The sequence below is a fragment of the Pediculus humanus genome, genomic scaffold (assembly GCF_000006295.1).
Source record: "Pediculus humanus corporis 1103172107561 genomic scaffold, whole genome shotgun sequence".
NCBI lineage: Eukaryota > Metazoa > Arthropoda > Insecta > Psocodea > Pediculidae > Pediculus > Pediculus humanus.
This window is the reverse complement of record NW_002987176.1, coordinates 259,160-324,210: the sequence shown is the minus strand read 5'-3', so window position 1 is coordinate 324,210 and position 65,051 is coordinate 259,160. Positions and strand designations below refer to the sequence as shown.

General features: G+C 27.1%; 12 protein-coding genes across 12 annotated transcripts; 7 read left to right on the top strand and 5 right to left on the bottom strand.

The window, feature by feature from the left end:
* Positions 1-1,555: 1,555 nt before the first annotated feature.
* Positions 1,556-1,982, bottom strand: Phum_PHUM212340 (uncharacterized protein; the record flags this gene model as incomplete). Its single annotated transcript, XM_002425580.1, has 2 exons — positions 1,556-1,717; positions 1,974-1,982. The coding sequence occupies 2 exons, from the start codon at positions 1,980-1,982 to the stop codon at positions 1,556-1,558; spliced, it is 171 nt and encodes a 56-aa protein (XP_002425625.1).
* A 16,482-nt stretch (positions 1,983-18,464) lies between these two features.
* Phum_PHUM212330 (Coproporphyrinogen III oxidase, putative) lies at positions 18,465-19,709 on the top strand (the record flags this gene model as incomplete). The annotated part of the gene is made up of 3 exons (XM_002425579.1): positions 18,465-18,739; positions 18,933-19,527; positions 19,605-19,709. The coding sequence occupies 3 exons, from the start codon at positions 18,465-18,467 to the stop codon at positions 19,707-19,709; spliced, it is 975 nt and encodes a 324-aa protein (XP_002425624.1).
* A 589-nt stretch (positions 19,710-20,298) lies between these two features.
* On the bottom strand, positions 20,299-21,012 carry Phum_PHUM212320 (40S ribosomal protein S8, putative; the record flags this gene model as incomplete). The annotated part of the gene is made up of 2 exons (XM_002425578.1): positions 20,333-21,012; positions 20,299-20,308 (listed from the first exon to the last, which is right to left on the bottom strand). The coding sequence occupies exons 1-2, from the start codon at positions 20,953-20,955 to the stop codon at positions 20,299-20,301; spliced, it is 633 nt and encodes a 210-aa protein (XP_002425623.1). The 5' UTR covers positions 20,956-21,012.
* A 165-nt stretch (positions 21,013-21,177) lies between these two features.
* Phum_PHUM212310 (uncharacterized protein) lies at positions 21,178-23,634 on the top strand (the record flags this gene model as incomplete). Its single annotated transcript, XM_002425577.1, has 6 exons — positions 21,178-21,312; positions 21,421-21,652; positions 21,738-21,853; positions 22,034-22,459; positions 22,577-22,703; positions 22,790-23,634. The coding sequence occupies 6 exons, from the start codon at positions 21,178-21,180 to the stop codon at positions 23,632-23,634; spliced, it is 1,881 nt and encodes a 626-aa protein (XP_002425622.1).
* Positions 23,635-29,974: 6,340 nt separating this feature from the next.
* Positions 29,975-32,115, top strand: Phum_PHUM212300 (uncharacterized protein; the record flags this gene model as incomplete). The annotated part of the gene is made up of 5 exons (XM_002425576.1): positions 29,975-30,116; positions 31,016-31,129; positions 31,663-31,776; positions 31,890-32,003; positions 32,090-32,115. 5 exons carry the CDS (start codon positions 29,975-29,977, stop codon positions 32,113-32,115), a joined length of 510 nt encoding a protein of 169 aa, XP_002425621.1.
* Positions 32,116-33,012: 897 nt separating this feature from the next.
* Phum_PHUM212290 (Prostaglandin G/H synthase 1 precursor, putative) lies at positions 33,013-35,420 on the top strand (the record flags this gene model as incomplete). Its single annotated transcript, XM_002425575.1, has 8 exons — positions 33,013-33,235; positions 33,351-33,494; positions 33,583-33,723; positions 33,805-34,118; positions 34,230-34,419; positions 34,508-34,797; positions 34,874-35,087; positions 35,167-35,420. The coding sequence occupies 8 exons, from the start codon at positions 33,013-33,015 to the stop codon at positions 35,418-35,420; spliced, it is 1,770 nt and encodes a 589-aa protein (XP_002425620.1).
* Positions 35,421-35,872: 452 nt separating this feature from the next.
* Phum_PHUM212280 (T-complex protein 1 subunit theta, putative) lies at positions 35,873-37,956 on the top strand (the record flags this gene model as incomplete). The annotated part of the gene is made up of 5 exons (XM_002425574.1): positions 35,873-35,932; positions 36,085-37,032; positions 37,141-37,344; positions 37,435-37,671; positions 37,774-37,956. The coding sequence occupies 5 exons, from the start codon at positions 35,873-35,875 to the stop codon at positions 37,954-37,956; spliced, it is 1,632 nt and encodes a 543-aa protein (XP_002425619.1).
* A 3,066-nt stretch (positions 37,957-41,022) lies between these two features.
* Positions 41,023-43,679, bottom strand: Phum_PHUM212270 (monocarboxylate transporter, putative; the record flags this gene model as incomplete). Its single annotated transcript, XM_002425573.1, has 6 exons — positions 41,023-41,109; positions 41,239-41,384; positions 41,480-41,705; positions 41,899-42,230; positions 43,178-43,421; positions 43,509-43,679. The coding sequence occupies 6 exons, from the start codon at positions 43,677-43,679 to the stop codon at positions 41,023-41,025; spliced, it is 1,206 nt and encodes a 401-aa protein (XP_002425618.1).
* An 8,865-nt stretch (positions 43,680-52,544) lies between these two features.
* Phum_PHUM212260 (uncharacterized protein) lies at positions 52,545-52,860 on the bottom strand (the record flags this gene model as incomplete). The annotated part of the gene is made up of 2 exons (XM_002425572.1): positions 52,545-52,558; positions 52,596-52,860. 2 exons carry the CDS (start codon positions 52,858-52,860, stop codon positions 52,545-52,547), a joined length of 279 nt encoding a protein of 92 aa, XP_002425617.1.
* Positions 52,861-53,889: 1,029 nt separating this feature from the next.
* On the bottom strand, positions 53,890-56,605 carry Phum_PHUM212250 (uncharacterized protein; the record flags this gene model as incomplete). Its single annotated transcript, XM_002425571.1, has 5 exons — positions 53,890-54,026; positions 54,101-54,312; positions 54,396-55,734; positions 55,820-56,397; positions 56,526-56,605. The coding sequence occupies 5 exons, from the start codon at positions 56,603-56,605 to the stop codon at positions 53,890-53,892; spliced, it is 2,346 nt and encodes a 781-aa protein (XP_002425616.1).
* A 564-nt stretch (positions 56,606-57,169) lies between these two features.
* Phum_PHUM212240 (methionyl-tRNA synthetase, putative) lies at positions 57,170-58,515 on the top strand (the record flags this gene model as incomplete). Its single annotated transcript, XM_002425570.1, has 2 exons — positions 57,170-57,313; positions 57,667-58,515. The coding sequence occupies 2 exons, from the start codon at positions 57,170-57,172 to the stop codon at positions 58,513-58,515; spliced, it is 993 nt and encodes a 330-aa protein (XP_002425615.1).
* A 600-nt stretch (positions 58,516-59,115) lies between these two features.
* Positions 59,116-59,329, top strand: Phum_PHUM212230 (uncharacterized protein; the record flags this gene model as incomplete). The annotated part of the gene is made up of 2 exons (XM_002425569.1): positions 59,116-59,244; positions 59,291-59,329. 2 exons carry the CDS (start codon positions 59,116-59,118, stop codon positions 59,327-59,329), a joined length of 168 nt encoding a protein of 55 aa, XP_002425614.1.
* Positions 59,330-65,051: the final 5,722 nt, after the last annotated feature.

Genomic DNA, 65,051 nt, shown 5'->3' with positions numbered 1-65,051 from the left:
TTAAAAACAAAGGAAATAAATTTAAAAAAACCCTCACCGACGCAATTTTTGTGTGGTTTTAAACGAAAAATTGTGCGAATCGCGCTTTGTGAAAAATTAACGAACGGGGGGGGGGGAAATATTTTAACGAAATTTCATTAATTTATTTTTTTTCCACCCGGACGTTTTAAACAAAAAAAAAAAAATGTCATTTTATTTCACGATAACAAAAAAAAAAAAGAAAATTTCCTTTCTTCCCTTTTTTCCGTAAAAAAAAAAAAAAAAAAAATTTTAATCCAACGAAATAAAATCGAGCGTAATAATTAATTAAAAGTATTAAAAAAAAAAAAAAACCTAAATGGCTTCACTATTTTAAAATACATAATAAATAACGTTCGCGTTCGATAAAAAGTAAAAAAAAAAAAAAAAAATTCTATTTACCCGGCTTCCGGCGACAATATTCCCCTTTTTTAAGCCCCGAAACGTACCCCCAAACCTTTTTTTTTTTTATTATAATTTATTTTAGGTTTACCGAAACGATAAACGTACGAAATTGTTTTATTTTTCAAAAGGGCGGACGACCGCATAATAAAAAACTAACAAAGCGGAATTTTTCGTTTTCTATTTCCTCTCCTTCCCCCCTTCCCACATCACTTTTTTTCTCTATCTCTCTCTCTAAACGAAAAACAAAAAAAAAACGTTTTTCCACCGTTTTTCCAACCGTTTTTCTCGAATCAAAGTAAAAATTTTTCTTTTTTTTTTTTTTTATTGGAACAAATTTCAATTTGTATTCTTCGAGATTTATATATAAATCAATCGAAAAATAAATTAAAATAAAAGTAAAATAAAATTCTTAATTTAAATCTATTCAAAAAAAAAAAAAAAAAAAAAAAAAGTTTTCAAATCGGAAAAGTAAAAAAAAAAAAAAAAAAGAAAATTCGAACACGAAGTTTCAATTTAAAACTTTTTTTTTTTGTTATTATTGTTTTTATTTTATTTTCCTTCTTCCTTCCCCCCCCCCCCCGCGTGTAATAATAAATGAAAATTGAGAAAAGAGAAAAAAAAGATTGACGACGATTTAAAAACGAAAAACCTACACACACACACACACAGAAAATTTCAATTTCAAAAGTCTATAACCACGTTTCCCCCTTCCCCTCGCGCCTTTTCACAATCTATAACCACGAAGGAGAAAACCGATTTTTACTTTTTTTTTGCGACATTTTCACACACACTTTTTTCTTTTTTTTTTTAAACCTTTGAACTTTTACCTTTGCTTCTACTCTTTTCGTTTTTTTGAAATTTATACTTAAATCATTATTATTATTATTATTATTATTATTATTATTATTATTATTATTATTATTATTATTATTATTATTTTGCTGTTTAATTATTTCTTTTTGTTTTTTCCTTATATAATCCCCCCGCCCCTCTCCCCAAAAAACAAACAAACAAAAAAATGATCGAAAAGTTTTTGACGTGTCGATAAAAATCTTTTTGTATACACCAATTAAATTCATCCACTTTTCGTTTTGAATATGCACGACAAAAAAAAAAAAAAAGAAAGAAAAACTTACCGCCACGTTTCCGCATTTTTTCGCTTTTCTTTTCTTTTTATAAAATTAAAAAAAGGATACATTCGAAGAGATCCAGATTTAGTTCCGATGGCAAGAAGATGTTGTATCGGATCAAAAGCCACGGCAGTCGGTTGAAATGGAAATCCATGTCGAAAAGTCTGAAAAAAAAAAAAGTGGCATTAGTGTAAAAAAAAAAATTAATTTAAAATTTTTTTAAATTAACCGTCACTATTATGTGACGTCATGTATCCGCGTCACACATATACGGTATTATTAAGAAAAATTTATTTATCATTCCAAAAGAAAAAAAAAAAAGAAAAAATTGAATTCGACAAATGAAAAGTTCAAGTTAAAAGAAAATTTTTAAAGGAAAAAAGGAAGCTTATGTGAAAAAGTTGCAGAGTCATCACAAACATATATCATGTATTAATAATGATAATAATAATAATATATCAGAGAAAGAATAAAAAAAAAAAGAAATAAAAACAAAATCAATATTGTACGTGGGGAGGAAGGGAGGGGAGGTGGGAGGGGAAAGAAAAGGAAATGGAACGAAATGGTGCTAATGGCAAAAGAAAAAGGTTCATTAAATGGGACGCTGCGAGATGTTGAACAAAAAAAAAAAAAAAAACATTAAATGTGTAGAAGACAATGTGTCGGCATGAAATTGAATCTAGAGAAAAAAAAAAAAAACAGTCTATCCGAATCGTTTAATGAAGTTAATGATCCTTAAAAGAAAATAATAATAATAATAATAATAATAATAATAATAATAATAATAATAAACGAATTATTCTTCAACTATGAAAATTATCTTGCGGGGGTACTTGACTGATGTAAAAGTTTAGAAAATTTTTACAAAAAAAAAAAAAAAAAAAAGGATCGAAAAAAAAAATTAATAAAAAAAAAGTTTTTTAATTTTAAACAACTATTTAAAAAAACAAGTATTATTATTATTATTATTATTATTATTATTATTATTATTATTATTATTATTATTATTATTATTATTATTATTATTATTATTTTATTATTACTTCCTCTTATATAATCTTCTTCGTAACTCGATGCACATTTTAACTATTCAATATTTTACCCAAATTTAATGATCCGATTTTAATTAATTATTAAATATTACTCGCGTAAAAAAAGAAAACTTTTTACAAAATACTATCGAAAAAAAAAAAAAAAACTTTAACGATAAAAAACTAGAAATAAACGTTTGACGACTGCATCCGGCAGCCATCTTGATTGTTTACATAAAAAAACCTAAATGCGCGCCAATGACGCAAGCAACAGTGGCATCAGGCATACGTCACGTTGTAAACACTTGACAAAATGGCGCCAATAAATAAAATTTCAAACGTTTCATTTTCCACGAAAATATTATTTTTGTTTTTTTTTTTTTTTTTTTTTCATTTTAATTGTTCCCTTGTTTTTTTTCGAGTTTTATTTTGTTTAAAAAAAAAAATAATAATAATAACAAAAAGTCACAAAAAATTTTAATAAAACAAAAAACAAGAAGAAAAAGTTTTTTTTTTTTTTTTCTAAAAAAACAAACAAAAAAACGATCTAAATTCTATCAAAAAAAAAAAAAAAAAAACTTTCACAATAAAATAAAAAACTTATTTAAAAAAAAAAAAAAAAACTAGAAATAAACGTTTGACGACTTCATCCGGCAGCCATCTTGATTGTTTACAATAAAGAAACCTAAACGCGCGCCAATGACGTAAGCAGCAGTGGCATCAGGCATACGTCACGTTGTAAACTCTTGACAAAATGGCGCCAATAAATAAAAATTCAAACGTTTCGTTTTAAATCTTCCCTTAAATTATTATTTTTGTTTTTTTTTTTTTTTTTTTTTTTAATCCTTCCCCTGTTTTCTTTAGAGTTTTATTTTGTTAAAAAATAATAATAATAAAAAGTCACAAAAAATTTTAATAAAACAAAAAACAAGAAGAAAAAGTTTTTTTTTCTAAAAAACAAACAAAAAACGATCTAAATCCTATTAAAAAAAAAGTTTGTTTCCGTTATAAAATTAACATTAGTTTTATTAATGTTTTTTCATTTTCATTTTTTAGCTCGAATAAACTTGTTTAATATATATTAATTTCTTAACTTTTTTCCTTTTTCTTTATAAAAAATAAAGAAAAAAAAATTTTTTTTTTTTTTCGGTATGTTTACAACAAATCTTCTCTTACAAAATAAAAAAAAAAAATCTCATATGATATATATATATATAAACATTAAATTTAACTTTCCTACTCCCTTAAATTGTAACTTAATCTCATCGTTTGTTTATTTGTTTGTTGTTGTTACTTTCTTAACAGTTTATCACGTACTAAATAATCATAACCGAAAACCTCATATTCCTCCCCCTTCTCCCCCTTCCCCAGAAAAAAAAAGACATTTTTAAAACTATTTTTCGTTAAAATATTGCCTTTTTTAACAGATAAATATTAAATTGTCAACTTATTCATTTTTCTTTTTTTCTTTCTATCTTTCCTTTTTTTTTTTTTAACGTTAATTAAAAAACTGTAAAGTGTTCTTTGATTAATTTCTATATTGTCTTCAAAAAAAAAAAAAAAAAAAAAAAAGATGAGAAAAATTAAACAAGAAAAAGCGCTTTTCCCACCCCATTCCCCAACGGTGACAATTTTTTTTTCTTTCTCTTTTTTCCATTGTGAGCATTATTATTATTATCAAAGAAGAATTACAATTTTTTTTTCTTTTTATTTTTCCTTTTTTTCCACCAGGTATTATTATTATTATTATTTTTCATCGCGTTCGAAATATAAAAGAAAAAAAGAAAAATTACTATTCTATTAATTGTTTTTTTTTTATTATGCGTTTGAAACGTGTCGCGTCGCCATATTTGTAACGAATTTCGAATAGTTTTCAAATTTTATCACCTCAAAATATATTTTTATTCCTCTCCGAGACAAAAAACGTTTTCTTTCCAAGTATCTATCATTCCCCTCCTCTCCGAGAGAGAGAGAGAGAGAGAGAGAGAGAGAGAGAGAGAGACAAAAATCCAAAAAATGAATCCAGTAAAAAAAATAATAAATAAATCAAACAATATCCGCATCCGGTTTCGTCTTGCCAAATAATAATTAATAAATTCACCATTCGTGCCAACCGGGGCAAAACTTTTTAGTCTTCTGCCACGTATTTTTTACTTAAAAAAAAAAAAATACAATGTAAGATACTTAATGATACTCTGTTGAAGATATTCTTTTACTGTCACCTCCAGTTTAAAAAAAAAAAAAACTAAGAAAGACTCTTATTATTATTATTATTATCACTCTCCAGAATCATTCTCCTCTTTTCCTTTTTTTCTAAATTTTCTTTTTCATTAAACAAAAAAAAAAAAAAAAAGAAAAACTTAAACTTTAAATTTATTATTAAACCACTTTTAAAATCAACTTAACCACAATTTTTTTTCACTTTGAATCGTTCAACTCGTTCAAACTCAACTTTAAAAAAGCAGAAGAAAAAAAAAAAATTTTTTTTTTTTCTTCTGCTTCTTTTTACCGTCCCACTTTCTTCTATCGTCCCTCCCCTCCCCGTATCCTACCGCCCCCCCATCAAAAAAAAAAAAAAAACGATTCGTTTTAATCGTTCAATCAATCGAATAAAATAATTTTTAATAAAAACAAAAATATTCGAGGATAAAATTTTAAAGTCATAGAGTAATAATACCAACGACTGCTACTTTTTTTTCGCGCGCTTTTTTTTTTTGTTTTTGTTTTGTAAACAATAATTAAAAAAAATTCTCGTAAATTTATTATGAGAATTGTCATGTTAATTTATTTTTAAGAAAAAAGAAAATTTGAATTTTTACAAAATGGCGGACGAACCTCATTTAATTCGTATTAATTATGAGTTTTTGTAGTTAATTAGCGTCGTTTTTTTTCTTTTTCTTTTAAGAGAGAGAGAGAGAGAGAGAGAAAATTTGAATGAATAAGCGATTTAAAAAGAAAAAAAATGTGTAAATTTATAAATATTTAGCAAACTATTATTACGTTTAAAATTAATTTTTTTTTTTTTTTTTTTTACGTAACCTTCGCCATTTTTTTTTCTAATCTGAACATAAACGTTTGTTTATGTTCAGATTTTTATTTTGTCTTTTTTCTCTCGTTTTAATATAAAATATTAATTCCCAAACGTATATTTATAATTTTCAAATATTTTTTTTTTCTTTTATTTTCGAAAATAAATAATAACTATTCATATTTCATAGGTTGAAAAAAAAATTAAAAAAAAATGAAAAAAATTTTTTTTCTTTTTTTTTTAAATTCAATTTCAGGTGAAACATGAAACAAAATCCCAACGGCGATTTTTTAAATTAACGTCGGCAAGATTCAAACAATTTTTTAACAAAAAAATAAAATAAAAAAAATAAAAGGGCTTTTTCGTGGAATGAAAAAAAAAAAAAGAGTAGAAAATTCAAAAGTGGAGAGAATAAAAAAAGAGAGAGATGGAGGCAGAAAGGGAGAGAGAGAGAAAAGAGAATAAATTTTTCAAAAATTTCACGCAATGACAATACGGGCACCAACAAGAACAGCAAACAAAAAAAAAAAAATTTTTTTCTGTCGACTTCATTATTTTACATTTTATATTTTCGTTCTATTTTCCGCATTCTTTTTCTCCCCCCTCTTCCTTTTCTTCTCCTCCTCCTCCTCCTCCCACGTTTTACCCGAGGGTATGACCAAAAAAAAAAAAAAAAAAAGGAAAACTAAAAATAATGCGAAGTGAAACCGTTTTTAAAATTTTTACATTTGGGAAACAGTCGACTTTAACCTTTCACCTTTAAGAAATTTTTTTGCCGAGAAAAAGAAAGGGGGGAGAAGGAGAAGGGGAAGGGGTAAAAGGAAAACATCAAAAGGTAATTTTTTTTAAAAAAGTGACCGGATCCGAATTTTAATTGAAATGCACTTTAAAGAAAATTTATAAAAATATAATTTTCAAAGGGTACCATCATCATCATCATCATCATCATCATCATTATCGTCATCGTCATCGTCATCGTCATCAACGTCATCATCGTCATCGTCATCATCATCATCATCGTCACAAAAGCACAAAAAATATTTTTTTTTTTGACATTTTTAAACGAAATAATAAAATAAAATAAAATAATTTAAACTAAAAATAAATATTCGAAAAAAAATTGCGCGCGCACAATTATTTTTGAGCGCGAATTAAAGAAATGACGTCATTAAAAAATTAACCAATCAGAAATCAAATTGAAAAAATCATACTTATACACATATATATTAATTAATTAAAATAAAAAATCCCATTAATTTTTCGAAAAAAAAAATAAATAAATAAATAAATAAAATTTTTTTTATTTATTTTTTGTAACTTACCCCTTTTGGGGGGGGGTGTAAAAATTTTGTTTTTTTTTAATGTAAAAAAATAAATAAATAAATAAAAACGGGGGTTGAATTTTTCTTCGTTAAAAAAAAAAAAGTAAACAAAACAAGTTGAATTGAAAATTGACACTCTCTCACTCTCTCCCCCCTTCTCTCTCTCTCTCTCTCTCTCTCTCTCTTTTCATTTTGTTCTTAAAACTTTTCTTTTATATTTAAAAAAAAAAAAAAAAAAAAAGGAAAAAAATTAAAAATTGAACGAAAAAAAAAAAAAAAAAAAAAAAAAGTTGAAATTTTTTTCATGTCAAAAAAAAAAAAAAGTAAACCGCAACGCGAAACCAGAATTTCGGGGGGACTGGGGACTGAGGAGAAAAGGGGACAATGAGGGGGGAGGGAAGGAAAAGGCGACAGGAAAACATTTTTTTTTTTTTTTTTTTTTACCTTGCCGCATGGTAAAAGTCGACGTATTACTTCCAATATTTTACCCCATAACACTCGCGTACGATTTTAATCATTTATATAATTTTTAAAAAATCAATATAAACGTTCGAATGATCAATTTTAAATATTAATAAGTCAAAGAGAGGAGGGGGAGAAGGAAAGGGAGGGAAAGGGGAGGGAAAGGGGAGGGGAAAAGATTTTTCGATTTGATTTTCCAGACGTTTTTTTTTTCCTTCCTACTTAACGATACCGATATGCCGTAAAATATATAAAATCGTTTTTTTTTTTTTTTTTTTTTTTGAATGTGAAATTTTATTGTTTCCCGTTGGAAAAAAAAATCAGAGAAAGAGAGAGAGAGAGAAAGAGAGAGAGAGAGAGAGAGGGAGAGAGAAAGAGTTTTTCACCCGAACCATTCATTTTTCAATTTAAAGTCATTTCCTGTCATTTTCTTAAAATGAAGAAGAAAAAGAAGAAGACGGAGAAAAAAAAAAAGAAGTTTGAAAAACGAATGTCATTTTAAATGATGATGGCGGCAAATAATCGTTTTTCCTAACTAACTAACAATAAATAATAAAACAAAAAAAAATTTTTTTTTATTTTTATTTGTTCTTCTCCTCAACATTATTTTATATTGGTTGTTCTCTCAACTTTTATATTTTCGCCATCTTGTTTTTTATTTTTTATTTTTATTTTTTAATTCTTCGCATCGAATCATTTTTTTTTTTTTTACATTTTTCACTCTTTACATCATTATATTTTAATTGTGTTTTTTTCTTCTCCCCTCCCCTCCCCTCCTTCTAAAATGTGTTGGGGGACCTTTTTTTATACGACAAAACGAACAGAATAATAAAAATAAAACAAAATCTAATGATTTTATCATTATTATTATTATTATTTTATTTCTCACGTACAAATTCGCATTTGCATTTTTCAAATCTTTTTTCAAAGGTTTTGTCTCAAAGTTTCCTTTTTTCCTTTTTTTTTCTGTCATAAAAATCATTGTATTCATGTTTTTTTTTTTTTTAAATTTAATTACGAAACTTTTATACGATTCTACGAAATAAATAATAATAATAATAATAATAATTATTGAATTAAATTATTTCTTAAATAATGAATTGAGCATGCTCATTGTGAATTTTATGTCATATAAATAATTTTATATTTATTCTTTCCGTTTTAGAATTTTCTAGAAGATATAAATTCGTTTTGATGAGAAGTAAAATAAAAAAAAAAATTAATCTTAATCATAATAAAATTTCGTTTAATTAATTAAAAACTATAATATGGCGTCATCGTCAGTTAGCAATAAGGGAAAAAATTACGTTATAAACGAATTTATTATTATTATTATTATTATTATTAAAACTCGTGCAAATTTTTTTTACTTTTTTTTTTTCTGTTTTTCCGCCATTTTTAAAATCGTGTCTGATTTTGTATTTGTTTTTTGTTTAAAAATGACTTTAAAAAAAAAATAGTTTTATGAATAAAATAAATTAAAAGTAATTCGTGCCAGTTAAACCTTTACACCATGCCAAATTATTATTATTATTATATTCTTAATTAAAAATGCAGTTTTTTAAAAAAGAAAAAAAAACTTTTTTTTTGCCATAAAGAAAAAAGTAAACTCCCGGTTAAGATTAATAAATAATAATAATAATAATAATAATAATAAAATCCCGTGTATTTTTTTTTTCTACAAATCATTCTCAAAACGTTAATTTTTAACTCGTGGCAATCAAAAATGAAAAAGAAAAAAATGAAAAGGAAAAAAAAAAAATTTATTAATTAAACTAAAAGAAAAAGAAGAAGAAGAAGTGGAAGAAGAAAAAAAAAGGGAGGAAAAAGTAAAGAAAAATTTTCCAACGGGAAAATAGTGTCAGAATGATTTATCATTAAAAAAAAAATCATCATCAAATTTTTAAAAAGAGGAGAAAAAAAAAAAAAAAACCAAATCAAGTGTACGGAAAATGCGGAAAAGAAAATATTCGCGAAAAATTATTTAAAAAAAAAACGTGTCAACAACATATACGACATGTTCTATAAAAATAACGATGATAATAATAATAATAATAATAATAATAATAATAATAATAATAATAATAATAATTACAACAATTATTTTAAAATTTTAAAAATATTTAAATTCGATATCGGATTTTTCTTTTTTTTTTTATTCGTTTAAATCAAATATTTACGATTCTTATTAATAAATTACCTGAACCTGGAAAAACTTTGTCCCTTTCTGACACAATTTAAAAATCTGGAATTTTGGAATAGATTACGAAACGTCCTATCCAAAATTTATCACCCGGAAAGAGAATGAGAGAGAGAGAGAGAGAGAGGGGGAGAGATTTAAGACAACAAAATTTAAATTTACAGTTAAAAACAAATCGAACGAGAAGCAAAAGAAAAAAAAAGATCCTTATGCCAACCGTTGGATTGTTGGAAAATTTGAAAAAAAAAGAAAATCACGATGATAATAATAATATTATTTTCCGTTACGGGGGGGGGGAACGGAAAATGAATGAATAAAAGGAATAAATTAATTAATTTATAATAAAAAGAAAATTTTACTATATAGGGACCGTTTACGACCGACCTTCAAAGTGCAAAGGTAAATATATATATATATATATGTGAAAAACCACGATGGCGGATTCAACGATTAAATGACATAAATCCGATTGTTTACGAAATAACAAAATAATGGAAAACGTCCTACGATTAAACAAAAAAAAAAAAATTGGTTTTTCTATTTTCCAAACGATTATTTACTTCTCTGTTCCCAATAAACCCAAATGTGTTGTGTTGTGTGTTTTTGTGTTTTGTGTGCGTTTTGTGTGTTTTTGTGTCATGTTTCGTCCGTTACAACAAAAGAACTTAATTGTAATATTTTTCCATTTGTTGTTGTTGTTGTTGATGATCTCCCGTCCCGGTAATTTTATATTTTTCCCAAAAATAATTTTCAGTTACGATCAAAAAAAAAAAAAAATGTAATTAATTTAAAGAGGATGCAAAATTTTATTGTTTGTTTGTTTGTTTTTCTTTATTTCCGGTTTGTAATTTTGTTTAATTAATTAAACAAATTTTTTTGTTTACGACAATGGCCAGTCAGAATGACAAAATAATTTTTCGTATGTATATAAAATAATTGTTTTGTTACAAATTTGAACGAAAATTCCCCTTCCCCCCTCCTTTCTCCCCATCGTGATTTATTATTTAAAAGATTTTAAATGATGATGATGATGATAATAAAAATTCTGTCAAAAACAAAAAAAGGAAGAAAACGTTTAAAGGAAAATTCTTAAAACTCAGTGAATTTGATTTAATCCTTAAAAAAAAAAATCCCGGATACGGTAATACACTGAAACAAATTAAAATTTTCTTTTTAAATTTTCTTTTTTCTGTTAACGGGAAGATTAAAGTTTTAAATAAACTAATTTATGAAATGCATCCTTTGTAAAAAAAAATTTATTAAATAATGAATGTGTGGAGATTAAAATTTCCGGGAGAAAATTTAAAAAAAGAAAAAAAAATTCAAAGAAAATTCTTTCGTCCTTTTTCTTAAAGTCGAGAAGTTATAAAAACAATTCTTCAAATAGTTTTTTTCATAACGTAAGATTTTTTATGAAAAATGCTTTTGAAAAAAAATTTTACTTCAATCCGAAAAAAAATAAAAAATAAATAATAGATGCGGTTTCCGTTTAACTTTTGTCATTCCGGTGGCGACATCGGAAAAGATGTCAAAAAATAACAAAAAAAAATATTTTAGAAAGGTTCAAAACTTTTTGTTTTCCCCCAAAAGCAGAAAAGAGTAAAAAAATTTTCCGGACGAAAAAGGAAAAGGAAACAACACCTGTGTGACGACAACAACGACAACAACATCCCAAGCGTACATTTTTCAAGACCCCCCCCCTCCCTCCCGGAAAAAAATTTATAAAAATTTTCTTCTTCTGTGATAAAATTTCACCTTTTGTATCGTAACGAACGAAAAAATTTATATATAAACGGACCCCCGGAAAAAAAAAAAAGAAAAAACGTTCCGACCAAACGAATAATTTTTTCCTACCCGCGCATGCGCACACACATCCACCTGTTAATTTTCCAACCGCAAAATTAACACTTGTTTTCATTATTTTCCCCATCTCAATTTAAAAAAAAAAAAAAAAAAATTTAATCAGATATCGAAATGAAAAGCGAAAAATGACGGTTATTCATCTGTCAAAAATTAAAAAAAAAAATAGTAAACGATTTTCTACGTCACTCTTCCCTTTCCTTCCCCCACCACTCCCTTCCCTCCTCCCCTCAAAAAAAAAAAAAGAAAAAAAAAAAAGAAAAAAAAAAAAGGAAAAAGAAAATTTATTTATTCATTTCTGTCAACGTACGAATAATTATCAATTGACGTAAAAAATAATAATAATAATAATAAAAATGTCCATGTTTTGTCTAAAAATTCCGAGGGGAGGGAGAGGGGAGGGGAGGAGGATATTCACGGACCGTAATTTAATATTATTCTATTGATACAGGACGCGATCATCATCATCATCATCATAATCATCATTATCGCAATCGTGTTACATCACGCGTGACGTTATCACGACGCGGTTCAGGAGTGGCACAATCCCATCATACGACTGCGTAATACATTTTAAAAAAAAAAAACAAAACGACCTTTGAAAATGAAAAACCTCGTACCTGAATTATTTTAATCATTGAAACAAAAAAAAAAAAAAAATTTGAATAAGCCTTGTCGAATTCTGTGACGTATTTTTACAATAATAAATATGAAATAATAATAATAATAATAATAATAATAATAATTGATTTTTTCATTTACTTAAAATAAAATTGTACCTCGTTTGTTGTTGTTGTTGTTGTTTATGTTTTTCCCCCTTTAATAATAACAACACGAAAAAAATAAAATAAAAAGGTTTGATAAAAAATTGTTTTCCTTTTTTTTTTTTTTTATAGTCCCTTTTTTTATTTTCAGGGCCCTATAGGTATATAAAAAAGAAAAGAAACCTTTTCATTTCTCTCTTTTCCTTTTTCTTTTTTACTTCCCTTGGGATAAAAGAATTTTTCCTTTTTTTCCTTTTTCTTCTTCTTCTGAAGTTAAAAGGATTTTAAAATTACCTGTAAAATTTTCTCTTTACCCAAACCACCGCCATTTTTATTTTTTTATTTTTTTATTTTAAAAAATAAAAACCTTTTTATGACTTTTAAGTAGTAGTAAAAAAAAAATAATGATAATAATTTACTTAAAAACTTGGGTTCCCATTTAAAATAATAATAAATATCAGTTTCGTTTCTAATGGTATTTATTTTCATTATTATTTGACTTTTGTTCTTTTTACTCCCTCCTTCCTCGCTCCTCCCCCCCCCCCGAAAAAAAGAGATGAAAATGTAAAATTATTATCATTTAATTTTTTAAAAACGAGTAAAGACATTTTTATAAGTAATAAATTTATTTTGATAACGGAATCGTTAAACTCGTTTTGCGAATTTAAATTAAAACAAACAAATGGGGGGGGGGGGGCACGACCCCACATTTTCCCCCCTTAAAATAACGATTTTAAAGCAACAACAACAACAACGACGGTTAAAAATTTTTAAATTTCGATGTCTATGTGCGGGACAGATGAAAAAAAAAAAAAAAAAATTGCACCACTTTTCATTTAGAAAAAAAAAAAGGAAAAAAAAAAAAAAACCGACACCGCAACCGACAAACGACGTTGATGACGTCGACAAAAACAACAACAAATGACGTCATCAAATCCGTTTTAATTTTAAAATCCGAGTCAGATCCTTGACGATTTAAAACGTTTTATAGAGAATAAAATATCAAAGAGAAAAGAGAGACTGAACCACACGTCATAATTTAAATTATATATATATATAGACTAAATAATGACGTCGGTAACGTGTAATAATAATAATGATAATGATAATGATAATAATAATAATAATAATAATAACGAGTAAATAATGATGTTTTTTCATTTAATAAATCTACCATTATCTTCTGTAGAAAAAAAAAATAATTTTTTCCTCATACGTTTTTGTAAAACAATTCACTGTTATTATTATTATTATTATTATTATTTTGCACGCTCCAGATTTTATAATAATTTTAACAAATAAAAAAAAAAAATTATAAAAGTTTCACTTTTTATTATTATCATTATCATTATTATTTTACAGTAAAAAAAAAAAAAATTATTATTATTAAAAAAAAAGTTTTAAAAATTTAATTTTCCAACGAATGATGAAAGTGTCGTCGTCGTCGTCGTCGTCGTCGTCGTCGTCAGTCGAATTTTCATTTCAATGGTAAAAAAAAAAATAAAAAAAAAAATTTTTAATCCTTTTTCTCTTTTTTAATTTATTAGCGAATGATTAATAATAATAATAATAATAATAATAAAAGACTTTAAAAAGAAAAAGAGAGAGAGAGGAGAGAAAGAAAATCACCGTTAAAAAAAAAAAAAAATAAGGAAAAACGAAATGAAAAATCGAAGGAATCGGTAAGGGAGAGAGTGAGGAAGTGAGGGAGTGAGGTAGAGAAAGAGGGGAAATGGGAAACACAAAATAAATTTTAATTTAAAAACAATGATAATAATAATAATAATAATAATAATAATAATAATAATAATAATAATAATAATAATAATGAGTCAGAATGTTAATAATACAGGTGCAATTTATATTATGGGAATTTTAATCAAAACATTTACATTTATCCCCTTATTTCATCCGGATTAAAAAAATCAGAAGACGCAAAATCAATATATATATATATATATAACATTTTGAACTACAACACGGTTCGATAATTTAAATTTATGTGAGAAATTTTCTTCTTTTTGACGCTTACAAAGCTACAACACCCCCCCCCCCTATGCCCCCCGCACACACACACACACACACAAACCTTAATTAAAATATTATTTTTATTACCATTCCAAAACATTAAAAACTTTTCTACGTTGTATAACTTTACTTATTATCATTATTATTATTTAAATTTCCAGAACGAAAGTTCAGAGTAACTTTTATTAAAATAAAAATGCATCAATAGATAAGATATGGAAAAACAAAAACGAACGTAAATATTAAATCGCCATTTTTGTGAAAACAACCAACCGAATACAACAACAACAACAACAGAATATTTTATTTATAACAAAATGCATCGTGAAAGTGAATTGAATTAACATCATTAATAAATAAATAATCAATCGATCGATCGATCGATCGTTTGAGTAATTAAATGAAAGTTTTAAATAAGTTTCATAAACGATTTTAATGAGGGAACGAAGGTAAAATGGCGGAAAAAAGAACAAAATCAAACGGGTAGTTTATTCGATCAGATGCAACAACCAACAACCAATACGACGAAAAAAAACAAAAAAACCAACGGCAGAATTGTTTGATCACGCATAAAAAAGAAGGCAAATACGTGAAACAAGATGTGATAAATATTATAAAATAAAAGTAAACAATCAAAATAAAAAATAAAAAAAACAATAACAACGACAACGACAACAACGACGACGACGAATCGATATATATCGAAATAAATCAACAATCGATACCTTGAACCCCCCCCTCTCTCTCTCCCGCTACTTAATTCATTACGAAAATAATAATAACCGTTATTATTATAATATTTTCCCTGGTAGGAAAAAAAGAAAATTTCGTTTGTAATTAAAAAAACCAAGAGAAAGAGAGAGAGAGAGAGAGAGAGAGAAAGCTTTTGTACTTCCGTTAATATTTTCATAACGTTTTTTCATCATTTCCGTGTATTCGACTAATCTCCTTACACGTCAAAAAAATTTTCTTTGCCTTTTTTAAAAATGTCAATTACGACAAGTAATTGTTAATTAAATTATAATTATAAATTCTTTTTTTTTTTTTTTTTAACACCTAATTGAAAGTTTTGACAAAAAATTATAAATAGTAATAAATAACTTTTTTTTGGGAAGTATATCATAATTCAGTTCAAACAATCGAAATAAATAAAAAGTGTGAAAATTAGCAAAAAAAAATTCGTTTCGTTAATAAAAACAAAATGGCGGCCGTCAAGAGGATGGATTTTTTCGAAATCCACCGTAAAAAAAAAGAAATTTTATTGACGTTTTAAGAGTATGTAATTCCCTTTTCTCTCTCTCTCTCTCCCTCTCTCTCTCTCTCTCTCTCTCTAACAAATTAGATAATCAAATTTTATATTCGAAAAAAAAAAAAAAAAAGATTTTCCTCCTTCCCTACTCTCTCCCCACTCCTTCCCCCTCACATTTAAAAAATATAAAATAATTCATTCGTTTAATGATATGCAATTATGTTTGAGTATGTGAGTTTTCTTATTTTCCTTTTTCTAAAATTAAAAACCATAAAATTTTTTTTCCTTTTTTTTTTTTGCTTTTACGATAAGTCTTACCGAAACTTTATATAATTTTAACTATAATTCTTAGCCATTACGAGTTTTTTTGTTAAGAAGAAAACAACAACAAACAACAACAACAACAACTCATGACTGCTTATTATTTTTAAAAAAATATTATTAAACTTATTGTTAGATATCGATCCTGCTCCCACATACACATACATGATAAATTCAATGGTGTCAGGTTTTTTGTTTTAAAACCGAAAATTAGTTACTAACTATTATTATTATTATTATTATTATACAGTAAAAAAAAAATAATAATAATAATCCGTGGGAACTAACTATTTTTGTGACTTTATTATTATCCCTGTGTCACATTTAAAATTCAAAGCAAACAAATTTTTTCCTTTTTTTTTTTTTTTTTTATCTCAAAGAAAAAAAAAGCAAAAAAAAAAAAAAATTAATTAACTTTATTCTTGATTAAACGTATTCGGTAGTAGAGGGGGGGAGGCAAAAAAAAGAAGGGGAGGGGAGGGGGGAAAAACCGATGCAAATGTTTGTTTAGCTGGCAAAACATTGAAACACCTTTTGTTTTGCTGTTTTTTTTTTTTTGTTAATAATAAAAACTGTTTTTTTTTTGTTCATGTTCAAGATTCTTTAGAATGTCTTTTTGTTTTATAAGTCTCCCTACCCCACCCCTCCCCCAATCCCTCCCCAAATAATCAAATAATTCAATTGATTAGATGTGAATTAATAATATGCTATCTTTACAGGGTAGGTAGTGGGTATCTAATGGTTTTGTTTTACTACTTAAAAGAAACCGTTTTTTTTCTTTTAAGTAAAACAAAACATAAAATTGTTTGATTGATTAATATGTTGTTGTTTGTTTGTTTGTTTGTATGTGTATTGTTAATAACCGTGCCTCATCTTTTTTTATACACCCAGGAAACAGATGTTAGCAATAATTATTATCAGCCCGCATAGATAGTATTAAAATTTATATCAACGACAAAATAAAATAAAAAATAATCAGTTGAAGAATGAAATGCAAAAAAATATATAAAACAAAATCCATTTTTGATTGCAAAAAAAAGAAAATGACCGGTAATTTTCCTACCTTAGCAACTTGAAAGCTGTCAGATTTTAATGTTTCAACAATTTCTTGATCAATTCTAGATTGCTGATTGGCGACGGATGATCTAAATCCATCCAAAACACCTTTTAAGGTGAATTTTTTCATTTTTTTTCTTCTTTTTTTAATATTTCCTTATGATATTTTTTACCTCCATTTAATATAATAAAAAAAAAAACTATTTAGTATTATTAATACCGATTAAAAAATAACACTTATTTTAATAATTATTTTAACACGTATTTTAAAAAAAAAAAAAAACGAATTTTATATATATATATATTAGAATGAAATTAACTTTTATTTGGTTTTCCCGTGAAAGAGAGAGAGAGAAAAAAGGGGATAAAGAAAAAAAAAAAAAAAAAAGATATTACAACACAAAAATCACTTTTTCACAAATAACCGTTTTATATATGGGTCTTTTCATTATGGCAGAATCGAAAAAACTGCAGCACAGGCTTTTGGGTAATGGCGAGGGGTGGACTCTTCTTTACTGCGACTGTCATTTTTCACTTTTCTCCGAGGAAACTTTATAGAAATCAAAGCGTGCGTGAACACTATAACTATTTTACACGTAAATTAATCGTAATTTATATCATAATTATTTTTATCATAACTATATACGCGATGTAAAAATTGACGACAACAAAAATAAAATATGTATTTAACATTGAGCAATTAAAAGATCAATTTCACGTCAAAAATTATCGATTCATTCCTCTTTCGAAATCAGCTGTTAACACGTTCAGACCATAGAGTAAAACATCTTGTTCCTCTCTTTCTATCACTCTCTATCTCTTTTTAACCAAAATTTAGACAAATTAGTTTTTTTTTTTTTTTTTAAATTAAGTCAAAAGATTTATATAATTTTAGAAAAATTGTTTAAAATCACACGTACGAATATATTTTTAAATAATTATTAAAAAAAAAAAAAAAGAGAGAGAGACAACAACGTACTTACTTAACGCGTACAATTTACGAGATTTAATTTAAAATATTTTATTCATTGTCGTTATTAAACGTCAACGTAATTTTATAAACATTTAAAAAAAAAAAAAACTATTTAGTAATAACGTTATAAAATATTAACAACAATAAAAAAACAATTAATAATAATTTTAATTTAATTAATACGCAACTTAACATAGATTACAAATAATCTAACACGCAACACTATTGCCAACTTTAATTAATTTTTTTTTTTTACTTTGTATTTTTAAATATATATATATATTTAAGTAATTGAAAATATAATTAAAGTAAAAAAAAAAATAATAATGAGTTTTAAAGCATTTTATTTTAAATGTACCAAAGGAACTTTAGGGTTATTCACAAAAAAACTAGCATTCAATAAAAATAGAGTAAAGTAAGAAAAAAAAAAATAGATTTTATTTAATAAATGTTTAAATGTTCACTGTGTGAAATTTATCAATAATGTTTTTTTATCAATCTCTCAAGTCTAATTATTAGTTTTTATTAATGAGTAAAACATTTATTTTAGATGTTTAGCAGCTGTAGTTACAGGAATTGGTGTGGCAAGTTATCATTCATATTTTCAACCGGCTTTTATGTCCGGTAGTACAATAGATACAAATAAATTTAAAGCAGAACCTGTAACGGATATTAATGAATTGGAAAAAAATAAAAAATTTGATATTAAAGCTCAAATGGAACTCCTAATACTTAGAATACAAAAAGAATTTTGTGATGCGCTTGAAGAAGAAGAAAACGACAAAGAAGTCAAATTTAAAGTTGATCGATGGTTGAGGAAAGATGGAGGAGGAGGTGGAATCACTTGTGTTATGCAGGAAGGAATGGTTTTTGAAAAAGCAGGAGTTAATGTGTCAGTTGTTAATGGTGTACTACCTGAAGAGGCAGCAGCTCAAATGAGAAGCAGGTTAAATTTTTAATATTTTTATAATAACGAATTCTACTTTATTAGTTTCGTTTAATTAATTTTTAATAAATTCTATACTTTATGTTTAACGTTAGAAGATAACATGTGTATTTTAATTACAAAAATCATCGACTTTCAGGGGTAAAGCTTTAAGCAAAGGTCCCATAAAATTTTTTGCTGCAGGAATTAGTGCTGTTATTCATCCTAGAAATCCAATGGTTCCAACCCTACATTTTAACTATAGATATTTTGAAACAAGAGAGGCAGATGGTTTATCACATTGGTGGTTTGGAGGTGGCACCGATTTAACTCCTTATTATGTTGATGAAGAAGATTTTATTCAATTTCACACAGTACTTAAAAATGCTTGTGACAAACATGATAAAGACTACTATGCTACATTTAAAAAATGGTGTGATGAATATTTTCACATTAAGCACAGAAATGAAACAAGAGGAATAGGTGGAATATTTTTCGATGATTTAGAATCACCTACAAAACATGATGCATTTAATTTTGTTAAAGAATGTGCAGAGGCAGTAATCCCTTCATATATACCAATTGTTAAAAAACACAAAGAGGATGCCTATGGGTATGCCGAAAGGCAATGGCAACTTTTGAGAAGAGGAAGATATGTTGAATTTAATTTACTTTATGATAGAGGAACAAAATTTGGACTTTTTACTCCAGATGCTAGATTCGAAAGCATTCTCGTTTCTCTACCATTAAATGCTGTGAGTATTTTATAAGTAAATTTTATTACACAAATTTTTTTTAAATAGAATTTTTTTAAGAAATATTTTAATTTCAGAAATGGGAATACATGCACTCAATTAAGCCAGATTCTAAAGAAGAAAAATTAATAAATATTTTGAAAAATCCAGTTGACTGGATCTCTCAATCACAAGTATTGTAATTTAATTTTACCTCATAATTCTTTGAATTAATTTTAAATTATTTAATATCATTATAATAGCACTGAATTAATTTAAAAAAAGAACTGTATTATATTTAATTTAAGTTAATGTTTTATTTTTCATTTATCCCTACTATTATCACTATTTAATTTTATTTTAAAGATCCTTGAATATGACTGCTTTGAGTATTCATATTTAAAATTTGAAATCTTTGATATCGATAAAAAGCTTGCAAAAAAAATTAATTTTTAATCAATATATAAATCATTAATGAAGTTTAGGTCAAGAATTCTATACTTTTATATTTAAGAAATGTAAAAAGCAAATTTTCATTTAAATAATTGCCTATTCTTAGAAATTCAGTTAAATTTTTAATCGAAGTAGATTATTAATAAATATTATTTTCAAATATTATTCATGTGATGAATCAATTAATAATGAGAATAAGAATATAGCAAATAAAGAATATATTAGAGAAGTAAAACCAATCTTTTTAATAAATAATAATACCAGAAGGCACAAAGGAGAATGAAACGATAAATACCACGTATGGATAAAACATTATGTATTATAATTTTAAAAACTCTTTTACATAATGCTTATGAATAAAATCACTTTTTACTTTCCTTTCTTAGCTTTTATTTTTCTCGAATAAAATTCCAACTCTTTTCCCTCAAGTATGTAACCGTCAGCACGACCACACTGACCAGGTCTGCTCGATATACATGCTAACAAACGTGAATTTTGGAACTGTTCTTCTAATGCTGGTTCCACCTTGGAATTTTTCTGCCTAGCCTTGTATTTCTTAATGAGTTTTTTAGACCTCTTTTTACTAAGAACGGCTTCTTCAGCTTCTGTTAATTTTCCACTTTTCTTTCTTCCCAATGGAGTAATGTAAAAGCTTTCATACCACTGCCTGAATGGTGTGGCATCGATAGTGACAATAGCATTTTTAACAAGGGTTTTCGTTCTTACCAATTCGTTATTAGAAGCATTGTATACGACTTCAATTATTCTTGTTTTTCTAGTACAATTTTCTGATCCCCATGAGAAATTGCCATGATCCAAACGCAAAGCACGATATTTCTTATTACCACCGCGTGTACGAACCGTATGTATCCTACGTTGTCCCAATTTCGTATTAGCAGCTGGACGTCCTAATTCAAATTTCCTCTTCTTTCTAATAGGTTTCCTTTTTCCTCCAGTAGGACGCCTCTTATGCCAGTGATCTCTTGAAATACCCATTTTGGAACAAAATGGCTAACAGGAAGCGACGTAAATAGATTTGGATTAGAAGCACTTTTACCACATGTGTTCTTCAAAATCATAGAGTAATTTTTTCAAACTTCCTTTTATGCATTCGCCTATACTAGTGCCACTTCGATTTAAGAAATTTCATAACAGAAAAATGTTTATGTTAAAAAAAATGAAGAGTTTTTAAAATTAATAATTGTTAGTTAGTTAATAATGGATGAAATTTTAGAACGATATAATAAGGGAAAGTTTCAAAAATGTTTAGAATTAATAAAACTAATACCTCCTGATGAAAATTTACTAAATAATTTCATTATTCAAAATTGTTCTCTAGTATGCGAATCTATGGTAAATAAAAGTACTTTTTAATTTCAAAACTAAATTTTATTATTTTATTTAAAATTTTGATGTGAAAATCAATTGACAAAGTATTGATAAATTTTTATTATTTTTTAGGTTAGCGTATTAGAAAATGATTCATCTAAACAATTAGAAATGGAAAAAAAATTGAATAATTTTTGTGAGAATGTAACGTCAGTTGGAAACCTTTCAGAAATGATTCCAATCGAATTAAAACTAATTTCTGTTTTTAATTTTTGTTGGTGGATATTATTTCAATCGAATTTTGACACTGAGGAAGTCGATGACGAAGAGCAATTAAATATGATTAATCAAAAATTGTGTCAAAGTAAAATTTTTATCTTTCTACCTCTGCATTACTATATACAATACTCACAAAAAAAAAACATTTCTTTTTAATTTTACTTTTTTAGTTATAGGTATCAATCATCAAAATGCTGGTCATTTAAAAATAACAGAAAAAATTTTTGAAAATAAAATAAAATTATTAAGTCTGGCTGAAAAAGATAACCCGAAAACTATTTTGTTAGTAATTGAATTAATTATTGTTATTTTAATGATTATTTTAAAATTAGATTTAAAATACTCAAAACAATGTTTGCAAATTTCATCTCATTTTTCTAATGAATTATTATATAATATTCCCAATTTTGAATTTATGAAACTTTCTATCGATGATAAATCGCAAAAAAAAATTTTTTATTTCAAGTTCGGTTTGCATAAAATAACTTCTACTAATTTCGATATGGAAAATTCTATCGTAGAATATTTACAAATTTTAAATTCAACAATTTATTTTTTATTAGGAGACTACAAAGAATGTTTAAATTCAATTATTAAAAATCAATTCACAAATTTGACAATTCTTAATGATTACCTGGGTGCTTTAAGTTCATATAAATTAAATAAAAAAAATATTTGTTCAAATTATTTATCTAAAATTAATATGAATTTTCTACCAGACAATTTAAAATTAAAATTTTTAATTTTAAAAGGACAATTGAACTGTGATATGAATAATCATAAAGAAGCTTTAAAATTTTTTAATGAAGCTTTAAAAATTCATCCTAAAAATCCATTGATTCATTTTCATATCGGCAGTCAATGGGGTCAAATGGGTATTTATGACCTAATGGTTGAAACATATGAAGAATTATATAAGGTATATATTTATTTATTTAATATTTCTTCTATTATGATTATTGATTTCGGAAAAGATTTAATTAACACTTAACAATTCTATATTTTTTAGATAATGTTAAACGATGAAAAGGAAAAAAATAAAAATGCAAATTTCCAAGATTTCATTCTTAATTGGCTGCATGTAAATGATGAAGTTTCAGAAGTTGAATCTGTGTATGCATTAGCTGTTTCATACGGTTTAAGCGAGGTAGGTTTTAATATAAATAAATAAAAAGTAAAAAATGAATTTTAATAATGTAATTATGATTGTAGAGTTATGAAGAATCGGCTGAAGCATTTGAAAAAGTTCTCGAATACTCATTTGTACTACCAGAATACATTTTAAAAAAAAGATTGATAGAAATCCCGGGGAAAATAACAATTTTACACGAAGCATCCATTACAAACCTGCTAGCCGGTGATTTATCAAAAGCAGAAGAATTCGCTAACAAAGCAATCGATTTATATTATCCGGAAGAATTTCCTTCGATCCTCAAACAAAATCAATCACTTTTAGACAAAGATGTCGATTGGTTGAAAAGGATTATCGAAATTGAACTTTTAGAATGTGACGTTATCGTTGAAGAACGATCTAACGAATACAAATATTCGGAAGACATGTTGTTTTTTTTACCCGAAAATGTCATTGCGCTCATAATTATGTCTGAAATTCAAAAAATTCAAAATTCAGATGAATATGTTGAAACGTTAAAAAAAATATTTCATTGTTTTTCCGCCATTTTATCGAAATTGACAACAAAAACTAAAAATATGATCGAATCGGAAAAAATAATATCGATATTAATTAAAGCTCTCACGAGTAAAATTTGTTTAAGCATCGCAGAGGTGTTAATTTTAAAAAACAATAATTTAAATGTTGATAAAATGTTTAAACGTGGAATTAGTTGTAACAAGGGTGATAAAGACGTTCTTTACACGTATTGTAAATATTTAATCAAAGTTGGAAATAAAAAAGAAGCTGCGAAATTGTGGCAAACGTTTCGAAATGAAAAATCAATTATATCATCATTAGAATCTCTACAAAGTTTATCTCTCAGATATATTTTGACCAGTAAAATTTCAACTTTAGAATTAGAAGAACTTGAAAGAGAATTACAAATCAACTAGTAAATTTAATAACATCATTATTATTTTTTTACACTTGTTTTAATTATATTTTTTTTATTAGAATGTATCCAAATGTAATTTACTAAATAATTATAATTATTTTTTATACGATATTCTCGATATTTATTTATTATCAAACGAAAAAAGTATATTGAAAACTGTAATTAATAATGTCATTAACAGCCTTTTTTTTTTTGAATTAAATCAAGTTTTCATTTGTGGGCGGTACTTTCAATGAGCTTATCTACTGCCACGACAACGAAAAAAAACTCACGCCTTAAATGCGAGTACGTTGATTGTGGGGGTTTTATACTTTAATGATCAGTTGATAGAATTACAATATACAAGCTAGAGTTAATAAATAATCATCGTTTTTATTTTTTTAAAAACTTTTTGAAATTATTTGTGCCACGTTTATATATATTACATTATATTTTAAATTAAATTTGGTAAGTTTTTCTTATTTTTAAATTATAAATTTAATTTTACATCCATTAACTTTTTGTGTATCATTTGAAAACGTCAAATTTTTATTTACCGATTTACCAAATAATAAATGGTTGGTTACTCATTGGGGTGTGGTTAATATGAATATTATTTTTAAAAAACTTTTTTATTTAACTCTTTTTTTTTTTTTTTTATTAGAAAAAAAATGATTTGGGATAAATTTCATTCATATTTTTCTATTTAAAAAAAAAAAAAAAAAAACGTTCGAGAATGAAAATTTTTTGTTGGTTTTTTAATGCACTAATAATAATCCCCATTCCCATGTTAAAAATTCTCTTCTTTTTTTTTTTTTTTTGTTTAAAAAATTATAATTAACCATCCGGCTTTTTTTAAATTTTAAAATTATTAAACGTTTTCCTAAATTTAATAATTCATTTTTATTTTATTCTATTTAAAATTATTCAATTAAAATTTTAAAACTTTTTTTTGAAAATTGTTTGAGCATGCATCAAAATTCAATATTTTTTTTTTTTTTTTTTTACGTTTCAAATTATTATTAATCCTCCTCCCCCCCCCACCTAATAATTTCATTTAAGTTAAATTTATTTTGTTTTATTTAATTTTAAATTTTATAATATTTAATTAATTAATTTATTTATTTATTTTTCTATTTTATAAACTTTAATTAAAGTTCAGTCAGACTGTGAGCCTATTTTTTCTCTTTTTTGTTTAGTCAAGCACAATAATTATGTGTATCGATAATTAGTCATATATTTTGGTAACAACAACAACAACAACCAAACTTTTATTTTGTTCTCATTTACAACCAAAAAACAAAAATCCTGATAGAATTACAAAAAAAAAAAAACAATAAAAAAACCTTTTTCGAATAATAGTTACTTGAAAAATCATCGATGATGATGATGATGATGATGATCTATTCGAGTGTCAAATTATAGTATAATAATGGATTGCACTCGAAACACAATAAAAAATAGATAGATTGAGTTAAACAATAAATAAACCAAGCCTAAACTATTGTCTATTATACATGATAATAATATTTAAACAATAACATTTTCAAAAAAAAAAAAAAAAAAAGAATTGCATTTCACACAAATTACAAACAATAATAATAATAATAATGTATTTTTTAGGAAACATGAGTTTATTCGATGCAAAATAGGAATGAATAATAATAATAATAATCTTTATGTGAACTTTTTTTTTTTTTTTTTTTCCAAATATTTTTGCAAAATGTTGTCGTTGTTGTTGTTGTTGTTGTTACTACTACTACTTTTTACATAACTTTATTCCCACACACATTCGCACTCACAACCATTTACAAAAAATTCTTGTTTGAATGATTCGAAACCATCTTGCTTCAAAAAATAATAATATTTATCATGAGCATTATTCAAACCGAAAATGAATCAGAATCCAAAAAAATTGTTATTTAAACACATTTTCTATAAATTCTCTCTTGCAGACAAACGCCCCAATGCTTTTAAAAGCTCCCTTATAGATTTTATCCCTTTAAATCCTTCTCATAAAAAAATTTTGTTGACAAGAAAACATGAAATGACTCATTCAATTTTATTATTATTATTATTATTTTTTTTTTTTTTTTTTTTCTTATGTTTTACTGTTGTGAGTTTTTTTCAACACCAAATGTTTAGCAGATGTTTATAAATAATTAAATTTTTTTTTTAGTTTTTTTCTGTCGTTAAATAATTAAATTGATAATTAATAGGAATCAATATAATCAATAATCAATAATCATTTTTTTTTTATGGCGGTCGGTCGGCCATTTTTAAAATGTTCGGATTATATTATTATTATCATGACACAGGTTCGGGTAGGTCGATGCAAGATTTTTTTGTTTTTAAACCAACCAGACAAAACATGTTGATATGAAATTAATTGATTTTAAAATTAACGCTAATTAATTATTATTATTATTATTATTATTATTATTATTATTATTATTATTATTATTATTATTATTATTATTTTCCCGAAGAAATAAATAAAACTCCGATATCATTCTTCTTGATAAGGTTTTTTTTCCCGTTTGTTTGTTTGTTTGTTTGTTTTCGGTCGTTGATTCGTAAAAAAAAAAAAAAAAAATAATAATAATAATAATAATAATAATAATAATAATTTGACTCTACCTTAATTTTTTTTCAATTGTCAAATTTGTTCGCGGTCAGGTTTTATCGCCTACCTAAAAAAATATGTATGCATTCGTACCACCAAATAGTACATTGTTAAGCAAATAATAATAATAATAATAAATTATTGTTCGTCTTCGATTTGTATTATTATTATTATTATTATTACTTCCCCCCTACTAATTTTGATTTCTCTCTCTCTCTCTCTCTCTCTTTCTCCCCCTCCTCTACCCCCACCCCCCGGTTAATTCAATATGGAAAAAACTAAACGTAATTTATTTTAATTGAAATATTTTATAAATGGCATCGTCGTCATTGATTCCCAAATGAGTCACACAGGTACTAACTCTCAGGTACTAACGTTGATGAAATTGTTAGACCGTTTGTTGTTTGTTGTTTGTTTGTACAATGGAGGCCAAGTGGCAAAGGCCGACCCGAGTCAGACTCACATTTCTAACTTTATCGATTATTATTATTATTTGCCGTAGGTTCAATTTTTTTACATCGTACCTAATTGAAAAGGTTTTCAATTGTACATAAAATATCAGATTTAAAAAAAAAAAAAAAAAACTTGAAAATAATTTAGCGAAAAAGGAATTAGGTTTTATTGGTTGGCATTGAGAATTCCAATTGTATTGAATGCGCAACACAATATTATTCAAATAATAATAATAATAATAATAATAATAATGGAAATGAGTAATAAGTTCAATTGCCGTGTGCGTGCGTGCGTGCGTGCGTGCGTGTGACTACTATGTATGTATGCGTTTATAAATATTTAAACTCATTGTGCGTAGATTTTTTTTTTTTTTTCACACGACATTAATTGTAAAATGACCGCATTTTCATTACGTAAACAAAAAAAAAAAGTTCGTTATTTTTTAAAAGTGTGCACGCACTCGAATTGTAAATTTTAACGTGAGATCGGGGGGGGGAGGGGGGGTTAATATTAAATTCGTTCATTTCGGTGTAGTCAATTGAAAAAAGTTATTATAGATACAACCGCGTGCAAAGATGCATGGAAACAACAATTGACCGAAAGTAACCCGGTGTAAATCATCATCATCATCATCATCGTGGAGTGTACGATGATGATGATGATGATGATGATCGAGTGTGCAAATTGCATGAAAGACTTTATGGTGTCGGTGGCCTGGGCTTTTTGTTTTTTACCCTGTCAGTGATGTTTGCTGTTTGTTCGTTTGTTTGTTTGTTTTTTTTTATCGTTTGTTTTCGTCTTTCGTCGTCATTTTGTAAATTTGATTGGTAGCATCCAGTTATTATTATTATGTAGCGTCCCCCCCTTCTCACGGTCGTAACAGTTTTTTTTTTTTTGTGCGTGTTCGCACACGTGTGTTGTCTTTGCCTTTTTTGACGAAAAATGTTTGATGCAGTTGTTTTCTGTCTGCCGTGCCCGGTCACCTCGACCTACCTAACTTCAATCTTCATTTATTCCTTAAATGGTAAACAATTTTGTGTAACGGTGAAAAGAGTTCGACGTAAAGGGCCCCGGGTTTTCCCAAGATTTAATTTTGTCACAATCGAACAAACAAACAAACAAACAAACAAAAGTATTTTTTTAAAATTAAAATTTGATTTTCTTTCCCCCCCCCCAAAAAAAAAAAAAAACTAAAAGATTTTCCACTTGAAATTTGAATAATAATAATATTTTGAACCTGTGTCGTATTACAATGGTCAAAGGCTCCTTTAGAGCCTACTTACTATTCGCGAACAAACAAACAAACAAACAAAATGTTTGTTGTGTCAATATTAACCTAAATTGCATATTTTTTGACACGATTAAACAAAAAGAAAAGAAATGAAATGAAAATGGCAATGCGAACAATGGGATCAAATATCATCTGTCGTTAACCTCCGTGCACGCACGCACGCACACGCACACAACCAAAAAGTACGACAAATTTTCCATTTTCCCAAATAGGAAATTGTTGTTTGTTGTTGTCGTTTGTTGTCTTAAAATAACCTTAACTCATCTATATATATATCTATCATATAATTATAACAAACATTTCGAGCGTCCTCTTCATTGACATTTTTTTTTTTTTTTTTTTTTTACGACCAATCATTTTTTTCATTGTGCAAGCAAAAAATATTCGGTTACCCCTTATTATTATTATTATTATTAATTTAATAATACCTTGATGGTACGACGAATCAAATTTTAGGTTGTTTCTTTTGTTATGATTTGCAAGCATTTTTTTTTTTTTTATTTGTCTTTATTTTTACTTTGTTCTGTGAACAGAAGCAAAAAAAAAAAGAAGGTACGAGTACGCATGCACCTGTCTCGAATGTCCTTAACCCTTTTTTTACCATTATTATTATTATTATTATTATTATTATTATTATTATTATTATTATTATTATTATTATTATTATCAATTGTGTCGTTTACTAATTGTTTAAAAGATAGGCGTAATATATATAAAAATAGAATCGAAATGAAAAAAAAAATTTCCCTCCCTCCCTACGAATATAGAAAGTAAAAATGCGCCAGGAGTGTGTGTGTGTGTGTGTGTGTGTGTGTGATAATTTTTTTTTTTTATCATGTTGGCACCTTTTCATACACGTACCACCTTGCACCACCGCCACCACCACCACGACCACAAATGGCATCAATTGAAAATTAAATTTAAAAAAAAAAAAATCAAATTAAAGAGAAATCAATTCTACATAAAAGAAACGAAACGAAACGAGAAAACCGGTTTAATTTTCCTTCGTACGAACATAATTAACTTGATGAATACAAAAAAAAAAAAAAAAAAAAAAAAAAATTAAAGATGAACGCAACGCTGACCGAGCACACATAATAATAATAATAATTATTATTATTATTTATTAATTTAAATAATAATAATAATAATAATGTTAACGACTTTGTTATTATCATCATTTCAAATTAAAAATTCAGTTCAATTGTTTTAAATTAAAAAATTTTTTTGTTGTTGTTCTTGCACGTTGTTGCCTTATCATCGTTTTGATAATTCAAAATTCAAGTTTAAATTATTATTATTATTATTCGGAAAAACCGGAAAATATTCACTTGAGCGAAGTTTAGAAAAAAAAATTTAAACGGTCTGGTGAGTTTTCACCGTCGCTGCCACGGGTTGGAAAACAAAAAAAGATTTTCAATTCTGGTATCTTCCTTTATATACCACCAAAAACGGTAATCGGTTGATTATTATTATTATTATTATCATTATTATTATTATCATTATCAATCATTACTGGCACACTAAGCATTTTGGCATCGATTGGAAAAAAATAGAAAAAGAAAAGTAATTTTTCTTACCTTTTGTAGTTTACCGTTAACGACTCGGTTGAATCCGCAGAATCAGGGCCGTATACAAGACAAAATATATCGTAGTCATTATTATTATTATTCATTCAACTTCTTCGATAAGCAGTGCATAACCTGAAAAGAAAAGAAAAAAGAAAAAAAAATTAATAATAATAATAATAATAATAATAATAATAATAAACGATAATTGAGTTTATAGCGATTTTAAATCCGTAACGTTATACATTCGATAATAATGATGATGATAATGATAATAATAATAATAATTAAATATGTGCGCAGGGCGGAATAAAAAATTATCCGGCTCGTTGCTCGACTGAAAAAAAAAATTTAAAAAAATTAATACCCGGTTTTTTTAATTTTTTAATTTTTTTGTATTTTTTTGTGTTGAAGAGGAAAAATGTCTGCCGCACCAGTGAGTCCATCTTTAAAAGATCTTCCAAAAGTAAACACCGATCTTAAATCACAATTGGAATGTTTCAATCAAAGAAATTTAAAAGATGTCAACACATTAGAAAAAAATATTTTGCCATCTGCTCAAGGTAAGTTTTCCTTTTTTTTTTTTTTTTTTTTTTTTTCTTTTCTATTGACACGACCGGTTTCACCGAAAAAAAAAAAAAAAACGAAGAAAAGGAAACTTGAAATGCCCAAAAAACCACCACCGCCTTCTCGTTTTTTCCATAAAAAGAAAAAGAGCGAAAGTTTTGTCGATTTTGGAATAATAATAATTATTATTTCGTAATCGATAATGATTGGTTAAACATTCGTAAGACAAAAAAAAGAGAAGGAAGGGAGGGAGAGATGGCGGCGGTGGTGGTGGTGGTAGTAGTGGTAGTAGGAGAAGAAAAAGAGGTAGGAAGAAAAGACGTGACAATTTTTTTAAAAATAAATTTGATAGAAAAAAAAAAAAAAAAACCACAAGAAAAAAAAAAAAAAAAAAACAAGTTTTCCTGCGGTGACTTTTCGTTTATCACGTGGGTCAGTGTTTTTTTTATTTTATAACCGGATATCCGGTTCTCTTCCATTTTGTTTTGTTTTTTTATTCCACGTAAAATTAAAATCGTGTTGAATAATCGAACGAGCGATCGAACAAACTCACGTTTTCAAATATTATTTTCGAAATCCACGTGTGTCATTATTCCACGGTAAAATGTCGGTTGTTGTTGTTGTTGTTCTGGTTGTTGTTTGTCCTTTTCCTTTTCGTGTTGGTCGTCAAATTGTCGTAGGTAGGCGCCAAAAATCGTCACAACATCATCGGTAATTATCGATTGTTTGTTTGTTTGAATTACAAGAAGTAAAATGTCATCGAACGAACGAACGAATCCCTCCCTCCCCGCCCCCTTCCCCCCGAAGTCAGCCATTTTTTTTTTCTTCCTTTTTTTTCGGTGTCAAAGATTATAATTGTCTGCTTTTTTTTTTTTTCTCATGTTTTTCTCATTAGATGTGGCAGCAGAAAAGACTCAAAAAGCTCTTCTAGAGGGCGTCGAAGCTTTCGATACGAGTAAACTTAAACACACGGAAACAAATGAAAAAAATCCACTTCCGGACAAAGAAGGTAAATTATAATAAAAAATCGAACATGTTTGTTTGTTTGTTTGTTTGTTTGTCGTGATTAAATTATTATTATTATTATTAACGATTCTCGTTCGTTTTTTTTGCTTTTTATGTTTGTTTTAGTTTTTGCTTCTTACACGACGATAGGAGCATGCAGTAAATAATAATAATAATAATAAAATTAAAATTTTGTCGCCTGAAAAAATAATTTCTTTCTTAACTTTCTTTTTTTTTTTTTTTTTTTTTTCATTGACGCCATTTTTGTATTTCTAAACTGATTATTATAATATGAAAGAAAAAGGAAAATCGTTCGTGATGATAAAAGAATTTTTAAAAAGAAAACTATATTTGGGCGAGAAAGTGGAAAAAGAAAGAAAGAAAGAAAAAGAAAAAGAAACATTTTTTTTTTCGTTTGCGATTGTTTTTTTTTTAATCTTTTGTCTTTTTTTTTTGCATGTTTGCATTCGTTCGCATTCCCACAACCTTTCGAAATCCTTTTTTTTTTTTTTCTTTTGCCACGTCTCGCTTTAACAGTCGTTTACCAAGAAAAAGTTCATCAGAAACTTTTCGACGGAGTCGAACATTTCGATAAGAAAACAATGAAACACGCGGAAACGCAAGAAAAAAATCCTCTGCCGGATCGCGAAGGTATGGTGTTCAACACGATGTCAACTTCCTCCCCTTTTTTCTAGTTCCACGATTTTTTTTTTTTTTTAATTTGTTCGAAATAATAATAATGATAAACGATTTGTTTTCCGCAGTCATCGAATTAGAAAAGGATAAAATGAAATTCATTAGCGGTATCGAAAGTTTCGATCCGACGAAATTGAAACACACGGAAACATTGGAAAAAAATCCATTGCCAACGAAAGAAGGTAACTACATAATATTACATATATATGTCTCTCTCTCTCTCTCTCTCACACCGTACCTTGAAAAATTTTTTTTCTTATTTCTTTAGTTATCGATCAGGAAAAGAAGGCCTAAGTCATCATTCACGTCATCGTCGTCGTCATCTTCGCCATCATCATCTTCATCACGATCATCGTTTTAGAAGAATATTTACAAGTCGACATTTTTTTTTTTTTCTATCTCTCTCTATCTCTCTCTTTATCCGGAAGTCAACTCGTTGAAGTCGCCAAAAAAAAGAAAACCTAAAAAGAAAAGAAAAAAATTATTATTTTACACGTTTTAAAAATTTCTAAATTTTTTTTTTTTTTTTTTTTAAGCATAAAAGATGACAATAAAATTTTTATAAAAAAAAAATTAATAATAATAATAATAAGCAATACGCGAATACATTTATTAAAAAATTTTTTTTTAAATTTAAAAAAAAAAGGCGGGAAAATTATTATTTTTTTTTTTTTTAGAATTTTTTTTTTTTTTATATACAACATATTTATATTAATTACATTTATACATATATATATTTATATTTATATTCATATTTTGTGATTCGCTTTAAAGATATTTTGTGAAGGCTTCAATTTTATTTAATAATAAATAAATACAAGAATATACATAATTATTTATTTATTTATTAACTTATCCTCGTGACGTATGATTAAATCATCGTAAACCCTCTTTTCCCTTCCCCCCTCCTCCCAACCAAGGGGGAATACCAAATTAAAAACAAAACATAAACATAAACATAAACATTTTGTCTGCTTTTCAATCATCATCATCAATTTTTTTTGTTTTTTGTTTTTTTTTTTTTATTAAAAATAAAAATAATAAAATTTATTTATTTTATTAAAGTAAATTATTGTTTTTTTTATTTGAAATAAAAAAATTATAAGTTAATAATTAACATGAAAGTATGTATATATTTTTTTTTGGAATGAAAAATGTTTATTATTATTATTATCATAACGATGTTTTTTTATGTTTTATGTTTTAGTGTCAATTCAAGTGGATTTTAAGGTGTTGTTATTATTTAGTATATTTATTGTAATTGGATGTGGAATTAAAATTCGTACAAATTATGAGAGGGATAATCCTTGCTGTTGCATGCCTTGTTTACACAAAGGAATATGTAGTCCTGTTAGTTCTTCTACTTATGAATGTATTTGCCCTACAGGATATTACGGGAAAAATTGTGAAAAATGTTACTTTATAATATATATACATTTTTTTATTATTATTATTATTATTACAATTCTCATCCCCGTTCCCATTCCCATTTATTTATATTTCGATTTGTTTTTCTTTTTCACTTTCAGCTACACTTGCTAAATGGTTTGGAAATTTAATAAATTTAAATCAATATAAAAAACAAAAATTTGCTTTAACCGGAAGATTATTTTGGTCAATTATAAATAACGTTCCCCTTTTACACGATTGTTTCCTACGACAATTTTATAAATGTAACAACAAATTAAAAATTTTTTTTTTAAGGAATATTTATTACTGTTAATTAAATAAAATAAATTAATTAAATTTTCTTGTTTTTAGCTGCAAATGATTTAGGTTCGTTTCCCGTTTGGCCCCTAACTCAAAATTATGTGTTTTTAAATTCATTTAATAATAATTCTTATTTATTAAGAGGAATCCCTCCTGTACCCATCGAATGTCCCACTCCATTGGGAATCAAAGGTTTTCATTTTTTTTTTCATCAATTTAAATAATTTTGTTTGTTAATAATAATAATAATAATAATAATGGATTTATTTACAGGACCGTCAAAATTACCCGATATCGATTACATATATAAAAAATTATTTTTAAGAAATCAATTTAAACCGTGTCCGTTGAAAACAAATTTAATTTTTGCTACATTTTCACAATATTTAGCTTATCAATTTTTAAAAATAAAATCATCCAACCACAATAATAATAATAATAATAATAATTTTATCGATATTTATAACGATGATTTAAACGAATCGGAAAATAATGTGAAAACATTGAGGAGCGGTATAAATGGAAAATTTAAAACGAGAAAAATTAACGGACAAGAATTTCCACCGTATTTAGAAGATGAACCATCGGTTTCAATGTATTATCCGAAAGTAATTATTAATTAATAATTGATTGATTAATAATTCATTTGATTAATCGATATAAGAAGAATATTAATTATTTTTTTTTTTTTGTTTTAGCCAAAGGGTAAGAAAACGGTTTTTCCAAAATGGGCAATGACAAATAAAATGTTTAGTGTTACACCATTTATGTTTTCAATGGCAACCATTTGGTTAAGAGAACATAATCGTGTGTGTGAAATTCTTGTTAAAAAATATCCAGAATGGAATGATGAAAAACTTTATCAAACTGCTAAAAAAATATTATTAGGTGAGAAAATAATAATTGTAGATTGAAAAAAAAAAAAAAAATTTAATTAATTGAATATTTATCGAGTGTTTTTTTTTTTTTTAAATAGGTGAATTACTAACGATAACAATTGAAGAATATATTCAACATTTGGCACAGTATAAAATGAAATTGATTTTCAAACCTAATCTTATTCATAACGAACCCATAACATTTAATGATGATATGCAGTTTGAATTTAGTTTACCTTTTCATTGGCATCAAATGTTACCTGATTCATATAATATTCAAGGACATCATTATAATTTATCAGATTTAGTTTTTAGTAATAATAGAATTGTTTTCGATCACGGATTAGATGCTGTTATCGATTTGATGGGAAGAACTCCTGCTGGACAGGTTGAAATCAAATTTTTTTAAAATAAGGTTTTTGTTATTTTATGGAGTATTATAAGTAATTGGTTATTTTATAAAGGTGACTTTTCAAAATTTTGGAAAAACATTTGGAAATGTTATGAAACAGTTGATCGAAGAAGGACGAAAGAGTAGACTTCATTCGTTTAATGATTACAGAAAATATTTCGATTTAAAACCTTATTCTAGTTTTAAAGATTTAACAGGAGATAAAAAAATTGGGAAAATATTACAGGATTTGTATGGTGATATTGATGCTGTGGAATTTGTTGTCGGTTAGTTTTTTTTCTCTTTTTACAGTTTCATGTTAGAAAAAATAAAATGATTAATTAATTTTATTTTTTTTTCATTCAGGAAGCTTTTTGGAAAAACACAAAGATACAGTTATACCTCCTACAATGATTTTATTATCTGGTCCTGTAGCTTTAAGAGGGATTTTAAGCAATCCAATAGGAACATCAGAGTTTTGGAAATCCTCAACCTTTGGTGGAAAAATTGGTTTTGATATTGTTCAAAAAGCCACATTACAAAAGTTGATATGTTTAAATTTAAAGCAAAATTGTAAAAATAACGTTTGGGTTTCATTTAAAACTCCTATTAATTTTTAAATTATTGTTTTTTTTGTATAATTTTTAATTAATTTTTTTTATAAGCATGTTTTTATAAATTTTTTTTTTTTTTTAAAAAAACTTCAAATAAAAAATTATAATTTTTTAAATGATTTATTTACCTTTAGTAATACGTTTACTGCTAATGAAGATGTAAATCATTATAAAATAAAAGCACAAAATTATTATAAATTATTATTTTTAAAATTCAAATAAAAATAAAAAAAAAATTATTCAAATTATCATGAGTACTTGAGTAGACGACATTACATTCTTAAATGTAAAATTCTGCGTAAATTTTATCGTGTCAATAGAAAACTTCGGTTGTTAATTTTTACAACTTAAAAAAAAAAAAAAATTAGGTTGCCTACCTTGTTCAATCTGCCATTGTTACTTAAAACTTGTGGGTGACTCAGATTTCGAATTAGTAGCTATATTATTTTCTATTCAAAATGGCTTTATCAATTCCTAAACCTCCTGGTGTTATGCAAATGCTGAAAGATGGAGCAAGAGTATGTATTACATATAGTAATTTTATTATTTTAAGTTAAAAAACTTTTGGTAAATAATAACAAATTGCGTACCCGGCACGTTTTTTATTTGTTGCACAATCCCTACTGTGTTTAATTTTTCAATTAACTTTTGTTTTAATGTATAATTGCAGTATTTTCAAGGTTTAGAAGAAGCAGTTTTTCGAAATATTTCTGCCTGTAAAGAATTCGCCCAGACTGTCAGAACTGCTTACGGTCCTAACGGAATGAATAAAATGGTTATTAATCATCTCGAAAAGTTATTCGTCACCAACGATGCGGCTACAATTATAAAAGAATTAGAAGTTGAACATCCAGCAGCCAAGTTAATGATTCTTGCATCACAAATGCAAGAACAAGAAGTTGGAGATGGAACTAATTTTGTGATAATATTCTGCGGAGCCTTGTTAGAAGCTGCAGAAGACATGTTAAGAATGGGATTGACTCCCTGCGAGATAACCCAAGGGTACGAATTAGCTTTAGAAAAAACATTGGAAATCCTTCCGAGTTTAACATGTTACGAAGTTAAAGATGCCAAAAATGAACAAAATGTTACTAAGGGAATAAAAACTGCCATTATGAGTAAACAATTTGGTCAAGAGGACTTTTTAACAAGTCTTATCACTAAAGCCTGTATCAGTATTTTGCCTGAAAAAACAACTTTCAATGTAGACAATATTAGGGTTTGTAAAATTCTCGGTGCTGGTCTCAACAGTTCTCAAGTAATTAATGGAATGGTATTTAAAAGATTTGTCGAGGGTGATGTCACCAAGAAAACCAATGCAAAAATTGCAGTGTACACTTGTCCTATTGATATTTCTCAAACTGAAACCAAAGGTACTGTTCTCATTAAAACTGCTGAGGAATTGAAAGATTTCAGCAGAGGAGAGGAATGTTTGCTAGAAAGTCAAATAAAAGCAATTGCTGATACTGGAGTAAATGTTATCGTGGCCGGTGGTAAATTCGGAGACATGGCTCTTCATTACCTAAACAAGTATAATTTGATGGGGGTAAGACTTAACAGCAAATTTGATGTGAGGAGAATATGTAAGACAGTTGGTGCTACAGCTTTACCAAGAATGGTCAGTACCATGTTCTCAAGTACAATTTGAACAATTTCTTTTCGACCGAAAAAAAAAAAATGATCATGTGAAAAACATACTTACCACAAATTGTTGTTTTTTTCTTAGACTCCTCCTACAGCAGAAGAAATTGGTTATGCCGATTCTGTTTTTGTCGATGAAGTCGGAGAAACATCTGTAACAATCTTTGAAATAAATGGAAAGGAATCAAGAATTGCTACGATTGTTATTCGAGGCTCTACCGATAACTACATGGATGATATTGAAAGAGCCATAGATGATGGAGTCAATACTTTTAAAGCAATGACTAGGGTAAAAATATATGGAAACGCAGAAAAAAAAAAAAAATTTATATAGAAAACTAAATACATGATTTATTTCTTAATGTTTTTCGAATTGTAGGATGGAAGGTTCTTACCTGGAGCTGGAGCTACTGAAATTGAGTTAGCGAGACAAATTTCATCATTTGCAGATACTCGTCCGGGTCTCGATCAATACGCAATCAAAAGATTTGCCTACGCCTTGGAAACATTTCCAAAAACTTTGGCTGAAAATTCTGGCGTGAATGCCAATGAAGTGATAACGAAACTCTACGCTTCTCACGAAGAAGGAAATAAAAATTTTGGATTCGATGTCGAGGTAAATATTTTGCCACCCTTTGTTTACATTTTTGACTTTCGTTTTCGATCATTTATAATTCCCTTCATAAAATTTCTTCATTTAATCTTTTTTTTCTTGTAGAAGGACACTCTTATTTTCGATGCGGCTGCAAATGAAATTTTAGATTTATTTATTACAAAATATTGGGCCTTAAAATATTCAGTGAATGCGGCTTGTACCATTCTCAAAGTAGATCAAATAATTATGGCGAAAAGAGCTGGAGGTCCGAAAAATAAACCACCCGAAGGAATGGACGACGATTAAATATTTATTATTATTATTATCATTATCATTACCTTTTTTGAATTGCGTATTAATAATATGAAAATAACTTTTGTTTAAGTTTTGTACTAAAAATATTTTTTTTACAATTATTACGTAACTGATTCACACCATTAACGAACGTCTTTTTCAATTTTTCATTCCGTGAAAATAATCTGAAAAAAAAAAAATTAATATAATTTAATTATAATGTTAACTTTTCATTAATAAAATTTATAAACAAATTATTGTTTAAATTTTTTTTTTTTTCAAAAAGATTTTCCATTTCCTCATACTCACCAAATATTAAGCGAAGTGAATGTAAATTGATGACGTATTTCCTTTAAAAAAAATTTTTTTTTTTTTTGTTTTGATATTTCAATCGTTCATATTCTTCGATACGTGTGAAAACCTTATCATTCTTCCTTATCAAAATTTATCAAATGAAAAAGTTCCCTGAAAAAGTGTGACGTAAAAATTTTCCCAACCCTAAAAACTGAATAACATACAATTTTCCATTTAAAAAAAAAAAAAAAAAAAAAAAAAAAACATAAACAAACGACACTTTAGGTTTTAAATTAAATAAAACGGAACAAATTATTTTTTCAAAAAAATTTTTTTTTTTTAATTAAAAATAATAATAAATTTAAATTTCAATCAACAATTAAGCAGCAATCGACTCCATTCCTCCTTATGATTTCAATTAATAATAATAATATTAATAATAATAATAATTAAAAAATTAAAAAATAAAAATTTATAAAAATAAATTTCTATAACATTTAAAAAACTTCAACAATAACAATAATTTCAAAGTTTAAGGCGTGGTAATAATAATAATAATAATAATAATAATAATAATAATTGCATTCGAATTAATAAATAAATAATAATAATAATAACGATTATTATTATTATTATTATTATTATTTCAATTGATTTAAAAAAAAAATAAAATAAAATAAAAATTAATTTTTATTTAAAAATATGAGGTAGTCAAACATTGCATTCGTTTTTTCCATCGATTCGATTTCCCCCTCCCCCCGAGATACCGCCCACTTCTCTCTCCCTTCCTCCCTCTCACCCCCACCCCCCAAACAAAGTTAACAAAAATAAAAAAATAAAAAAAATTATTTGATTTAAAATAAATTAAGGGTATGTCATTTCACAATTCACCCGATTATTTTATATTAATAAATAAATAATAATAAGTGAAAGTTAATAACAATTCAATTTACCGTCCTCGAACTATAATAATAATAATAATTAATAATAATAACGCTAATAATAATAATAATAATAATAATATTGATTTCAAATTTTAAATTTACAACAATTGTTTTTTTTTCAAATTCGTAAATTTTTATTTTTCTCACTCGTCTCCCTCTTCCTCCTCCTTCTCCTCCCTTACTCCGACCCTGTTTGTTTTTACTACTCGATTTATTATCATTATTAACAACTAATTAATTATTAAAATAAAAAAAAAATTTAAAGGATTTCAATATAATAATAATAATAATAATAATAATAATAAATTTTAAAAGCGCGACTCCTGCATTTGTTCGTTCGTCCTTCAAATGATTATTATTTACGTGAGCGAATGATCCCTCTCCCACTCCCCCCACTCTCCCCGTTGACGATTCATCATTATTATTTAAATATCATGAAAACATTATTGCATTTTTACCTCTTCCCTTTCCCCCTCCCCCTCCCCCTCATCCCTTTCCCTTTTTCGTTATTTAATCGGGTAAATTAAATTCTTTTATAATTTTCCAACCGATCTAATAATAATAATAATTAATAATAATAATAATAACAATAAGATAATAATAATAATATTAATAATAATAATAATAATAATAATAATAACAACAATAAGATAATAATAATAATAACTTTTGATATTTTTTAACTAATATAAATATAAATACGATATGATTTTTTTTTATTATTTTGTTTGTTTATAATTTAATTCGCGTTTGTTTGTTTGTTTGTTTCTTCGTTTGTTTTTGTTTATATAAATGCAATTTTTTTTTTTTTTTTGGGGTAAAAATGCATTTTAATTAGGTCCCCGTTTAAAAAAAAAAAAAATCGATCGATCAATCGATCTATCGATAATTTTAATTGACTCAAAGTTAATTGATAAAAAAATCATTTCAGGACTTTTCCCACACCACGTCCTCCATTTCCGGTTATTATAAAAAAAAAAAAAAAAAAAAAAACATATTGAGCAGCAAAAAAAAATTAAATCGTCCTTCCGGCGATATCCCCCTTGACGACGATGATGATGATGATAGTATTGATACTAATAATAATTAATTCGATGATTAGGTTTTTTCTTTTTTTTTAAATGGCATTTTAAATGGCCTTTTTTTCCTCCGACGGTCATTTCATTTTTTTTTTTTTTTCTTTTAATTTTTGATTTCGCTCCATTTTTTTTTTTTTTTTATTAAAATCTCTACTCCTATCTCTATCTCCTTCTCCTTTACCCATCTCTTTCTTTATCTTTTTTTTTTTTTAAATGATTTTTCCGCCGTCCTGTAAAAAAAAAAAAAAAAAAAAAAAAAAAAATTTTCTTTCAATTCAAAAAATACTTGAAACAAATCAAACCGTTCAAATTTTCATCATCTCCCTAAAATCAAGTAATAAATTCCTTTTTTTATCTCTCTCTCTCCCCCTCTCCTCCCCTCTCAAATTGTAATCTTAAAACAAACAATAGTCGAAATTAAATCGGGGGAGTCTCAATTCTCTCTCCCCCTTTAAATTCATAATTAATCCCACGGATTATTATTATTATTATTATTATTAGGATTTAAACGCTTTTCCGAGGTATTAAATATAGAATTAAAAACAAACAAACCGACAAACAAACAAAGTAATAAAAAAAAAAAAAAAAACTGGTTCGATTCTTTCGTATCTTATCATCGCCCAATTAAAATAATAAGAATATCTGTGTGACGCTTTTAGGAGTTTTACCTCCTCCTCCTCTTCCCTCTTTCCCTCCCTCTCTCCCTCCTTTTCCTTCGTTCCCTCCCTTTCTCTCTCCCCTTGACATCTTCCTTCCCACTCTTATTTAGTCCGGATGTTGTTCGTGACACTTGAACAGAAAAAGGGGGATGACGCGGTTAATAACCCCAAAGAAAGAAATTGCCCTTCCTTTTGGTCATGATGCATGATAACCAAAGAGTAAACAACGTTTTTTTTTTTTTTTTTTATATAAATAAAATAAATAAAATAAAATATTTTATTTACCTCATTAGTTTCAAGTTCCCTTTTCAAGGGCACGGAAACGGGTTCTATTATAATATCATCATCCGACTTATCATCGCCTACGCAGTGTATTAATTGCATTATTGAAGCACCGAGAAGAAACGTTGATCCTGCTATTATAAAAGACGTCGTGTACGACTCCGTTTGATCAAATATGAACCCTACAAAATGACCGAAAATTTTTTTTTTTTAAAAAAATGTCGTTTTACGACTCGTTTTTAATTTTTTTTTGTTTATCGCCGTGATAAAGCCTTACCCGCCATCGGAGGACCTAATGTCATCGGTATGGCACATAAACCCAATAGAAATCCAATCGCTTGAGATGCTCCCTTTTGACCGCATATCTTAAAAGCAACCGGACCCATGAGACTCACGAAACAACCGTCGAATATTCCCATAGAAAGACAAATAACTATGAGACCATAATAATTTTGTACTACGGCTATCAACATCGTCAACAAACCAAGGCACACAAACGATATCTGCAAAAAAAAAACAAAACTCGATGATAATGATAATAATAACAACGACGACGACGACGAATAAAAGTTATGTGATTTTTTCCCTAACGACTTTTTTTTTTTTTTTTTTATTTTATTTTATTTATTATTAATTAAAATACCCGGTTCAAACGACTTTCGTATTATTATTATTATCATTATTATTATTATTAACCTGTTGTAACGTGATAGTGTTAACTTTTTTAAAATCCGCAACTTTTCCGGATATCAAACGACCCAAAAGTGATGTGGCAGCTATGCATTGAATTAATATTTTACCATCGTATTCTTCGTTGAACGTTACGTTCACATACGAGACCAAATGTACGAAAGTGACGAAATACCCGAAGAGTGAAACCGGAAGTGCGATTATCCATATTAAAAATTTTCTTATCTTCCATATCTCGACGTTTATTATCGATTTAAATTTTGATTTGAACGTGAATCCGTGTCTTTTCTTCGGTTTCGGACTCTTTTTCAAAACGGGTTTGAAAACTAAGGCACAAACTGAAAAAAAAAAAAAAAAAAAAGAAAGTTTTAGCAGACGATTATAGCTTTAGCTGGAATTTAAGCAACAATCATTATTATCATGCATAATGCATGCATTTTACCCACGTTATATATGTTTTACTTTTAGAAAGAGTGAGAGAGAGAGAGAGAGAGATAAAACGAACAAGAGCTTTGCCCTTTAAAAATTTTCTTTTTCTTTTTTTTCCTTCTACTCAATGACGGAAAATTATTGTTGCGCCATTCACTATGAGAGAAAATTAAAATTTCTGAATGAAAATATATAAATAAATTAAGGTGAAATAAAATTACGATTCCAAGGTTGTATGATTGTCGTTCGAGAAAGACCTACTAAATTTAACATATCTTGATTTTTGAAATGTTTTTTTTTTTTTTATTTTATTTTAAATCATCCGCATCCGTATCCGGTTCCATTTCCCCCCCCCTCCTCCTCCTCTTTTCCCTTTCCCTACAACCTAAATACTTAAAGTTGGCAACCTTCGATCTATCTCTTCCTTTCCTTTCCATTTCTTTTTCCACCTGTTTTAATTATCATACCCTAAGTAAAAACTTACACACACGCAATTTTAATCATTTTAACATTTACTCGATCGAAAGGGCATTATTATTATTAATTATTATTATTATTATTATTATTATTAATTTCAACTTATGGGAAAAAATCGGTTATCGTATGTATATATATGAAAAAAAAAAAAAAAAAAAAAGAAAAAATAGATAAAAAATCGTTTCGCGCCATAAAAGACTTAGTCATTTTGAGGTCGAAGCACTTCTCTCTCTCTCTCTCTCTCTCTCCCTCTCTCTCTCTCTTATTAATCTCACAAAGTCTTTTTTAAAGCTTTGTTTAAATCTCACATTGATAACAAAAAAACGCGCGAGTTGCACGGTATTATTATTATTATTATTATAATGATAATGATAGTTACCTAATATTAAAATCATCAAAAACGATACGCCCAAAAAACATCCTTTCAATTCGAAATTATCGATGAGAGCTTGAAGGAAATAAGGGAAAGCGAGCGTGAAAACGGAACTTCCGGCCGTGGCAAAACCGTTTGCGACTCCGAGATATTTCGTAAAATAATGACCGAGTATGATCAATGATGGACTGTATGCCAAAGAAGCTCCCACTCCGAGAATGATACCAAAACTCGCGTACAAAACTTCGACCTGTTTAAAAAAAAAAAAATCCAACTTTTATTATTATTATTATTATTATTTATTATAAGTATGAGAGAAAGAGAGAGAGAGATTTACGTTGTTTGAGAAAAACGATGAGAGAACGAGGCCGCCGATGGCCAAGGTACCGCCGAGGAATGTCGTCATTCGTATCCCTATTTGATCCGTTAGAATTCCGGCGACGGGAGATAAGAAAAATGTCATTCCGATTCCCAAAGACCCCACCAAAGCTGTAACAAAATCAATCATTCATTCAATTATTATTATTATTATTATTATTAATAAATTACGATGGTGGTGACAATGATGATGATGATGATGATACTCTTATCGGACGACAGAATTGATTAAAAGAAAAAACGACAACAACAACAACAACAATAATCGTAAATCAATTGATTTTTTAAATTCATTAGCCATAATCTGACGTCACTCACAGAAACGATTTGACGTCACTTGTGTTGTTATCATTATCATTATCATTTAATATGTGTCCGAAAAAATGATAATGATAACGATTACATGTATTATAAATTCAAATATATTCTAATAATATTTTTCCTCGCCACTCCCATTACGTCCCATTATAATTAATTATATAATTTAATAAATAAATAAATAAAAAGAAAGGAAAAAATAATAATAATAATAATAATAATAATAATAAATTTATTTTAAAAAAAAAAAAACAGGATTTAAGGTCGCGGTCAATGTTTCGTCGGCGTTGAATTTTTTTTTTACCAATTTTCTATCACGTTATCATATTGATAAATAAACCCGCCGCGTGTGCCGGCCTCATCCCGATAACTTAAGACCTAAGGTTCACTTTTTAAAAAAAATCCCTGAAAGAAGCAGGGAAGAGAAAGAGAGAGAGATAGAGAGAAAGAAATCCGAAAAATGAAAAAATTTCAAATTTTTTTTGGTGTATCAAAGGACGAACGTGGTACAACTTGAACCTAAAATTTAAAAGGTTATAAATATAAAGGTTGAACCTGAATTTGTTTTCTCTCTCTCTCTCTCTCTCTCTCTTATCAATTCCGACCTCGCTTTCATTATTATTATTTCTGAAATTCGGATGCGAAAAAAAAAAAGGAAACCGGAAAAAATTTTCCTTTATTATAAAGGGATAAAATAAAAATTCCAAAATCGTATTTTGTTTTTTAAGGTGGCACACACAACGAGCCTTCCAGGCATTGTTTTGTCTTATTATGTATGTTCTCAAGGGTACAAACCCGTGGAAAAAAAAAATAAGAGACACACACACACAGATAGAACACCACACTATAATTTGTAAGAGAGAGAGAGAGAGAAAAACAGACACAGACACACATAAGACGTCTGGAATCCTCTAGGCGTTGCCTAAACAAATCAATTATTCCAAAATATTTTTCCATAATTTCAACTCTATCAATCATAGTAATAATAATAATGATCATAATAATAATATTTCGATTACGAAATAAAAATAAAAAAAAAAGGAAAACTTTTTTTCTTATTCTTTTTCTTCTTCCACTTTTTTTTTTTTTTTTGGTAAAAGGACGTGGAAATAATAAAAAACTTTTTTTCTTTTTGTTGTTGTTGTTGTTTAATCCTGTTTTAACAGGAAGTGACGACAAAAATTATAAATCCCTTTATCAACCAAATGGACAGGTGACCTTTCGTAACTGCGTCATTTCGTAGTAGTATTAGTAGTAGTAGTAGTACAACCTATTTTTTGTCGTATTTATTATCACGAAGGTAAATTTTGATTGACAAATGATAAAACGCCATTGGTTAGACCTAATAGACAAAAACAACTTTGAGAGAGTGAGGGGGAGAGAGAGAGAGAGTGAAAACATATATTAAACCTTTTTTACGCTTCGAGACCACCATTACCATTCGCAACCTTGCGTCTAAAATTACCTTGCTTAATAACAAATAATTTTTTCTTCTTTTTCTAATTTATTTTCTCCCTCCCTCCCCTCTCTCTCTCTCTCTCTCTCTCTCTCTCTTAATAAATTAAATTTTATTTATTTATTTTTTCGACACGAGACAAAAATACAATAACAAAGCAGACAAACTCAAATTACAAAGAAAAGAAAAACAAAAACAAACACAAATAAAAACGAAAAAAAGGCCATTTTATTAATTTGCAAACAACGTATGAGGGGAGCCCTCACCCCCCCCCCCGCCAAAAAAAAAAAAAATTAAAGACAAAAATCAACGAGTAATTAATTTTCTTTTCCATTCTATTTCATTCTCTCTTTCTCTTCCTATTCATTTTAAAATGCATTTTAACATGCATGCGTGCATTTCTGTTGATGAATGACGACGACGACGACGACGCCGATTTTAATCTGTCGGAACATTTCCTCATCATCATCATCATTATTATTTTCCCCTTCTCACGTTACGACAAATATATATATATATATAACCTCAACATGTCGAATTTATTTATTTTTTCGAAAATTTCAACCATTCGTACTAGATTCGTACGTTCGTCCGTTCGTTCATTTTTCGTGCGTATGGACCATTCATCCAAGGCGAATGTACTGATCAAGAATGCAGTTTGTTTATTTGCACGCATATTGCATATTTCAAGGTATTCTCTCTCTCCCTCTCATTCTCTCTCTCTCTCTCCCTCTCATTTTCTCTCTCTCTCTCTCTTTCTTATAGAATCATCTTTTTTTCAAGTTTCACACACGTGCATGGCTTTCATACGCACACAACACGACCTTTGCGAAAAAAACCAGGCAGGTTCCGCGTAAACATGGTACAAAAAAAAATCATTGACTATTTCCAGTCTCGCTCGTCATTATTATTATTATCATTTATGTGATTTCAAGTTCGTTTTGATACCTCCTGTTTAAACTCATTCAAGACCTACTTCTTTTACGTCTCTCTCTCTCTCTCTCTCTCTCTATTTCGACAACCTGCCGTTTAATATATTCGCAATAAAAAAAACTTGTGACGTAGTTAAAAAAAACATCGTTTTTTTTTTTTAAACTTTGCTGGAATATTTTATTTTCCAGATTTTCGTGTGTGTCGAAAGATGACACGATCGATCGATCGATCGTTCGATCGATTCATCGATCCATTCCATTTTAATTCGGTAAAAGCGCGCGCGCACACGCGCACACACACGCACAAGAATTTCCACATTCCATCATCAACTTTTAAAACTTTTTATTTTATTTTATTTTTTTTTTAAATGCTAAATTTTCCTCCACGTTCAAGGGTAACGACAATTTTTTTTTTTTTTTCCTTCATTTTAAACTTTATATATTTATTTAATTACACGGGGGGGGAAAGAATTTAAAAAAAAAAAAAAAAAAAAAAAACGAACCGAAAATTTTTTTATTTTCAGGTATATCCCTCTCGCAGGAATGAAAATAAACAATAAATAAAAATAAATAAATAAATTGACGGTTTGTAAACATTAAAAGATTAACGGGGTTTTTAAATAAATTAATAAATTATCCATAAATCATTCGGTCCTTGGGCACAAAAAAAAAAAAAAAAAAGAATCGTAGTAACGTGTGAATTAACAAATTCCGCCATTTTTCATCATCCATTCAGACGACACACACGCCCGTGAGACAGAAAGAGAGAGAGAGAGAAAAACAAAAAAAAAAAAAAAATTCGACCCGTACTCTTCTTCTTTTATTATCATTATCATTATTATCATTATTATTATTAATATAAATTTTAACAAAACCTTATTATTTCTTTTTTTTTTTTTTAAAAAAACGACCTTTGACGAGTTTAAACAAACTCGTGATACTTAATATTGTTTTAAAAAAAAAAAATTTATTTATTTATTTTTAAATGGAAAATTCCTTATTTAATTTGAGAATGTCTTCCCCCCCCTCTCTCTCTCTCTCTCTCTAACTAATTAAATGAATTTACGACGTTATCTAAATCATTGATATTATTATTATTATTATTATTATTTTAATACCGCGTATCAATTCGAATCCCCTCGTCGTCGTCGTCGTCAGTGTTGACGACATTCGTTGTTTTTATAATAAGGCAATCATTATTATCAATTTTTTTTTTTTCCCCCTTTCGGGTTTTTTTCGAAATTTAGGTTAAAAAAAAGAAGAAATAATAATAATAATAATAATTTTTTTCTCTTTCGTTTCAATTGTATACAAAAAAAAACTAAATGATATTTATTTATAATTTTTTAAATATCGAGTCGGGTAATAATAATAAATCCAAATTATGTATTATTAAGTAATTATTAAGTTACGACAACCCGTTATGAAAAAATGAGAGAAAATTATTATTATTATTGCTTCAATGACTTTTTACTTTTCAGTTAGAAATAATAATAATAATAATAATAATAAATCGATTCGTTTTTTGATTTGCGATGTGAGATATTTCTATACAAAGAAAATTCCGAATATCCTAAAGAGAAAAAAAGTCTGTCGCCATTTTAAAAAAAAAATGGAAAGAAAAAACAAAAAACAATGAACTCAAACGTGCGCGAAAATTACTATTATTATTATCATTATTACTATTATTACTATATTATTATTATTATTATTATTATTATTATTATTATTATTATTATCATTATTATTATTTTACGTTCGAGAATCCTCCGTACGTATTTCCTTTCCTTTCTCTCAATTTTGCAATCGATTGTAATTTATAAAAAAATTTTTTTTTTTTTTTTTTTAAATTTTTTATGCACTGATTCTCCTCCTCCATTATCATTGATAACGATTCGATTTTATCAGTAAACACGCACACGCACACACACACACACACACACCGTCCATAATTTGTTTTTGTAACGAAAAATAAAACATCTTCTTCCAAAAAAAAGAAAAAGGAAAGAAAAGCCTGTGAAAACTGACACTTTCCATGTCACACCAAGGGAGTACAAACAATAATATTTATTAAAAAAAAAAAAGAAAACAACTGAAAACCTGAACGAGAGAGAGAGAGAAACAGAGAGAGGAACAGAAAGAGAGAGAATGAGAGAGAGAGAGAGAGAAACAGAGAGAGGAACAGAAAGAGAGAGAATGAGAGAGAGAAAAACAGAGAGAGGAACAGAAAGAGAGAGAATGAGAGAGAGAGAGAGGGAGAAACATTAACAATTTAAATAATAATCAAAAAAATAAATAAAATTAATATTATTAATTATTACTCTTTGTTATTTAATTTTTTTTTTTGTTTTTCTCGCCAACGAAAATTTCAAAAAAAACGGTTTCTCTTTTCTCTCTCTTTCTTTCTCTTTCTCTCTCTCATTTGAACGAACGTCAAAACCATTTAACGCCTTATTTACATGTTGAAAATTTTTTTTTTTTTTTCCCGATAATTCAGGAAACTTGAATGCGTCGTTAATAATGTAATTATTATTACTTTTATCTTATACGTGACAAAACTTTTCTCTCTCTCTCTCTCTCTCTCTCTCTCTCTCTCATTCGTTTAAATGGTACTTATTTAGCTATGGCGACCTTTTAAATTTCATTAACTGATACCACCTGATTAACGAAAAAAAAACCCTCGTCGTTTCTACATATCGGGCTTGACACGAACGAAACAAGAAAAAAAAAAAAAAAAACAATCGTACCTTAATTTTTGAATCGTACCTTACATTCGAACCTTCACGCGCACGCGGTAGGTATTGCGAGGGATGATATAAATAATTTTCTCATAAATTTCATATCAAGTAATAAAATACAATAGTCAAGAAAAAGCGTGGAAATTTAAACGCCTCCGACGAATTCGAATTCACGAACAAACCCACAAAAAAAAGCGAAAAACAAAAAACATAAATTTACCATCTGAATGAACTTTGACCCGAACGGGGCGGCATTCAAATAAGTTTTTTTTTTTTTTTAATACGTAGTAAAATTGAATTTTTCATATTTATGAATACATAAATTAATAAATCCTTTCACCAACTTTTTTTTAAAAAAAACTTCAAACATGAATATTAATAACAAAAAAAAATTTTAATTAATTACTTAACGAAATAATAATAATAATAATGATGATGATGATGATGATAATAATGAGAAAAAAAAATCCTGAATCGTGCCTTGGAATATATTTCAAAATCTTTTAATCATTTATTCTCAATTTGGAAAAATTTTTCCTTTTCATTTTCCCCTTTTCCCCCCTATCATTCTTTTTTACCCCCCTCTCCTCCCCTTTTCCTCCTCGCCTCGCTCGCCCTCCCAGATAAAAAAAAAGTAAAAGTATAGATTTCAAATAATAATCAAATGTCGCTAAATGATGCAAATAATTTTCTCTCGGTCAGAGAGGTCAGCAGTGAAAAAAAAAAAAAGATATGATGACGTCGTGTGGAAAGATTAAAAAAAAAAATTCATTATTATTATCATTATTATTATTATTATTATTTTTTTTTTTTTGCAAATCAAATAATTATGCTTTGTGTTTATGAAAAAAAAAATAAATAAATAATAATAATAATTATGTAAGATAATATTTTAGCATTAAATGTCCGGATTTTAAAACAAGGTAACAAATTAATCTGACAAGGCAACATACGACTACGTACTACGACCGCAACAACAAAAACAACAACAACAACCATACCAACAACAACAAAAACAACAACAACAACCATACCAACAACAAACAACAACAACAACCACACAAACAACAACAACAACAAACGCAAAAAAATTTTTAATACGTAATAGATTAATTAAAAACAATACACGCCATGAAAAGATGTAAAAAAATAAAAAATAAATAAAATAAATAAATAAATAAATAATGAAACTTATTAAAATAATAATAATAATAATAATAATAATAATAATAATAATAATAATGATAATGATAATAAACGACGTCAACATTTATAAATCTTTTCGATGACTCAAAACAAAAAAAAAACTACGTTCATTTTACATTTTAGAAAAAAATTATATCGGATAAAATATTATTTAAAGACGCCATATTTTTATTAATGATATAATAATAATAATAATTAATTAATTAATTAATAAATATAATAGGACCTAAATTAGTCAATAATAGTCATCATTTAACAAACTAAAAATTATGAAATTGATGAACCAAAAAAAAGGTTTTTTTTTTTTTTTTTAATAATTTTTCCTTACTGAACCTTAAAACTACCATCATAAAAAAAAGGCACGCATACTCTATATAATTATGTACGTGAATGAATGAATGAATGAAATAATAATGATAATAATTAACTCTAATTAGGTCATCATACAGGTAAATGACTAAATCGGTCATTAAAAAAAAAAAAAAAAAATTAATAATAATTACGTTATCGAAATTTTTTTTTTTTTTTTTGAGAAAAACTAATAATAATAATAATAATAATTAACGTAACGTGTGGGTCCTAACATTGACAAAAAAGAAATTTTTTTTTAACATTTGACCCCCCCCGATAGATATTTTACGGAAGTAGATAAAAATAAAAAATATGGAGGACGACGATGTTAGTTTTCACCCAATAAAAAAAATTGATAAATCTTAATATTATTATTATTATTATTATTATTATTTAATAATGACACGTTTTTTAATCGTCGTCGTTGTAATAATAATAATAATAATAATAATAATAATAATAATAATAATAATTTTTACGTGCGAAGAAAATCCTACTTATTTATCCTATACTACTAAAATCCTATTTATTTATTTATAAATCGCGTATCTCTCTCTCTCTCTCTCTCTCTCTCTCTCTCTCTCTCTATCTCTCTCTTTGACTTTTAAATATTTAAATACAATAAAATATTAATTTAAAGTTTTTTTTTCCCCCTATCTATGTCAGTGGTGAGAAAATTAAATAAATAAATAAATAAATGACCCTTTTGCCCTGGAGTCTTTAGAGTATTTTATTTATCCAATAAATAAATTTCAAATTTATTTATTTATTTATTTATTATTTTTATAATAATTATTATTTATTAAATTGAAAGAATCAAAAAAAAAAAAAAAGAAAGAACCAAATGGAATGTGAATAATATTTTATATCTTATCATTCATTAATCTGTATCCAACTATCTATTGATTACTATCATCATTATCAAATGCATGCTTACATGTGCCCACTATTTATATATACATATATATATTATTATTATTAATTTACAAGTCAAATTCTCTATCTGTTGTTAATAATAATATTAATAATAATAATAAGGAGATGATGGCCTTCATAAAATCAAGCCTAGCAACACATTAATACACTTGGTATTATTATTAAGTAAATTTTAAAAAAATTTTCATTTCCCCCCCCCCTCCTCTTCTTCTTTACCTGCATTTAATTATCAATTAAAATATAATAACAATAATAATAATAATAATAATAATGATAAGTATTTTTTTAATTAGGTAAATAATAAAAGATTCACTATAAGTTTGAATTATTATTTGAATATGTTCCAGGTTTTTTTTTTTTTCCTTACTTGCTCTTATATAATATTTAATATGATTTGTCGCATAAATGTCATTAATAATAATAATATTCCCTTCACTTGTTTAATTACTTTATCGAATAATTCCACAAGTTGTAGTAAAATAAGAACATGAATGTAAAAGCTAAATGTAATGTAGTGGTAAAATTTCATTAAATTTGAGATTAAAATATCATTATTATGTTGTTTAATATATATATATATATATATGCCTTTCATTTTTCCCCTGTTTTTTTTTTTTTAATGATTAGATTTCGAAGATTAGTATTAGTTAATAAATGTCATGTGTTTGTCTCTCTCTCTCTCTCTCTCTCTTGTAAAAACTAATGAAATATTATTTAGTCACATTACTTCTCATTAGTATGTTCATTTGAAAATAACCCATGTGACTTTGAATATCATTTTATTTTACAATAATGTGTAAATGAATTAAAATTAACAATTAATAATAATATTAATTGTTGCTTAACAATAATATTTTACAGATAATCTCTCCCACACACATACATATATATATACACACATTATTTTTTTTTTTTTAATTAAAGTGATAAGTTTTATTATAGATAATAATACTTATCTGATGAGTTTGTGATTGATTTGTTAATTCACAAAAAAAAAAAAAAATTAAAATTTAAAATTTACGTTTGATACACGTAAATTTTAATTTTCGCTTATCAATTCAAACACATGAAACTGTTTATAATAAATAATTAATGTTTAACTTGCTTACCTGCTTTAGTCGCTGCATTATCAACTCCATCATTTTCTAAATTTTTTTGCAATTCATTATAAATAACACTAACTGAATTAATTAAACCGAAAATAAGGCCGTTACATGTAAAACTAGCTAAAACAACGAACCAACGTCTAACACTTTTAGTTGCAGGTTCTTCAGGTACTGTATCGGCATTTCCATTTTTCATTAATTCGATCTTGATTGTATTTTTTTCGACTATTTTCCCACCGTCGGAATCATTTACACCTGTCGAATTCATTATGTAAAATGATTTTCATCACCGTTCTTCGGTCCGTTGCTTTGAAGGAGTGAGAAAGAAGTTCAAACGTTACTTTGGTGACTACATCCTCTCCATGCTGTTTCGTTGAATTTTAAAATACAATGTTGCCAAATTTATTAAGCGCGCGCAATTAACTGTTTCCCGGTGAATGCGGCAAATTTATTTGCCGCGTCATCACTTTTTTTTCTTTTTTTTAATTATACCTGAATTTTTCTTATAAATAATATCTTTTTACAATTGTAAAATAATTTTAAAATATTCCTACGTAAAAAAGGTAAAAAAAAAAAAAAAAAAACTCGAATATGATTCCTGAAGTGCTTCAAAACACTCCGAAGTTATTACAATTAAAAGTTTATCTGAAATTTTATATTGTTAATTAGTTACCATATTTAAATTTACCGCCATTTTAATTATCCAAAGAAAATTTACTGTTAAATATACACAGCCTAATACATTTTGAAAAAAAAATTCGTTGAAAAACATTGTAAAAACCTTTCTCTTATTCTTACCTTCCTTTTATATATATATTTCCGCATTATTAAATATCCTTTTGGAAAATAACTAAACACGCTACGTGTAAAAAACAAATGCAGAATCATTTGCAACATTTATTTCTTCAATTAACCTCCATTGATGTCGTACTAACTTTAATATCTTTTTTTTTTATATATATTAATATCTTAAAAATTGCAACAGATAGAAAAAAAAACTTGGTAATCGAAAATCAAACTCATTATGAACCTTTAAAAAAAATTTTCAATTTTTCTATTTAAAACCGTACAATACCCATAATAATAATAAAAATATATATTAAATATACAAAACCTTTTTTTTTTTTGGTGAAAACTTTAAAATATACATAACATTTAAAAAAATAAAATTTATTTCGCATTCAAATCCGACGCATACTTTTTCAATTAAATAATTTATTTAATTTTTATATAAATGTTTTTCTCTCATTTACTGTAAAAAAAAAAAAAAAAAAAATGTAATTATACACCGATTGCTTTAATCAGTCACTTTTCCAGAATTTTTTTTAAAATTGAGAGCCGTTTCTTTTATCGATAACATATCATCATCTAACAATTGCTCGATTTTTAATTTTTCTTCTGAATCTGTTGTGGTTAAAACTTTGAGAACCAAATCTGAAAATTACAAAAAATTATTAAAAAAAAGGTTTTTGGGGGGGTCAACTCGTTTTGACGAGTAAAATAATTACCGTGATATTTTTGCAAAGCGCTAAACGTTTCCGATGGCAGACTGCTTTGTAAAAATGACAAAATATTTGATACGAATTTTCCTGATGCGTGCAACATAGTTTGCGTGACCTCTTGGAAAATGATTAAAGAAGCCACGTGTAAAACAAAAGCAGAATCGTGTGCGACATTTAATTCGTCAATTAACCTCTGACGATGTTCTACTAATTGTAATCTGGAAAAAAAAAATACAAATTCATATAAATGCTGTCGTTCGATAAGTTTAACAAAACACCAACAGTATGTACAGATACAAACTTTTCCTTTTTCTTATCAGGTTTTTTCAATAAGATATCACAGAAACCTGGACCGACAACGTCATCAATTATATTTAGAAAATCATCAACGGAAGAACTTGCAAGACTTTTATTTAACGTTTGTAACGGTTCTTTACGATCGTTCGACATGGAATTGGCTATTTTCGTTCTCAATTCCGGTGTCATTTCTTTTCCCTCGTATTTTCCATCATCTTCGACGACGCATGTGAAAATTTCTTTTGCTATATCGGTGCATATGGTTTTTAATAAATATTTCGCCAATTGCTGTTGCACGTCTTTCGATGGAAATTGTTTGTAACCCTTTTCGAACATTCTCACTTTGAGAACCAAATCGTTGATTTTATCTTGTAATTCGTTATGTTTTTTCCTTCTATCTTGATTCGTCGAAGCTAGGGTTGATTCGAAAATGGTTTTCGCGCTTTCCAAAGCCATGCCGTGTAATTTCGGATATAAATATTCTGCGATGGCATCAATCAACTCGTCCGAATCTTCTTCGTCGAGAAGTTCTTCTTTTCTCAGAATGTCTTTTATGTCGTTCAAATCCAAAATTTCAAGTTTTTTATTACCATCTTTTTTTTTCGCGTTTTGTTCGTCGGAACTGTCGTCGTCTTGTACGTTTTTACCATATTTCTTTTTGGTCGATTTAGTTTTTGTTTCTCTTCCTTGAGTGCCTCCACCACCTTTTCCTTCTGCTGCTTTTCTCCTTCTTTCTTCTTTCCTATCAGCTTTCGAATCTGCTTTTTCATCATCGAAACTATTTTTATGTCCACTTTTATCTTGAGATGAAATAAATTTAAAATAAGCACCAGATGTGACACATTCTTTAGCTTTGTTTTCAATTTCACTGTCGAATATTTTAAACAAACTTCTCAAATACTGATCTGTGACAGCTACGGATGATGCAAAAACGTATAAATTTTTATATGATTTTTTTTTTATAATTTCATTTAATATTAATTCTGCGTCTTTTTCATCTGCAATAGTTGGCAAAATTGGCAATATGTTAACAAACGTAGCTGTTGAAATAACATCTTCAAGAGCTCCTTCGATTTGATCGAATATAATTTCTCCGACAGCACAAGAATCCAATTTGAATAATTTTAAATTTGAAAAATTTTTTTCTATGAATTTAGCAGGATTTGAAATTCCAATATTTGACAAAACATTATATTCTAAATAACCATTTTGATTATAAAAATTTCGAACCCATTCCAACTGAGACTTTAAATATATTGTAGGTGTGAAAATCGATTTTGTACCTTCCTTACCGCTGACAGTACCGGCAACATCTTTATCGTTATTTAAAAAATTAAGTACAACTGAAAATAAAATTTTTACATTTATTGATTTTTTTTTTTTTTTTTTAAATAAAGAAAAATAAAAAAAAAGCATAAATGTACATACAGTAAAACAGGTGCTCTTCAATACTGAATAAATTTAAAATAACTGAAACAGGAGTCGGTTTTGTTAATGCTAAAAGTCCACCTTTAACAAGACTTATGTTACGAATTTTATACGCTTCTGTAAAAAATGCATGACTGTCATGTGGATCTTCCTGAGCAATAATTGTTTTTCCTAAATTATTTCCAAATATGGTTAATAAAAAATCACTAGGCAAATCATATTGACTTGATAATTCCGATATAGTAACTCTTCCTTTTAATTTTAATTTTTCATTAATTTCCTCGCAGAGAAAATTAATATAATTATTATGAATTAGCTGTCCATTTATAATTGTCGTCGCAGAACTTGATTTTCCAATATCAGCTGCTTTCGACGAAATGACATTTAAATCGACTGATAATATTTTCGATAAATCAACCAAATTGATTCTTCCCTGATGAACGAATAATTCATCCTTAATTTCTTTAATCAAATGTTCCGGAGTGATGTACTCTTTTCCATCTGTTGTAAACACAACTTCAAGTTCTCTGCTTTCAATAAGTTTACTGATGATTTCAATGCAATTTCGCTCTGATAATCTAAAATTTTATAGAATTCGAATTTTAAAAAAATTAAGTAAAAATCAACAATAACAATAATAATAAGCATATGCGATTAAGACACGATAGTTATCAATAAATATATTATTAATATGTCAACAACAAACCTCTGAACTCCTGAACTAAGTTGAGCTCTTTGAAAATCTGCTGCCAATCTTTTAATTTCTTCCCAGTCACCGGAAGACATTATTAATAATAATAATAATAATAATTAATTCTAAAATAATTAAAAAAACTTAATATTTGTAACTGAGTTGTAATATTGAAACTATTCAAACTGCCAACGTAACATTTTATTTCATTTAAAAGTTACAAGCATCGAGTATTATTTATTTGAATCCTTTTTTTTTTTAAATATTTTATTAGAAAAAGCAAAAAAAAAAAAAATTTAATGCGTCAAACGAAAAATAATAATTTAAAATCGACTCTTACGACAGTTAAAAATGATTAAGGGGAAATAAAAAAGTTTAATTTCTCATTTCTCTATCGCGATACTCGTTCGAGGTATCGAGTTTTAATAATCGAAAATTTTTATTCAAGATAATAATATTACCGCGCTTCTTTTTTTGGCTTGGTTTTTATCCAAATTATTAATTACGTCTTGTACGGTGAAATAAATTATATTTTCTCATTTTAAAAACATTTCACATTTATTTAAAATTTATTTTTAAGTGATTTTTTTTTTAGCCAATAAATTTTAATTTAGTTCTGTGGTTTATTTCGTCAACTTGCCTGCTTGTTGCACGTTCCTATGTCGGCCAGCAACTTTCTTAAATTCGTATTTAACAAATTTCGTTTGAAACCGTTGCAAAGTATGGCTTCTTTAGATACTGTACAAAGATTAGAAACAAGAGCGACGCAGGTTGAAAATTTAATTTCTGCTTTAAAAACTGAGGTAAAAATTAATTACCCATGTTTTTTTTTTACTTGACTTTTTTTTATAATTTAATTAAATGAATTTTTGAGGTTATAAAAAATTTAATGTAATTTGAGCATTATTTTTTGATATTTTATATTCATTCTTTAAAAATTATATCAAAAACCTTAATTACTTGTCATTTTCTAGTAACCGACAAATAAGAACTCTTTTTTTTTATTTATTAATTTGTACACCAATTAAATATTTTAAATGACAGATTCAAAAACCATATTGAATGCATATGACAATGAAATTTGCATCATAAGTAATCAGACAATTTCATTAAAATTATAAAAATTAATTGTATGGTTAAATTTGTTTGTCATTAGGTAGTTGAATTGCAGAAAGCTGCAGCATTTTGTCAACAAAATATGCAAAAAATAAATGTAAATACGGTTGAAGAAATAAAATTGGAAAACGATAAGCTAAGAAGAGAAATTGAAATTTGGAAAGGACGATTAATTCAAGCCGAAACTAAATTAGGAATTGAACAAGTTCTGACACCAACAATTACCAAAAAAGAAACATCTGCCGAACCTCCACCTAAGGTTACTCAAGAACCTAAAGAAAAAGAAAAATCAGTTGAGAAGAAGAAACCAGAAAAGGTTAAAGCTGCAGATGATGAAAGTAAAAAAGCTAGTAGCAAGCAACAACCGACTAAAGGGAAAAAAGAAGATGAGCTTCCTGTTGATGTAAGAAGATTGGATATAAGAGTTGGTAAAATAATTAATGTTAAAAAACATCCAGATGCTGATTCCCTCTATGTAGAAGAAGTCGATGTGGGAGAAGACAAACCAAGAACGGTTGTTAGCGGTTTGGTTAAATATGTTCCAATCGAAGAAATGCAAAACAGAATGGTTGTCGCTTTATGTAATTTGAAACCTGCTAAAATGAGAGGTGTCACATCTGAGGCCATGGTTTTATGTGCTAGCACTCCAGAAAAAGTTGAAGTACTTACACCTCCACCTGGAAGCTGTCCTGGAGATAGAATAACAGTCGAAGGATATCCAGGAGACCCTGATCCCGTTTTAAATCCAAAGAAAAAAATATTCGAAACTGTTGCTCCTGATTTGAAGACTGATGGGAAAAAAATAGCAACATACAAAGGTGTGCCTTTTTCTGTGACAGGAAAAGGAGTTGTAACAACTCAAAGTTTGATAGAAGTTCAAATCAAATAATCTCCCCCCCCTCTTGCCCCCCCCCCCGTTTTTTTTATTAACTATAGAATGTTTTTGATTTATTCATTTTTTTTTTTTTTTTTTGAACGTTTGTCAATAAATTCATATATACTCTTTTAAACTTTTTATTATAATAAATTTTTTGAAAAATTTATTTTATTTTTTTTAACTGTTTTAAGGTCACGTGGTAAAATTTAATTTTTCTTATTTAAAATTTAAACTTCAATTTTTACATTAGTAGAAGAAAATTTTAGTAATATATAAATATGTGAACGTGTCTTAAATGTTGCGCCCATGTTTAACATATGATAACGTAGTCTACGCATGCGTTTAAACTTGGCCAAGAATATTCCTATACCGCAAGAACAACAACAACAACAACGTGAGTTTTTCATTTCAGTTATTCAATTGTGGCAGTTGGAAGTTCGCGCGCGTTCTAAACGATTCGAATTTTACTTTATTTATTTTTGTTTAAAAATTCGAAATAGTTTTTGATTCAATTTCAAATAGTTCGTTTTCCCCCCTTTTAAAAATGACTTTTTGAAAAAATCCCAATAAATATTTTTTTTTTACGCGGGGGCGGCGGCGGCGGTTCCCGTAATGGGAACAAGATCTTTATTATCTGGGCCGCAATCGAAAACGTCTTCCGAACGTCGAATGGGATTTGGACACCTCGAAGTTAAAAAAGAATTTAGGATAAAAAAAGAAACGCCAGATGATGAGATAAAGGTGAGAGAGATATAACCAAAAAAAATTGTTTTTTATTTTTTGACAGTCTGAATCGTTAAAAAAAAAAAAAAAACGAACGCCATGATTAAATGGGAAAATTTACATTCGAACATAAAACGACCGTTACAATTTCAAAAAAAAACAAAAATGGCGGCGTAAAATTAATTATTGACAGCTAGTTAAATCTCACAGTTTTTTTTTTTTTAAATTAACTTTTATTACGTGAATATATACGTGTAATTCGACACCGGTCACAATTGTTAAGAAATGTTTTTCGAAAAAAAAAAAAAAGAAAAAAATGTATATAAAAGAAATTATATGTAAAAGTTCAGAAGTCATCATCATCATCATCATCATCTTTGTTGTCATTGAAATATCATATTTCAAAAAGGGAGTTTTTTTTTTAAAAAAAATTAAATATTTAAAAAGTAGAAAAAGGACTCTTAGTTTTTTTTTATTAACGTCAGGTCAAAGATATTTAATTCTTTTTAAATTTAAATAAATTTAATGAGATTTTAACTTGTAAGAAATTTAAAACTTAACGTGAGAACCAAGATTAAGAAAAAATTTTTTTTTTTTGTGGAAATTTTTCATTAGTTAGTATTATTATTTTTTCTTTTTGTTTAATGCGTGTTTTTAAAGCACTTAAACGAAGAAGGGGTGTAGGGGGTGAGGACCGAAAAAAAAAACCCCAAAAAAATTTTACTTGTACTTACGTTCATCTTGAAAAAAAAACCGTCACTAATTTATATCCAAGGAATAATATCATATTTCAAACTAAAACTAATTTGCATACACATCCAACTTTTAATATTTGACTCCTTGTAAAAATATCACATTTACAATATGGTCTATTGTTTTATTTATCTTTTCCACCATTTTTTTCACTTTTTTTTTTCACTTTTCGTTTTACTCTAAACCTAATTTAACGTATGTAGGTTTCATTTCAATTAAATTACACAAAAAATATTATAAATGATTCGATTGATTCATACGTTTATAAAACACGCGTTGCACTTTTTAAAAAATATAAATTCTCACCGATTAATTATTGAAAAAAACTACTATTTAATTTCGATTTTAAAAAATAATTATCGCGAATGCTTGTGTCACCACCGTTTCCATTTTCAAATATTCACACAGCCTTTCATAAACGACCTCGTTGTCGTCTGTTTTTTCGCGGGTTTGAAAAAACCATCGTCTATAACCACGACGATTTCAACTCAGATGTAAACATTGCGCTAATGACGTCACATCACGAATATGATGAAACGTTTACATATTATGATAAATGGCGAATATTGTTTTGTTTAACAGTAAAGCCTAATAAATAATAATAATAATTAAATTTATTTAAACGAATAATAATAATAATAATAATTAAAAGAATTTCATGCCAATTTTTTTTTTAATAAGTTTTTAAATTGTTTGTTTATATGGGAAATATTATTTAAATATTAAATATATATATAATGATTGGCAATCATTGAAATATAAGTAACTGGGCAACATTCCATGTAACAAAAAAAAAAAAAAATTCCCATTTTTCTAATTTTAAAAATTTTAGGTAATTGTCCAATTGTAAAGTATTTTAAATTCAAACAAAAAAAATTTTTTCTTCTTTTTCTTTTTTTTTTTTTTTTTGTAAAACCTCAAAGTCAATCATCAATTAAGTTTGGCAACAATAACATTACAAAATAATAATAGAAAACATTCAAAAATCAAATCAAATCTGTTTGTTATAAAAAAATTCACAAAATAAATTTTTAATGAAATAAAAGTAAAATGATGTATTTGAAACCTTTTGTAATTATTTAATAATGTTACAAAGGGTTGAAAAAATAAAAGATGAGCCAAACAACCAACCACCACCACCACCTATCAAATTACCCTGATTCAAGTTTTAGAGATTTGCAAAAACTAAATTCGAGAAAAAGAAATAAAAGAAGAAGAAGAAGAAAAAAATGATGAAGCTCACTTCTCCTTTTAGAGTCAAATTACGAGAAAAAAAAAAAAAAAAAAAAGGGAGCGATGGGGAAAGGGGGTAGATCGTATTTTTTTTTTTTTTTGATGTGAAAACACTAGAAAAAAAGGATGAAAAAAAAAGGTTGTTCCAGAGGGAGGGGGGGGGTGGTAACAAAACGAAACGACACGGGTCAAATTCCAAAAGCAAAAACAAAAAAAAAAAATTTATTTTCTCTTTTATATAGTTTTCATTTGTTAAACAAATGAAATTCTATTTGTAAACTGAAACTTTTTTTTCTGTTCTTCTGCTCCTGGATTAAAATTTAGAATTAAAACGACGAATAATATATGTCAAATCGTTAAAAATTATTTCGATAACCGCGAAATTTTGATTTTTAAGCCAAAAAAAAAAAAAAAAATTAATATTTTTTTGAAAGAAATCAATCACCATTTTTTTTTTTTTTTTTTTAAATTATTTATTTATTATTATAATCGGAAATAAGGCCAAAAAACGATTCATCATCATTATTATTATTATTATTTACATTTGACTATATGTCACATTGCCAAATCGCACGTGAATTTTTTTTTTTTTTTTAAATTTATTTATGCCAAATAATCAAACTCTATTTTTATTTTTTCCGAACGAATCAAAAGAATTTTCATATAATCATCATCATCATCATCATCATCATCATCATCATCATCATCGTAATTTAATTTTCGTCTTGTTTACACATTAATAATAATAATTCAACCATTGGAAACTCAGGTAAAAAAAAAAAAAAAATGGAGTTCGAATGTTAAAACAAAAATGGCGGAGTAACAACAACAACAACAACCGGACGACGTACAAATCAAATATTAATTTTTTCTTCTGCCATATATTTTTTTTATTGATTGAAAAAGTAAAAATATCAAATATCTCAACTAATTACGATCGAATTTCTCAATATATATCTTGTTTCCTTTTGAACGTTCCCCAGTTAGGACCTTTCCAACAGAATCTCTATAATGAGACATTAAAAAAAAAATTTTATAAAAATGGAATTTGATAAAAAACGTCCCCCCCCGCTTTTATTTAAAATCATATTAATCGTGCGACATTTTCCTCCCTTTCTCCCAAATTTCAAATCGTTCTGTCGAATTAATAATAAATTAATTACGATAAATTAAAAATTCTCTTTTTATTTTTTTCAAAATGTCGGCGGTGACCGACATATTTTGTATTTCCGTGTCAGAAGAATAAAACGATGATAAATGTTTCGAGAGACTGCCTCAACGATTTTAAAATGACGACGACGACGACGACGATTTCGTTTTATTTTTTATTTTTTATTTACGACAATTCTTCCATCTTTCGAAACGGTCGATGAAACAAAATAATAATAATATATCTTTCGTACGGGATATGAAAATTAGGCCGCATTTCTTTCACTGCCCCCCCCCCTCTTCCCTTCTTCCTGATGGATTATTCTGGTATAAATTAACCAAGTTTCGTGGTATCGTGTTCCAATTAAAAAATATGGTATCCGATTCCAGTTGCGATCAAATCAATTTTTTTCTCTTTTGACAAAATAAAGCCGAAGAATATGGCGATATCGGTTTTTGATGTCTGTCGTCATCGTCATCGACGTCATCATCGTCGTGGTACTAACCACGATAAAATTCGGGATCGTGACAAAAAATTTTTTTTTTTTTTTTTTTTTTTTTTTCTTCTGCGTAAGAATACAATAATAAATATTATCGAATGACGTAAAGGGATTTGATTACTTCACGATGCTGGAGCTGGAAACATAATACTTTTATATATATTAAGTCTCCGTAAAATAAAGTAATTTTATATATTTGAAATTTCCCCCCCCCCCCCTTCCCCCTTTCCTTTTTCTCTTTTTTCTCTTTTTTTGATGTTAACGAATTCGAATCGGATTTTTTTTAATTATTATTGAAATTTAATTTATATCATTAAAAGTAAAAAAATAATTTCGTCGCCATATTGTAAATTTTAAATAAAAAATTTTTTTTTTTTAGGAATTTTCGAAATATCCTTTTTTTCCCGCCATTTTATAATCCATCATCATTATTATTATTATTATTATTAGTAGTAGAGTTTTGTATTCCGGATTTTTTATTACGTTTTTCCTTCATTATTATTATTATTATTTTATCCTTTTGTTTTTATTTTCCATTTTATTTTTATTTTCCTCCGATTTTCTTCTTCCTCTCTCTCTTTCTCTCTCTCCCTCTCTCTCTCTTTAAGCTATTTATTTTCTACTTCTTCATAATCATCATCATCGTCATCATCATCCTAACTTGAATTCTTAATAATATTTTTTTTCTATTTCTCCACCTTTTTCCGGTTTCAATTTCCTTTTGATATAAAAATTTTCCAACAGGACTTTTCTTTTTATACTTCTTCTTGATCTCTTTTAAATTAATAATATAAATTTTCTTTATTATTTGAATCTTTTTCCCGAATATAATCTTTTAAATTTTTTTTTTCCAACGGTTTAATTCGACTCGAGATTAAAATGCCCCCCCCCACATCCACACCTACGCCCCCTCCCAACCCCCTTAAATTCGATTTCCTTTAATTTCTTTTTGTTTTTTATTTTTTTGCAATATTATTTTTTATTTAAAAAAAAAATATGATATTAACCAAAAAAAAAAAAAAAAAACTTATTATTATTATTATTATTCGTTGTTGTTGAACGCAGCAACCAACAGCAGGAAAAAAGGATCGAATTCAAAGAGAAAAACAAAATACGCACTCACAAACTGTAATCGATATCCTTCGTCATATCAAATTCGCTTTTATAGGAACCTTTAAAATTTCCAAGAAGGAAAATTCTCTCGAATCGGGTGTTTAGACAATGAAAAATTGGTATTTATATGTGTTGTTCCTTTTCCAGTTGAAACAACGACCTGGGATGAAATTTATATACCTATCCTCTCCTTACCACCGATTCCCACCCCCACCGCTTCGTTCCCCTTTTTTTTTTTTTTTGCAAGTTCGAACCTTTTTTTTTTTTTTTTTTTTTCTCCTTCGCGGAGATATAATGTTTCTTATCCGAAATATCATGAGTCGTCGAATCGTTTTTCTAAATATATATCTCCTTACATTTTAAAAACCTTGTACCTATTTTATTTTTTCCAAAACAATTAAATCGTCGTGAATTTTTTCTACCTACAGGAATACGCAGAAACGGCAATGAACGAATTATTAGGTTGGTACGGGTACGATAAAGTCGATAGCAGAGACACTCAAGGACTTAATTTAAATCATTTTTCATCATCGAAAACGGGAGGAAGAAGATCGCCATCCGAACCTGATTCGTCTGATGCCGAAGGTACGAGAAATTCGGGGAGTCCCATCAGACGAGATGGTTCATCTCGCGGGAGTCCATCACTCTCATCAGGTATAATAATAATAATAATAATAATTAATTCAAAATCATTTCGCATGACCGAAGCAATTTTCAAAATCGATCGATTATGAGAATAATAATAATGATACTTAAACAAAACGAGGGGCAATAGGGGAGGAGGGAGAGGGAGGGGGATGGGTGAGGGGAGGCAGCGGCGAGAAGGTTTTCATCAATCGATACCGCGATTTAAAAAATGCTTTAAATAAATAAATATTTCCACGTGTCACTAATTAAAGAAACAAATCTCAATAATTTTTTTTTTTTTTTTTTTAAATTCATTCTGTGAAAAAAGAAAAAAAAAAAACTTTTAAACTTTGCCAAACATCTCGAATATCTCATTCTATTTCTGTTCGGTCCAACAACTAAATATTAATAAAAAGTTTGCCAGGAAAAAAAAAGAAAAAAATTAATTTT